The 72,089-nt window shown below is 38.9% G+C and overlaps 1 protein-coding gene across 1 annotated transcript; it reads right to left on the bottom strand.

Annotated features, from left to right (window-relative positions):
* Positions 1–10,432: 10,432 nt before the first annotated feature.
* Positions 10,433–58,833, bottom strand: LOC149298992 (receptor expression-enhancing protein 3-B-like). Its single transcript, XM_089486813.1, has 8 exons — positions 58,784–58,833; positions 52,256–52,328; positions 24,292–24,368; positions 23,073–23,193; positions 21,762–21,875; positions 15,650–15,791; positions 11,837–11,985; positions 10,433–10,489 (listed from the first exon to the last, which is right to left on the bottom strand). The coding sequence occupies exons 1-8, from the start codon at positions 58,831–58,833 to the stop codon at positions 10,433–10,435; spliced, it is 783 nt and encodes a 260-aa protein (XP_089342939.1).
* Positions 58,834–72,089: the final 13,256 nt, after the last annotated feature.

Consider the following 72,089-nt stretch of genomic DNA (forward strand, 5'->3'; position numbering starts at 1 on the left):
TTTGTCCATATAGTTTATATTTAGGCTGCTTTTTTTTTTCAATACCATAGTCCATCAGGTTTGTTCATGTTTTCTTTTTATGTTTTTATCTTGGATCTTAATTGTTGCTTTTTTTTGCAAACAAATGAATAACAAATATTTAATGATTTCTAATTTGTTTTAATTTCTTTTGTTGTCAGTCCCTCCTCATTTTCAAAGATTCATATAAATGCACAAATTAGACAACATTCGTAAAAAAGTAGCATAAGCCTCAGAAAGCATGTTAATGAGCAGAATGTTCCTCTGAATTACCAAAGAATCCAGTATAAGTGTAATTATCGATTCAACTCCTATTTATTGGCAAGTAGGTTGTAAAGCCACATTTTCCAACCCATGTTGAGTAGTACTTCGAGGGTTTGAGCCATCACAATGCACAATTGCCAGTAATATTACAACCGGTGAAAGTTTTTTTAGGATTATACAATTTTTATATTTAAACAAGCGAGAAGAGCAACCACTGACCAAATAAAGTATAACGCAATAATAGGTAAATAAAACCACCACCCCCGTCTTCTCTAAAAGACGGCCTACAGGTTGAACGAGAATGTAAGTGTAATGACTTTACTGCATTGGAATCAGTGAACAGCGATGGAGTTAAATAAAATAACATAAAACACAAGAGTATAAACTATTTGTATAGCTAATATCAGTTAGTGGAAATGTTTTATGACCAAGAAGAGAAAAGGCTATATCTTACAAGATTTATTTTGATTATCAAATATAGGATTACAGGACATATTGATAATGCAAATGGTCTTATTTTACAATTCTATATTGTTAACGGTAGTTTTATTTCAATGTGATATTTTTCTCACATTTTACTGTTACCTATTTTTCTAACCTGTTTGTTATCTAATACAAATATGAAACTATAATCCTGACACTATTATCAGATTATTTAAAATGTCAATCCCTAGATCTTTGTTGTTCCCACCTACATACTGTACTAAAAACCTGTTTGTTCTCTCTAACAGAAAAGCTCATCCCTTTGAGGTTTATTCACTATTGTCAGCAGAGTTTGCAGGAGAGTTGTGTTTTATCTCCATGACTTTGCTATAGATTATAAAGATCCAATCCCAGTTAATTTCTGCTGCATGAAGTGTTTGGTTATAAATTATACATTATACAGGAACAGCTCAAGCATTCATTCTTGTACTTGCCAGTGTTGGTCTTTTATATTGAATATTGAAGTGAGGGAGTTAAAATTACAAGTCTTAAAGCAAAATATTGCTTTAGTGAATAGACTACTTTTTATTTTGTATTAGAACAAGGCTGCTTTAGATCGTATTATAGGAAAACCATACAGAAGTGATTTGCAAATGAATGTAGAATTTAGGATCCATTCAAACGTATTTAGCAGCCAGCCAAGGAAATAAATGTCCATGTTCTATATCCTATAACTTCAATCTTACAATGAATTACATTAAAGATCTATCTCGGTACCGTACTAATTTACAGATAAATGATAAAGCGACGGTATATTTATAAATTATATAATAAAGGCATCATGGTACATGCAAACTGATTATTGTAAATCCAGAATAAGGGGTGCTGCTTTAGTTATAGTCTGGCGCCACCAAGTGGATACCAATTTATGGTTTTTTTTTGCAATAATGTTGTTGCTGTTATTACATGAGAAGTTTCCTCTTTTTGATCGTTTCATCTGGATTTACAAATCTTCAGTCCTTGGTATTTGTTAGTGGATCATCTGCAACCAACTAGCTATGCGTTTGCGTTTCCATTAATACATTCATGGAAAACATTAAACTATTGCTCTTATTACAATAAAATAATAATATAAATTATTAAAGTTTGCATGGTTTTGAGGGAGCTAGGTACTGTCTCACGATCACAGTAAACCATATACCTACCTGTTGCCTTGAAAATATACAATAGGCTTGGCTTCCGTCCAGGGAGCCATTTATTAGCAGTGGTTTGGGAGGCAAGATGAAGGGTATTAATGATAGCTGCATCACTATTTTTTAAAAGGTTTTGTATTTTTTGCCATTCCCAGTTCCTGTAGGAGCTTAGAAGGATACTACCAACAGTATCCAGGGAATCTCCACTACAGGCCCCTGATTCCGGTTACAAGAAGGACACAAAGGTAAGGCGCCTTGAATCTTGCTTGCATTCAACGATTTTGTGTAAAAAAAATTAGGCACATTTTTCTGATAAGCCTTAGGGGAAGGAAAAAATATGAAATTCAAAGATGATTTATGAAATTCAATAACGGCTGAGACAGTTTATGCATTTTTGATAACGTCATAACAAAAGTCAATTAAAACACCACATGTTAACCCACTAACTATAATAACAGCAATAATATTCTGAGAGCAGAAATCTTAAGAGTTGGGATGAGCAACACTTAGAAATATTAAAAATGCTCAGAAAAACAGTTTTTACTGTATTTTGTGTTTTACACATTGTATCATCTGTTTTTGGGTAGAAGAAACTTTTAACATGTTTCTCATTTTCAGATGACTGTGGGAAAGTGTTTAAGCTACATCGGCAGTCATCGGCCCAGCATGATGTGCGATGAAGGTGGCCACACACAAAGGCTTTATGATGAGCTCCAGATGGGAGAATCACCAAGCTTGGAGGTAAGGGGTGATTCTTTATGGCAAAGCATTGGGTAGCACTTGGGAGGAGAATGTTTGAGTCATCAACAGACTGAGAACAATAAGAATGGGAAAATAAGCTCCACAGAAAAATTAAATACATCTGCTGTGTTCATAAATCCATGGAGTTCATATTGTGTTCAGATTCTGTCAATACATTACACTAAATATTTGTTTCATCTTATGGCTATATCATTTATCTTTATTTGTATTTATTTAGTTGTATTTATATTTATATCTTACATTGTGACACAGTTGACCAACTGTTTTCACCCAATTGCACTACCACGGTGGAATCCACAATCCAGATATTCTACTTTCTACATAACATTTTATTTCTTTAGTCTTTACCTACTCTCCACGCTCTCTGTTTGAGTTGGAGCAGACATTTGGTGTCTCTATTGCGCTCTATACTTTTTTTCGGGTCACTTAAATCATTGTTTTGGATTTCAAGTCCATTAACATACAGCAACTTAGCACTTGACTAAAACACACATCTCTCTTGGCTTGTATCACCACTGTCCTCAATTAGATACATTATATGACCAAAAGTATTAGTATGTGGACTAATTATATAGTTTAGGTGTTTCAGCCACACTCACTGCTAACAGGTATATAAAATCAAGCACATATACATGCTATCTACAAAGACAAACACTGGCAGAATGGGTCATACTGAAGAGCTCAGGGACCTGAAACATGGCACCTGTCATAGCATGCACATATAGCTTGTAAAGACCTCCGGTCCTCTGTAACATAGCTTAATACAGATTTCCAAGCAGCTGCACACATGCCACAGATCACTATGCGGAATGCTAAGCGTCGGCTGGAGTGGTGTAAAGCAGATCGTCACCGGACTCTGGAGCAGCTGAAAGTCTGATGGGCGAATCGGGGTTTGGTGGATGCCAGGAGAACACTACTTACCAGAATGCATAGTGCCAACCGTAAACTTTGGTGGAGGAGGGATAGCGGTTTGGGGCTGCCTTTCAGGGTTTGGGCCTCTTAGTTTCAGTGAAGGGTAATTTTAATGCTACAACATTTGAGGTAATTGTATGCTTCTAGCTTTGTAACACTAGTTTAGGGAAGGCCCTGTTTCAGCATCAAGGTTTCACTGCACAAAGCAAGGTCCATAAAGACATGGTTGGATGAGTTTGGTGTGGAAGATCTTGACTGACCTGCACAGCACCCTGACCTCAACCCCATCAAACACCTTTAGTATGAACTACATCACTGTCTGACCTCACAAATCCTCTACTGGATGAATGGGCAAACATCCCCACAGAAACTCTCCAAAATCTTGTGGAAAGTCTTCCCAGAAAAGTAGAGGCTGTTATAGCTGCAAGTGGGGACAACTCCATAGTAATGCCCATGGTTAGGGAATGGGATGTCCAAAGAGCTCATATAGGTGTCATAGTCAGCTGTCCACATACATTTGATGATATAATATATTCCACCTTAAACTCAACCTAACACTTAACTTTCTTGCCCCCTTCCTCCCATCTCCACTCCTGAAATACCCCACTATATACACTCATCCAATGAGTTTTTCACCAATACATCTGCAAATAATGTTTGTTCATGACACAGATAATTAAAATATAACAACGATTTGTATCTATTAAATACATTAATCTAGAATAATAGATTATATAGTAATGTTACTAAGGCTATTATTTAGTTATAATATAATTAGAGCACTCTTGGTGCAGATTTAAATCAATGAAATATTTCTGATGGAAAAAAAAAAACATTAGTAAATGGCCAACAAGGTTGTAAAATAAACCAAACCCACAATGATATATTTTTTAAAGATTTTATTAGGCTCACTTGCAAAAAGATCCAGAACTTTTGCATTTTCTGTGCTTAGTAAGCAGCAGTCCATGTTCTGAATATTACAGAATTCAAGCATTATTAGAAAGTCCAGCATTGATAAAATTACTTTTTGTGTTAATGTATTACAGTATCTGTCATCATGCAAAAAAAAAATAGTAACAACAAAAGATTAATAATACAAACAGTATTCATCTAAGGCAGCATAGAAATAAAATATCAAAATGTTGTTGTTTATCTGTGATGATCTCTGGAGAAAGAATGATATGCATATTGTGTAATAATTCTTTGGGGGTGAAAAGTTTCCATTAGCTATCAGGAAGAAACACTCAAATATAATTTACTTTATGCACAGAATTACATTGTTTCTTGGAGATCACTTCCCAGAGTATAAAAAAAAACAAACAGTTGCTTTGTGAAACTCATTCCCACTGCCCATTTATCAAATCTGTTTTCAGTATATTTCCTTTTAACACCTTTAACTTAAGACACTCATTCTTGAAAAACATATACCATTTAAGCAACACAAAATTGTTAAATTACTCACTCACGCAAAACTATCTTACGTGTTATCTGCTAAATTTAACTTTACAATATAGTAAAATACCACAATATGCTTGATCCCTTGTACCCGTTGGGGAGACCTCATTTGTTGGTTATTATGTTAAGTATTAGTGCCTTTGTGTATAATTAAAGAGTCTAGTTTAGTGCAACACATTTCAAATTATTGCTAGAACACCACTTGTGGTAGCTGCTGCTACAAAAAAAAGTGAACATATATTGTATTAGACTCTGCACAGGGTTCACACGTAACAGACGTTACCTGACACGTTTCCATCTGTACCTATGTTTTGTAAAGCGGTCACACAGAGGAATCTGGACCACAATCACCAATTCTAAATGTTCCTCAAAAGAAAAAGGACAATACAACCGATAAGTCGCTGATTCCAGTAGTTCAGTATCCTTAGTAAACATTTCCCTCCCATTGTATTTTCTGATGCCTTCTTTATAATTTATGACAAATACATATAAAGTTAAGGAGAGGTACACATTGTAAATAGGATTTATCATATTCCATACTAGAACAGGGACACAAATAACAATTAGACAAACACAATATATCCAACAATAGGCACTTTGGTTTTTGTGCTAAAGACAACACTAATTAATACAAAACCACAGAATATTGGGTCAATACACACCAGTATTTAAATCAATGGAAGCCATTTGCAATCAGCAGACTGTTGGTTGTTGCCATGTTGCTACTTTTGATTTTCAATTATTGATTATTCTGAATTTATGGAAATGTCAGACACGTAGAACATTGATTTTGCAATTGGTTAACACATTTGTACCTGGAATTCTGACACGTTGAGGATATCAGTCAATACCATCAAATGTCAGTAGCTAGCGGTCTATAAATAATGATTGACCACTGGAACATCTACCAGTGTCTTTTATTGTCTTTAAACAGTGTGGGCTCTTTTTTTCCCACTAACAGCAAAAGATCTCAACAGTGAACACACAAAGACAGACAGATAATGATGTCATCACATAATATGATTGGCTGAGACCCCAGACAGAAGCAAGTGATTGTAAACGTAAAATGGCAATGGCCAAAACATATTTGTAATAATAATTAGAATTAAATAATAGTTTGTGCACTACTCCCACATTCTATACTAGTTATACTAGGGTAATCATGAACATGTGGAACATGTGTCCCCTGGCCTGCTGGTCCCAAGTCTACCTGGTTTCCTGCTGCCATTCAGTGGGTGCAACAAAAAGATCAGATAAACAGACTGTAGTCCAAGATGATCCGACAAATAGAATGAGAATATACAATGATGTAGTTTCACAGTGATGCCAAAACACAACTTGCAGCCAAATTCTAATGCAAAGATATTTCAGTATTCTGTGATCTGCTCCCCTGTGGCCTTCAGAGCAGTATTATACACACAGGTACATGTACCACAAGATCGTTTTTTTGTTCCTCTTTTGTTCAGTCAAAAGACACCAAATGCCTCTAGAAGTAGGAAAACTTGAAAAACAACAAGAACAGCTGGAGCAAATTCAGACAGATTCTGGAACAAGCTCACAGGCCAAGACAGAAGCTATTGCATAGAGCTGGAAAAGGGGCATAATAATTCTGCCAGAGCAAGAGAAGACGCTTATTGCTAGGCTCCAACTTGCACCCCTTACCGTATAGATCGGTCAAGCCAGTTAGCGGAAATAATGCTTGATTTGAGCTCACTCAATCCTAAATATTACTTTATAAAAAATCATAGTCATTCCAAATTCTAAATTCATTAAAAGGACGCTCACAAGAAATGCTCTTCTGTACTACAACTTGCTGGGTGACAGTGGTTATTACATCACAAATGTGTATGGATGGGGCAATATTTCTGGGACACACTCTACTAAAGCCACAAACCCTCAATCGCCCATCCATTCCCTGTGTCAGCCCTGAATACTGTATATGGTGCAAATATATATATATATATATACACATACATACATATATATATATGACACTTTATCAATGTCAGCCTGCAGCAGGCCCCTTGATGTCTAGTTTGCATGGCACCTGCTGTCGTAGTAGTTTCAACCTGGAGGTTTTGGAAAGCACTGAACTGGCGCTGATTTCCTACTCAGAATTTTCATAAAAACAATAACTGGAAGGAGTTATTCAAAACAACAAAACAGCCCTCAGTATGGCCTCTGCTGTATAAAAAGTTTATGAGATCTAAAATTTACCATGACCAAGATATGAGAAATTTTACAAGCAAAATTCTAAATACAAGCTTAAAAAGCATAAAACACCATCTACCAGTGAAATAAGTAAATTTTAGCAAAATGACAAAATAAAAACAAACGTAAATAAAATAAAATAAAAACAAAGATGCTACCCTTTTTTTTAACCCCTTAATGACAAAGCCCGTACATGTACGGGCTCAAAATGCATTGTTTTCAATGGGTTTAGGGACTGCCCATTGTCCTTAAGGGGTTAAAAAAAAAAAAGATGGGGATTGAAAACTCGTATAATGTTCTCGGAGGCCTTGTTGTCACACACAGGTAAACAATCTACAATATTAATATAATGGTGTTTGACATTATCCCCAGTCAGGGACACATTCTGACTCCAGGGTTGTAGCTTGTATTATAATGGACATATTGTCTTTCCCACCACATCCTTTTAAAGTGGAGGTTATGACATTATGCCCCAGAACAGAGACCTCCTTGGGGTAGGTTGGGAGGCACTGCCCTGGTTCTAGCTGGCAATGTCATTAATGATGCGTGACCTACGCCAATATTAGGTTTACCAATGGGCTACAATAACATTGGCATTCACAATACCTCAGGCAGTAAATTACAAAAGAGGAGGAGAAGGAAGAATCAGGAAAAAGAATAATAATAATAATAATAATAATAGACAACATATATCACTTAATATTCATTAAGTGGAAGTGCAGTTTTAAACAACAAAATTACCACCATGAGGTGAAGTTTATTAGCAGGGCTGTCAAGTAACGCCACCCGGGGCACATTCCGCTGCCAGCAGTGGTTTGAACTAGCGAGTATCAAAAGCCAATATTCTTTCAGAATTTCACCTCATAAGTTGGCAACTAAGTCTAAAACAAATCTCAAATGGAGAATAGAATACACACAAAGAAAAGCAGGAACATACAAGAAGAAATTCATTCGGCAAACCATCGAGCATGTATTCTTAGAAATAAAAGCAAACTGGAGATAAATTTTACTTCCAGAATTATTATAAAGAAAACATGCCTTTTCTCTTTATATAGTGGTATAACAAAAAACTGAAATAAAAGGGGGATTATATGTTCTCTCAGAAAGCAGAAATTCTACACATTTAATAAAATGGGTAAATGGCTCTCCCATGCTCCCATACAGCATCAGAATAAAAAAAATTACAACATGTCCATATTCATCCATATTATTGATATGCGCTATTACTGGTTAATGTATTAAGTGCTGGGCCTTTATAACCCTGTCTTGGACAAGCTTCACGCTAATACAAGCAAAATGCTGTTTTCTGTAACAGCGCCCCTAACCTCTAGTCCAATTGTTAAACCCCTGCCCCCTGTCAGAGATTAAAGTCCTATGTAAGGAAAGTGTTGTTCTCCCAGTAAGACAGTAAGGGAGTAACAAGGAGGATATCGGAGTTAAGTGTTTCTAGAGCCGACGGTGTAGAGCAGTGCATGAATCTCCAGGTTCACAAAGCATAGCGGAGGCTTCTAGTTAAAGGTCCAAATGTGGACCAAGTGTAGACATTACACATTGATTTGTGCGCATGAGTGGTCAGATTTAAATACTGAACCGGACATACATCTGACATGCTCCGTTAAAATAATCACTAGGTAGGCCTCACCGGACACGGATGTGCGTTATTAAAATGTTCCGTGCAGACCACGATCGCAGGCTGCGTGCGGCTGTCCATTTGTGACATGGCAGCCATGCTCTGAGATGCGAAGGGACAGTAGTGAGGTGAGCAGATGTATTCCAGGAGACAATGGATTACTGTAGTGACAACAACAAAACTGGGTGCAAAACTGGCACCCAAGACAAAAATAAAACAACATAGCTCTGTACAGAAGAAAAAGTACAGTGGAAGTGTCCCATTAAATATTTATCCATGGATTTTACACTCACCAAATATGTGAGAAGATTTAAAGTCAACAAGAAAACTGTTGAGGTATTAATGTTTAAACAGGGAAAAGAAAAAATGTCGGTGCGCTAAGCTAGTCTCAGGCTCAAATAATACAAATGTATAATATGAGGCCTACCAAACAGTGTGAGCATGCTGCAAATACAGTGTGTTGGCTGTACAATGTATACAAAAAACAAAATACTGTCTGCGCTTCTCACCCTAATAAAGTTGGCAACAAATATATAAACATAATATAAATGAGAGGTTTTGGTTATATGAATTGGCCAAAGCATAATTAAGCTCACCCGCCACGTCAAGGCACACTCTCAATAGGGTGAGAACCTACTCTCACCTCCTACATAGTGGGCACACAAAGCAGTTTATACTGCTACCAAAACCAGATTAATGTATTGGGGGAGGTGCAATTAAACCTCCTCCCATTTAACCCCTGGACAGCAAGCTGCAACCAGACTGATGAGGAGCCAACAACCTCAAATATGTGCAAACAGGGAAAAGAAAAAATGTCGGTGCGCTAAGCTAGTCTCAGGCTCAAATAATACAAATGTATAATATGAGGCCTACCAAACAGTGTGAGCATGCTGCAAATACAGTGTGTTGGCTGTACAATGTATACAAAAAACAAAATACTGTCTGCGCTTCTCACCCTAATAAATATAGGGTGAGAAGCTCTGTACAGAAGAAAAAGTACAGTGGAAGTGTCCCATTAAATATTTATCCATGGATTTTACACTCACCAAATATGTGAGAAGATTTAAAGTCAACAAGAAAACTGTTGAGGTATTAATGTTTTCCAACAGTCTGCCCCTTTGGTGTATTTCTATACAGGGTTGGCATATGCCATAATCATTGATTTACAAATACAACAAAGTTCTTCTTCCCCAAGGAGACCCTGGTTAGTAGCTGTAACTTGGACAGTCTAGTAATCTCTGGACAGTTACCTCCACCCTGTGGCAAGTCATACTCCCATGTAGGCCACCACACCTGTCTGTGGGCTTCATGATTTGATTGAAAAAAGGCAGAATAGATGGGCCCATTGGTTTTATTGCTCTATATGGGTAAGACTGTCTATTTAAGGCACAATGTATTTAAAGCTATATCAAGCATGAAAGGATAGAATTACCCTCTATAATCTCAACAAATGTGTAACATTAATGCTGGTTTTGAAATGTACAAATCTCAAGGCATCATCGTATGTCATACACAGAAATATTGTAACACAGCAGTTCTGAAGAAAAAGTGTAGTCTGGTCCCCTCAAAAATACAACTGCGGTCTCTTCTTCACCTTGTGTTTTAGTGATCCGTATCGTATCTGCAAAACATTAACATTAGAAATGTAAGTACATGATTGGAAATAGAAGTGTTCTGGTTTGATATCAAAAGTCATACATAACAAAATAAAACACAATAAAATGTATATATATGTAGGTAATAAAAATCAAACCACTAGAAAGCCAATCTTTACCCTAATACAAAATCTTATAATTTTGTTTGTTCTGTTACTTATATTAATTTCTAGTGTTTGATGTTTTTGTTTTAAGTTTCTTGAACCTAGAACACATTACACTGATTCTGAAATGATTTTTCGTGTATTAAACCTTTATAATGCCCAGACAGACAGTGATAAGTGCTGTAAAGAAGCTACGTGTGACCGAAGAGGTCTGTTTTTATCTGAAGGAGAATGGAGACTAGCCAGAAGACAAGAAATGTAATGCTTTCAGTGACTCGTCACATTCGCATAACCAGACAGAAATGAAACAATTAGAATCATAGTGAGATTTATACAGAGTCAAATGGAAAAACAAGCAATGTTAAAATATAACTAATAACTAATATCCAGACATACAATAAAAGACAGCATTTCCAGTTTTCATTATGGTCTACTGACAGATCCACCGCCAAGAGGTACTGAATCATTGTGTCTCCTAAAGGTGCAGTGAGTGTTCATGCATTCTGTACCGTCTTTTTTTTTTTTAACTAAGTGAGGACCTGGCTGTGTCCCGAATCTTATTGGTTTTATGCTGTCTTCTCCATAAGTTGGTGAAGACACTTGTATATTTTCGGTGACTGCTCCTAGGTTAATGGGGATAAGCCACCCCCGCTGCTGTACTGTGGAACATGATGGGAAAAGCTAATTAAATTGCTAAGGTCTTGAGACCCTAACAGAGGAACCATCGCTCACTGCATTACCTCTCGTGTGTCATGCGATATAATGACAAGTGCTGTAGCTGTAAATAACATTCGAAGGCAGACGTACATAATGTTTAAGTGCATGCATTCAGACTCTGGATATAGGCAAATTTACATCAACACGCAGTAACGGTCATAACACGGTCAGTATATTTAATGAATGGGTAGTGTTTGGGGAAAAAGGAAAGGAATACAATCAAGAAGCCTCAGTGTGTATGTTACATATTAAAGCTCAGCTTCGAGGTTTTTACCTATTTAACTAAAAATGAGGAATTTGCCCGTCGCAGATCGTGTTTCTCACTCTCATCATTGTACCTTTTAGATGAACGTTCCCATCAATAAATGAGGACATTGGATTGATATAAGCGAATGCTACTGGTATCACCTGTGTTTGCTTTGGTTTAACAAGGGAACTTCACCGGATTATGTCAAAACAAACAATGTGTATCAATACATACAAAAATATTACCTCTTTGCGTCCTTTGATCCCTTTTACTGAGCGCACACTTTGGGACCTCCAAAGGCCCTTCTGTGAATACATTTCATCATCCGAATGAGCCCCTTCTGTCTCTTCATCTGTTTTATCATCACCAGAGTCTTTTCGGAATGAGCCGTATGCTAGGTTAAAAGAAGGAATGAGCATTAGTATTTGGTCTAGCCGATCAAACACTTTTTGATTCAAAATAAGGAAATGATTTGGTTTACTAAAAGCAAATCTGTTAGAGCCAGCACCGATACAATGAAAAACACGCAAATACCCTACTATTGTACTCTACTGATATGATTTATGAACATAAGTGAAAAAAGCCAAATGGTGTCTGAACAAAGGTTTGCTAGTGCAATGTACAATAGGATAGACAACATCAAATCAGCAAGACAAGTAAAATCTACTATAGTACATATATATATATCTCTGTTAAGAACTTGTGAACCAGGTAAAAGCACCTCTCCGCCATAACGTGAACATATAGTTGCTGCTCAGCTGCCTTCAAGTCCTCATTGGTAACTGCCAACACGTAAAAAAGCAATTATTTACAATGTCAATATGTCAGCAGTGACTGGGCTTCTGCCCAAGTAACATGAATTAAATACAGTTTAATCGGATTTCTGACATCTTCCTGTTTGGAAATCTTTACATTGAGCGGAAACTTTGGAAGCAGTGGTTACTGACTTGAAATGAAGGGAAGGAGAGGGACTCATGAAACAGACCTTAAATTATAAGGGCAGGATTTAAAACAAATAATAAAAAAAAGGCATACAAGTTATAGCTCCAGTGCTCGGAACACAAATATGTTTGTTTGTGTCCATAATTTTACACCATCTTAGAGAAAAATGGCAAGGGGTTGGTCTGGGAAGCAGGGCAACCCCAGCCACCCCACTCCCGGCTTCCCAAATTCTTCAAACCAGGCCTTGAATTGGTATAAGTGTGTTAGGGCTGTGCTAGGCTTTTGGGTAAGTGTGTTAGTGTGTGTTGGATATGGCAGAAGGTAGGGCTTCCAACTGGCTTTATTTGCTTGTTGGAGGACAGAGCAGTGCGGGAGAACATGCATGCTTGGTTTAACAAATATTATCAGAAGGAAAGGAGTTGTTGAATTTGGAACAGTGAAACTTCCAGAAATGAAAGATAAAACAATGTTGACGGCCAACATTAACAGAAGCAGGACAAAAGTATTTTGGCTGTGAATTTTAAACGTTTGTATTTATATAGTATTAATTTTTATACATAAGCATTCAATTCTGTTTTGTTCTGCATCAGTATCAGTACAAAGAGTGATTTACATTGCTATACACCACAAACGGGCCTTTACAGATTACATATTTTCAATGAAACAAGCAGCTTTACTAAAACACTGACCATTCACTTACAGTAGCTGCTACCCGTCTCCTGGTACTTGTTGAGTTACAATCAGTGTGTTGGGGTGAATCACTTCTTGCCTGGGGCTATGGGTTTTAATAACTTTCATCTCTGGGCAGGGAACCAACTCTCTGCACCTCCAAAGCACAACCTGGACTAGTCTTATCCCCGATCACAGCCACACGCCCGGGTGAAGGAGACAGGGGCAGAAAGTGTTGAACCTACTTAGCATATGAGCAGAACACTGCATGAACAGCCATTGGGGTACCCATCTATGTCTCAGGATGCATTTCATTTTGCTAGGACTACTCTGTGCCAATGGCAAGATAATCAAAAACATTAACCAAATCTTTTCAATATGGTTCCATACAGCAGGGCTCGACAAACTCCGGGAGTCAAGTCACCATATAAACTTTGGAAGCTGCTTGGCTACAGGGGGTGCCAAGCGGGCACAGGATCCAGACCCCCACATTGTGACCCCGCGGGGGAAGAGCATGTGTGTAAGTGTATGTTAGATAGTGTGTGCATGTATATAAGAATGTGGTGTGTGATTCTTGAGTGTGTAAGTGTATGTGAGTTACAATTTACTTAGCAATTTTATATTAAGCACTTATTGCTAATAATTTAATGTATTATTAGCTTATTAAATGTATCAATTATTTATTAAATAGATCATTAACATATATTTGCCAAATTTGCATAAATGTTATGTATTGGAATTTTTTTTGGCTGGCTCCTAGATCCATTCCAAATTTGTCAACCCCTGCCTCACAATATACCAACAGTTGAGATCTGAAATATGATGTCAGAAACCCATGTTTCTTTAAATTACTTGGTAATCAACTTAAACACAAATATGTAGAGACACAAAAGATGAACGGTTGCAAAGGCATGTAGTCGGACCTCGAGAATCCTTAGAGCTTTTTACTTTTTAAAGTTTCTTGTCTATTGTATAAATTTTGCTGTTCTTATCAATTCCAAAATATTTTCTAAAACCTTCCACTGGGTGGTGCCCACATCCTTCAAATGAATGTTGACCTCCAATCTCGCTGTAACGTGGACATCTGGGTTGCATTAATTCCTACTTCCTGCCTCCACTTAAAACAAACCTTTTGTACATCACATGTTATGAATACGCAAATTATTCTGAAATGTCCTAAATTATGTGGATTACAGCGGCCATATGAATTGTTTTACATTGACCGTCTCAGTGGTCAATGCAGGGATTAGTTTAGATTTTTCCATTACTAGCATTATAATTTGGGCAATTTAGCTAAGGTTCTGACTTAAAAGCACACAGCAGAATCTACAAAATCTCTTTTGCTTTATTCCAGATGTGTTAAAGCGAATATTTTCTGTGCCTTTATTGTGGAGAAACATTTTTGCTGTAGGCTTGGAGCCGCAGCATTAAAATTCCTCCTCCCTGTGTATTGCAGTCATGTTCTAGAGCTGAATGATTTTCCAATCTACGCTGGCTGAAATCTATTTATCTCCCTTTTTTTTTTTTAACATGGTACCAAAGCTCATGAATTCGCATCTTTCTAAATTGTATTCTGCTACAGCAAAGAATTATTTAATATTCATCTGCAGATACAGGGTGAATTCCATTAAGAATCTAAACAGGTGTTGGCTAACCAAAAGATCCCAGTGGTAATAAAAACCCTTGACACTAAACAAAAGGAAACCTATAATAAAACTCAGCTTTTAATACAAATCTTTAAAAAAAACTATATATCCATTCCATTAAGGCTATAACGCAGAAGATTAGCTTAGATGAGCATGTTCTTCCCAAGGACTACACAAGTTGACATGTAAATGAAAGAAGAAACCTGTATTATATGAAAAAAGATATATAAACAATAGAAAAGTTAATTGGCAATGGATACAATTTTAGTATAAACACACACACACATATATATATATATATATATATATATATATATATATATATGTATACAGACATGTTTAAAAGACTGTGTGAATTAATTGGTTTATACATGTGTGAGTGTACATTTGTTTGTGATAGAGAACATGTATGTGCATTTACGTGCGGCCAATAACATACCGTTGTGCCATTTCAGTAGCCAGCATTGGGCCGTACATTCACAGCTCCATATATATATTTGCCACTTCAAAGGATGTATTCTTAAAATAAAACCAATGTTCCTCTGCAGAATGGTATTTATGTTAAGGAAATGATGGATGTTTTACAGAGCAAGTGCTTTATAGAAACCGTGGCCAGTACCGCCTTAACCCTTATTATAACAGCGTGAGGCGTATGTATAGAAAGTGAATCGGGTGCAAAGTCTGAACACTGGTAATGCACACTTTATATATTATGCTCATACGATACATTTTTACTATAACTATTACACGGTGCCCAAACAAGACCACATCTACAGCTGCCGCATTGACTGGGATACTTACCACGCTCTTCTGTATTAGGGGCTTTGGGCTTCTTTTGGGGAAGCGTGGGGAAGGGTCTGCATCCTTCTGGCTCATCCCCTTGTATGGCTGTCAAGTCGTGCATACTGAAACTGCGTAAACGCTCTGTTATGGCTCCCTGTCCCTGAGCAAAGAGGAGACATGATGTCAGCAGAATAACACTTCTGTGTTCTTGTACACCACACATGCAGAAATGTATTGATTCGCCATTGTCAATCATTACATGAAAACAAAACAGGGTAGGGTGTTAAAAAACAACATATAAGCATTATAGCAAAACATAAGCATTAGCCAGAAGGTTTACAATAATGTTCTTCCTCATTGCAGAGTACAGTTTATTCTTGGAAATAAACAAGCGTTAGGTGGTGCGGTTATATTACTGGGATGGTGTTCAGGGCAGATATTCCCTATTGTGCGCAGTGTACTGTAACGCGCTGCATTCAAGCCACTCATCCAGAACCCACCGTGGGCTGAAAATGAAACAAAAATGAAACGAAGAACACTACCACCTAATGAATCCAGGGATTTGCCAAAAGATAACGCAGACAAATAACATCTTGTCTCAGAAACCAAGCATCTACAAGTGCGACGAGCAGCAGAAATAAACATACTCTCTGTATTCAACAACAGACACTGCATCTGTCACTCCATAATTAAAAAGCATACGATGTTCAAGATGTAAGGATGTGAATAAAGCAAAAAGTGCTAAATATATTGTTAATTGGTAATTGAGCCTTCCATAGATTATAGTCTATGCAGAAAGTTAAATTTCCCCAATACATCCTTGATTGAAGTAATCTATATGAAGACAAACAAAAAGTTTCCTTGACTTCAATAGCACTAATAAACCACAAACCGACCATGGCTCTCCTTTTACCAAAAAATAATCTAGATTGCTCTTCACCAGACCAGAGCGTCACAAGTGCTGCACTCCAGAACTTTAATTCCACCGCGGTAAGAAGGCCTTTCTGCGATATATATATGGGGATCATTACCATAGACATAAGATAAAAAAGAAAGTTCAAAATCAATCAATCACTTCAATCACTACACATGTATAAATGAACTCCCTTACTTCATTCTCAGGCTCTCTCCTACTTACTCTAATTTGAAACACTAACTGAAAGCTATCCTGTACAGAAGTTTATAATCCGCCTTCCTAACAGCTACAAACTGCACTCTAATAGAAAGCTCAGTGTCCCCACCTGAGGGCTCTCCATGCCACGGACTTCTCCACATGACCCTCCCTACCATCAAACCATCCCCGCCAAAGAAGCCCCTCATATCCCCCCTGAACATCTTAATAGATTGCAAGTGCAGAGCCCTCTTCTCCGTCTCTAACAGAGTGTGGTCAGGTTATTGTGAATTCCCAGCTGATGGTCTGATAGACCACTATCAACAGAAACGCTGCCTGGAATCCCTGTCAATGCCCCCGAGTCATTTGCAAGTCAAAGCTCAAATCCCTTTGAAGCTCTCGGTTCACTCTGTCTGATGCTGGAACTTAGCTGGGCTCTTTATCTATAAGGCTGTTTTTATTTTAACAAGGAGACAAGTAAAGCAAAACAAATGTAATGATTTATTTTAACTGCTAATTTGTAGTTTGCACTTCATTAGAAACCTCTCCCCCCTTCCCTCACTCTCTATAAATATATTATTATCTTTTATTTACATAGCACCATATGCAGCACTTCATACAATACAGATAAAAAAAAGACGACAAACCGATATATTACCTAAGGAGGGCTCTGGTTATACTCTAGAGGCATATATATATATATATACATATACACATATATATATATACACACACACACACACACACACACTTACATACATATATATATACTATATATATATATATATATATACACACACACACACTTACATATATACACATACACACTTACATATTTATTAGATATATATACACATACACACATACTTACATATGTATTAGATTTATATACACTCACACATATACAATGCAATCATTTATAACAAGTTTAAAAAAACAACTTTGGATGCACCACTGAAGTGTGATTTCCATTTAATCTATCTCTTTGCCAGAATACAGTGCACTTCATATATTTTAATTGAATAATCCATCTCCTGGTCTGCTTTGGAAATATATATATATATATATATATGCAGCTCAGTTTCTCAAAGCTTTTTCTTATAACATCCCCACCCGGTACAAAGATGCGATGAATGACCAAAGCTGATGGCTCTCTATCTACACTACATATACCGAGGGGGCCGCACGGACACTTCCGGCAATGGCCCACCAAAAAACGTGCCATCACTTGGGAAGAGAGGAACGGAAAAGGACACAAGGAGAGGGCAGACGGAAAAGAAAGAGGAGAGAGGCTGGGATTCTTGCTTTACTAGTAATGTTCCCTGTGGCTGTTTACTGGAAGCTAGCAGCCATTATAGCTCGAAATGCGTGCTCTTCGGAATATAATCAATTAATTAGCCCACAGTGGGTGAGGAAAATGCTCCCGGAATTGCAGAAAATAGCAGCCTGCTGTCTGACATTTGGAACCTAATTTCTCTCAATTGCAAACAAATAAATGAGTCATTTTTCAATTACCATGTACCTGTCTTTAATAGCTGATTGCTTAAAGCAATTTTTTCACCCAAACATTTTTTTTTAAATATGAGGCTGGTAAGAAGGAGACACGGCTGCCACATTTTTCACTTCAGCAAGGCTAATGTGAGTAAAAAACCAGTATTCTCAATTATAAAGAATATATGCAAACTGTATATTAACATACCCCCCGTGAAATACCTACGTCAGACACATACTGCTGTGCGTCTTTATATATACATTCATAGATACATACCTTTTATCACTATAGGGCTATTATAGGGCTATTACAGTTACATGGGCAACACCAAATCAAATAAGGCATGTATCCCTAACCCCAGTACAAGATGATACTGGTTTTCTTCTAAACAGGTTCATGTAGCTCTAAAAACGGTACTCGCAAACACGTTGTTACCATGTCTCAATCCAGGCAAGTAATGTGACAAATTGGCAATTTGTCACAGAAAGTGTCATGAAAATCCACGCACCTACAGAGCTCCTTTTGCAATTTTTAACTTGCTTCATCTTGCATGGCAGGTGAACAATGTCAGATCATTATTCACACTAAACCACAAAATCTGTTTGAACTAATGCGATTCATTTGTCACCTCGATCCGAATGGCTGGGTTGTGGCAAACACGTCCCATCCCCATTTCACCCTCAGAGCACCGAGCTAGCTAAGATAGAAAGCACTCGCTTTAGAAGAGCCGTCATTTTATTAAGTGTTCCCTGCAAAAAATATTAACGAGGCAAGATTTTATATAAGATAACTCATTTTTTGAAAGGTTCTAGGCGTTCAACATTAGCAGGAATGATGTTTCTATTGCTGCATTTAAACACCTAAAGGGATTTAACGAAGTACAGGAGGGACGTTTATTTCAAAGGAGAGATGTTAAAAACCATAATCTAAAACTTGTGGGTCAGAGTTTTACCCTGTACTTTATAGAGAGTGGGGTAGATAAATGAAGACTTCAGATCACAAGCGGTAGATGTTAATACAGTGGGGAAATGGGCATATATTGAATCTAAGACAAGCCCAAGGTCTGAGACTCTACGTCGGGGAAAATAGGCAGACTAGGTGGACCAAAATGTAAAATGTATCTATGTGTGTTATGTGTTATATTCAGCAGAATTAGTAGAGCACTTTTAAGCTAGTCTTGGAAAACCAATGGAGGGAGACACACACCCCATAAAGTATTTACTACCCAGTACTACTGATCTCCAGGAATTATCTCTTCCTGCTGGCTGAATGTAATTTCACCTACAGCAACAATACTAGCAGAGAACACAGATCTATGGCGTAACTACAACAATGCTGACCAAGCTTATAAGTGAAGCTTTCGAACATTGTAACAATTTCACAACAGTGTTGGGAAACAGTGACTTATCATACACATTGAGTATTTTGTCTAGAATGTAGCTTTAAAACTGTTACTGGAAATGAAATTTACATCCTGAAATACGGGGATTTCACTTAATTAATGCACATAATTAATATACAAGATGAGCACCATGGATATTAACAAAGCCCAGTATGTTAAAATGTGTTATATGGTAGGCTTGCCTTTTCATGCTTTGGTTTGGATCAATTACCTTCACTTGAGAAGAATGGTAGAAAGTTTGCAGAAGGCTTAATTTTACTGGCCAGAGGGTGCAAAAAGGGGAGCAGAAAAAAAAAGAGAAAGAGTTAACTCATTAAAGCGTGATTCTAGACGTCATCACCTGCAGGTCTTAGAATGATTTTAATCCTTTCAACAAGAGGTACCAGTTCGGCAAGCACCGGCCTTCTAATATGTTTAAACCTACAGCAGTTTATCAGTACACCTTTAACATATACCTTACGACCTGAACCATCTGGAGAATTTAAATTATTGTATTTTTTGTTTTGTCAATTGTTCTGTCAATATTTACTTTCTTCTTCCATGTATATGTTTATGGGTTGGCAACCTGCAGATATTCTACCCTCACTATTCTCTCCATAAGAAAGGCTAGATATAGTATCAGCTTAACATAAAGTAGCCAACATACATCAACCCACATCAAATGCTTGCACTTACGTCTTGCGTAACATTCTCTAAATTTAGAAGAAAACATTTGTAGAATTACATTTCTGTATTTTTGCCACATTAGAGACAACATAAAATAAATACTTGTTATTTTCATAATCCTAGTTGTGCAAAGTCGGCGGCATTTTCAACATGCCGATGCATCTAGAAAGAAGTCGGTGATACATCTTAGTCCACCAGAAAGCACCACAAATTAATTTGGACTGTATTCTTTGGGACCGACGTAGCAATATCCATGTTTGCATTGAAATCAATCAGTATGTTGTACTTTAATAAGCTTCAAATAGGACAGATGCTTAAAAAAGCAAAAAAGCTAAATTCTTACAAAGGTTATTTGCATGCAAGCAGATGATTCCCTTACCCCATTAACATACAACACAAAGGACAGGAATGGCATTTTAATATACATAAAGCAAATGTGGCAAAAACGTTTTAAAAAGATCTACAGGGGAACAGTTATTTCTAGACATGTTCTTTGTGTTCATAACGTGTCCTGCCAAAATTTGAACCAATTGTGTCTGAACAAAACACAGAGCTTCCTTTCAGCCCGTGGAAGCGGAGGACTGGAGATATCGCTTGTATTTCAGTAGGGATCTCATAAATCAAAGTGGAAAAAATCAACTTTTGAAATATTACCAATATGTATTGGAGGAGCGTTCATTTAATTTAAGCATTACAATAAATACTCATGACTGATTGACGGATTATATATTCTTCTTATTCCACATTCCTTTGTCTAGTTTAATATATTTTTGCCATGACAGTGATGTATACATTAAAAAAAGCAAATTTACTTTGGTGTGATAGATCCCTGATAAAACAATTACAGCTCCATCGGATATTGATCAAACCGAGACACGGTTTCAAATTTCTAGAGAAGTAATTGAACGAAAATGAATAGCGTTGACATGAGCCCTGCTTGTGAGAACACACTGGAAGGAAACACGGTCTACCGAATGGCAAAAATACAATTACACCTTTAGATAATCCATGCCGGTAAATCAGTGCAAACATAGATTAAGCTGGCTGCTCATTTAAGGACATTTCTGATATTTTTGCATGCCAGATCCATTTTATAAAAATGTCAAATAAAGACGGGCAAATATTTTCTCCTCTCAGCAAAAGAGCAGGAATCCTCTTTTCATCAGACACAAATAAAGAAACACATTTTCATTTTTTTCATACTCTATATTAATGTCAGCCAATGTTGTACATTTCTTTCCAGTGTCCTGCAAAAGGGGGTTTCATGTATCAGTTGGGGTCCATATGCAGCTGTTGAAACTGCTTTTATTGTCAGTGCCATCTCAGACTGTAATTACAACAGTACACATGGTCTGACAGCAGGAAAATTAGCAATAAAACAGACATTTCTAATACGACACTGGTATATTTCATTTGGAATAATTAGAATCTTAGTAAGAGACTTCAGTGCTCATCGTACCTTCACAGCAGCAGTCACAGCAGCGGTAGCAGCTAAATTCAACCCCTGCTTGCCGAAGTTCACCATTGTTTCATATCCCTTTTCCTTGGCTTGCACAATATACTCATCAATCTCCTGTTAAAAACACAGAGCATTTGTTGTAACACCCAAGCTTATAAAATAAACATGAAAGCAGGTGGCATACAAAGAAAAACAGTGCAATGGACACACGTAAACACGTATGAACACGTGAAACACCCCGTCACAGCTTACAGACGTTTGAAAGTCGAGAATCAACCAGCAACAATCAGCAAATTAACAACTAGGGAGAGATAACACAATGGGGAGAAATAATCACACAGATCCCGAGACGGGGTGCATGGAGCCTCATATATACAGATAAGGTGAGTTTCTGAAATTATATATGCCTTATTTAAGGTAGTATATATGAGAAATAAACTTTCAAATTAGGGACTTGTGACTTATTCTTCTGCACTTTATACTATGTACACAGATATGGAGGAAAGAAGAAAGACAATGGGTTCACGGTCCATAACATTTTTCAAATAAAAATCTATATTTTGTTTACTTCTGAAGTTATTGTGGTAATAATAAGGATAAAGGGGGCTTTCCAAGAAACTTCTTTCTTTTTTGTACTGAGTGTTAAACTAGTAGCCACATTTGGTAAAATTATATTTCAACAATTTGGAAATACATTAGGAAACAGCGTTCAACTACACCAAGGTTTGTTTCTCTGCCCTTTGATATTTGTGCAGTTAAGGAAGTGTAATATAATCCCAGGGATCACAAATGGAGAAGTCCCAGGGCAGACTTCCTCCTTCCAAAATAAACATGTGACATTCTAGTGGTCGTGAGTTGACTCCACCTCTGCAGAAGCAGGTCAACATGCGTGTCCTGAAGGATTGTGGTCAGCACTCCTCTGCCTTTGAGCTGGGGGAAACCTGATATACAGCTGAAGCCACACTCATCGGGCTGCATGATTTTAATGTTGTATCCTAACACCTGATTTTATAGCAAATTGTGGACCTACAGAGGATCTCCTTTATCACGGTGTGATCATCAGATAATGTTACTGACACAGATGTACAAACAACAAGAAAAATGCAGGACAGGAAAATTGTGGAAGGCAGGGGAAGTGTTCCACAGAATGTCCATGCAGCCATATCTACTCTTCTTAATATTTAAAGTGAATAATTAAGTGAAAGTGTATATAAGGAGTAAATATGTGCCCTTTACAATATAATACACATGTCTGTAAGTGTTAAGTATAGTAAGTGGCATAAATGTGTACCAACCATTAGTTCTGCTTACCTTTTCTCGTGAGGACAGAAGAGGATGCAAGAATTTTCTGTACAGCAGGCTGGCCCCTCTAGTGTATGGGGACAATAACCATACAACAAAGGCAATCTTCACTTCATAATAAAGAGGAAACCTAAGGCAAAACATACATAGTCCTTACAACTTGACTTTAATTCTTATACCAACATACTAAATAAATACCAAAAGTGTCACAAGCAACAGTGTAAGCAATAATGAGCTGCAAGCAATCAATGTACAGCATCAAGGAAATAAAAGCTCAGATATGAAAGGATTAAATGATAGGGATATGGTGGAGTGAAAGATAGAAGAGCCAATTGTTGTCGTTATGTCATGGCATGACTGCAACTACTTCAGTATCTCAATCCATTAAAATGCTGCCGCTTCCAGCTGTATATACTTCTGTACAGGTCCTGTTCATAGTGTCTTTTAGGCGAAAGTGTCCCTCTTTGGATTCCAAATCCCTCTTCCCCCCTGTTGTCCCTCTTTTCTGGAAATACATTTGTTGGCTGTAAGTGTAATACAGCATTCTACTGCTCTAAGAGTCACAAAAGCGTGTGTGGAAACAGCAGTAAATTGGTTTATACATTACATTTAAAATATAAAATATGTTTTCCTCCTGTAAATGCCTTACTTAGTTACATTAATAGCTATAAAGAGGTCACTAAGTCCCATAAAGTCTTGGTAAAGCCCTGACTCCTAGCCTTTTTTGTAACAAAAGGTGTCCTTTTTTTGTCCATTTCAAGCATTGGGAGGTATGACAGTTCTATGCTTTCCAGATGTTCTTGGACGCTGCCTTTTGGGAATATAAACTAACATCTGGACAGCTTGCAGTTGGCCACCACTGCGCTGAGTGTATGATTTTATACAACAATACAACATGCAGTATTTGAGAATGTAAAACATATTACAATTCCCACTGATCGTGTCTTTCTCCATACCTAAAGTCAGATGTCTACATACTAATTCACTAACCCACTTCAAAGTTTCATTGGGGAATATTATACATCCTATGATATAAGTGACAATACCCAGTAATAACGTTAAACACTGTATGAAAGAGGCTGGTTATAGTTGGTTGGTTATAGGCAAGACCGCGCAATCTCTTGTATTACGTTCATAATAACCCAATAAAATGCCAAGTGTAAATAAAAAAAAGATGTTCCACATTTAGACATCAGTTCTTCTGTACAAATAAAAGATTCAAGCTTACCAGGATATGGTTAAATCCGCTATTGTTTCTGTCACAGTGTACAGGGCAAACACTATCCAATACATCATCCATCGAACCTGAAAAAAAATAACACAATATATGGGAATTAGATTTCAACGCGCTGCAGTTATATGACAAGATTAACACAAAATAAAAGGGTGCGTGTAACGAAACATGTAGAAAAAACATGGCTTGGCTTCTTAAGTTTTGAAATGGGGAGCCTGATATTCTCAAATAAATAAAACAAACAATATGCAATATTATTTATATTGTATAATATTATTGCTTTGAGATGAACTGTATTGTATTTGGGTATCCTGTTGAAGTTTTAAAAGTAAAGGCAAGCAGCTTGCTTCTTATAATCTCTTAGGGATTTGCCAGTCAACCAGCAACCCTGAGAGTGGCTGCACCTTATAAATCTATTGTATATTATATATTTTCTCAGGGAATCGGTAATAACGCCACAGATTTCTATCGCCGTATTGTCCAGATTATAGGGTGCCCTCCTAATTTAAATCTATAAACTCTATAATGGTATGACCTATAATTGGGGCAATTCAGTATTACTACTGGCGAGCACCAACATATTCTGATATAATTAGATCCAACTTGATGGAAAAGCTTATCAAAATGTCTTTTATAGAATATAAAAAACAAAAGCCGGTCTGGCTCCTTCAGATGAAAGTAGTTTCATACCCAACTCATTCTTAGTCTAATCAAGATTACGATGTGCCAAGCTACTTCACTCCAATCTGATTGGCTAACAGCCATGCATTTGTTAGTGTTACATACGCCTGCGAACGAATGGGTCCTGAAATTTAATTGGTTAAAGCTTAGCGAATCAAGAGTGCTAGGATTTCACCGACCTGCAGACACGAGCATATATATATAGTACAATATAAAGTGTGTCTTTACTTTAACAACCTCTTTACATAAAGGATTTAACCCAGTTATACAAATAAAAGTCTATGACAATGTATAATTTACTAATCCAAGCTTCCTTAGGAAATTTATTGTGCGACAACATTTGTTACATTAAAGCAGAAGCCGTCCTTAGTGACAGTAAAAGTATTATAAAAAGGCAGAGAAATCTAGCAAAATACATGTGAAAATTATGCCAGTGCCGCAAAACAATCCATAAAAGAGAATTGTTCCACCTTCCACTAAGAGCTAACACACAATCTTGACTTCTGAGTCTTCAGAACCAAAGATTGCTTTACACACGCATACATAATATATATTAGTTTCTTACATGTTTATATTGAAAAGAAAAAATGTCGGTGCGCTAAGCTAGTCTCAGGCTCAAATAATACAAATGTATAATACAAGGCCTACCAAACAGGTGTAAGCATGCTGCAAAAACAGTGTATTGGCTGTATAATGTATACAAAAAACAAAAACTGTCTGCGCTTCTTACCCTAATAAAGTTGGCAACAAATATATAAACATAATATAAATGAGAGGTTTTGGTTATATGAATTGGCCAAAGCATAATTAAGCTCACCCGCTGACGTGGCGGGTGAGCTTAATTATGCTTTGGCCAATTCATATAACTAAAACCTCTCATTTATATTATGTTTATATATTTGTTGCCAACTTTATTAGGGTAAGAAGCGCAGACAGTTTTTGTTTTTTGTATGTTTATATTGATAAACACATTTTTGGAGGGATTCTGTGAGCCCTTTAACTCTCAAGCAGGCTCACTTTAGAACTTGTGCTTTCATATATAATGGTGTGAAAGTGCCTTTAATTAATTACGTACATCATATTTCCATGCATTCATGACGGCATGACTGTCAACATCAATAACTGTAATGACCCATTACTGTCTTAATACCATGACATTAATGGAACGTTGTTTCTCTCTCTATTCTTTTCTCAATACATCTTCCGGAAAGATAAGGCTGAATTGTCATTCACAGCATATGAAAGTCTAATTTTTAAATCGCTTTATTTATAGAGTCGAGCGCCGTCGGCACATCAGGAATCTTGGGAAAAGAATAGTAAATTCAGTTAGACCGCGGCTAAAGTTAACCGCTTTGTAATTAAATGTGGCTTTAAAAAAACTATTTCCAGTGTTCAAATTAGGACACCAATGTTGTAGGGTGTGGCTAGAGACAGGAAGGGGTGGGGCTAGAGGGGGCAATGCTGCAGAGCATTGTATGGTGGCCTCTTGATGGCTGCAATAGAGGTCTGTGCTGCTGCAGCACACATCTCCATTGGTTTTGCAGCAATTTGGGCCATTTTGGAGGAGAGCAGAGGATCTGCTTAACTTAACTACGATCCTCGCTGCCCACAAAAACAGTGGGGCAATTACCCGGGACAGCAGGGCAGTGTGTGAAAACTGGGACTTTGCGGACGCATCATGTTTTCCAAATTCTTCCAGGAAACAATTCTTTATTTATTTTTTTAGAGACTGCTTGTAATGTGACAGAAAAGCAGGCTGTTCTTATAAAACACAAAAGACATTTCTGTGTTTTTATGTCACTAAACCTTCAGAGCAAAATAATGAAATGACAACTCCTCTACATTTTATCTGAAATTAACTACCTGCAATTAGAATTTATATTTGGTTTTAATTTAAGCAATTAATGTTTTGTCTAAGAGGTACCGCATCTTTAAATAAAAAAAAAATAATCATGCAAAATGATATTTGTTCTATTCTTTGGCTATTTCCAATACATGCTATTTGTGAAGACGTCAGGTATAGTTAAAGTTGTGCTGATGGGAGATTATAACATATAAATATTTATGAGATATGAATAATGATAACAAAGTGAGAAGAAAGTTCTGACTTGATATTTCTTCAATCTGCGACACCTCCTCAATTATTTATAAATCGATTACCTAGCTCTATTTAAAATCAGAACATATACTTCGCTTTATGCAATTAAATATTCATGAAACAAACCACATACTAGAATTTGTTTTCTTTCACAGAGATCACAGAACCATTTTCATGAGGAAAAAATGCTTAAAAAGAATAGATGGCACAATGTATGGTAAATCATGCAAATGTAAAAGTTATGTAGACACAAAATTATAATCATTCAAGGATTTCCCTGCAGCAAAAATCAAAGCTTTCCCTGTAACTGTTTCATGCTTGAATAGTAGCATCAAAAACAAATCACACTATAATAACACAATACCAAATGAGAAAAGGCAATTTGTCAGCAATAGGGGTGTCTAACACAGTGAAGAACGAGAGAGATAACACTGTCTAGAACGTTGAAAAGCTCTTACTTTTTACCTCAAAAACAATCAGTGTGACTGTAAACCCGAGTCACAAACCTCAGGTACTTTTTACAAATGTAGCTTTCCTAAAAGCCATGGAGGTAACAGTTTTCTGATCTCCTATGACTGGCCAAGGATGCTTGTCGTGCAGACCCTCTATTGCAGCACCCACAAGGTGGTATGGTGGGCAGGTGGGTCCTGCCTGATCCCAGCCCTTCTGAAACTGGCCAAGCTCTATTCCCACCACTAGCCAGAGTCCAACACCGATGAATAAATGACACTCTGCTACAATGTAAAGTAGTGAGTGTACAGCCTGTATAACAGTGTAAATTTGCTGTCCCCTCAAAATAACTCAACACACAGCCATTAATGTCTAACACCTTGGCAATAAAAGTGAGTACACCCCTAAGTGAAAATGTCCAAATTGAGCCCAAAGTGTCAATATTTTGTGTGGCCAAAATTATTTTCCAGCACCGCCTTAACCCTCTTGGGCATGGAGTTCACCAGAGCTTCACAGGTTGCCACTGGAGTCCTCTTCCACTCCTCCATGATGAAATCATAGAGCTGGTGGATTATTGAGACCTTGCGCTCCCCCAACTTTCGTTTGAGAATGCCTCACAGATGCTCAATAGGGTTTAGGTCTGGAGACATGCTTGGCCAGTCCATCACCTTTTCCCTCAGCTTCTTTAGCAAGGCAGTGGTCATCTTGGAGGTGTGTTTGGGGTCGTTATGTTGGAATACTGTCCTGCGGCCCAGTCTCCAAAGGGAGGGGTTCATGCTCTGCTTCAGTATGCCACAGTACATGTTGGCGTTCATGGTTCCCTCAATGAACTGTAGCTCCCCAGTGCCGGCAGCACACATGCAGGCCTAGACCATGACACTCCCACCACCATGCTTGAATGTAGGCAAGACACAGTTGTCTTGACACTATCTGAACCAAATAAGTTTATCTTGGTCTCATCGGACCCCAGAACATGGTTCCAGTAATCCATGTCCTTAGTCTGCTTGTCTTCAGCAAATTGTTTGTGGGCTTTCTTGTGCATCATCTTTAGAAGAGGCTTCCTTCTGGGATGACAGCCATGCAGACCAATTTGATGCATTGTGCAGCGTATGGTCTGAGCACTAACAGGCTGACCCCCCCACCCCTTCAACCTCTGCAGCAATGCCGGCAGCACTCATACGTCTATTTACCAAAGACAACCTCTGGATATGACGCTGAGCACGAGCACTCAACTTCTTTGGTGGACTGTGGTCAGGCCTGTTCTGAGTGGAATCAGCTCAGTTTCAGGGTCTTGGCAATCTTCTTATAGCCTAGGCCATCTTTATGTAGAGCAACAATTCTTTTTTCAGATCCTCACAGAGTTCTTTGCCATGAGGTGCCATGATAAACTTCCAGTGACCAACATGAGAGAGTGTGAGAGCAATAACACCAAATTTAACACACCTGCTCCCCATTCACACCTGAGACCTTGTAACACTAACGAGTCACATGACTCCAGGGATGTAAAATGGCTCATTAGGCCCAATTTGGACATTTCCACTTAGGGGTGTACTCACTTTTGTTGCCAAGGTTAAGACATTATTTTATAACCCCCCCCATGTACTTTTTATCCCTTATTATTATCCACTTCTTTGCTGTTTGTATTATTATGACTTCCTTAAATCATTTAAAATAGTTTGACAATTTGGATAATATATATATGTAAAATACGGTAATAAAAACAACACTAAGGGCTGCACGAAAGATAAACTGGTAAATAAAAGAGTAGAACATTTTACACAAGAACAGTAATGAAGAAAAAGTCCATAGACGTAGCAAGGAAGTTGGACTACCTACGACATTCTTTACAGCTGTAACGCAAGCAGGAATTAAACCTCAAACAGAATAGGTTACAGTAAGTCTTCTGGATGTAATTTCTGCACGTTCAAAAATCAGAACATGTGGGTATAAATGGAAAATGATGAGATGAGTCTACTGGTAAATAACACAAAGGCTTGTGTTTGGAGGTAGAGGTTAACTCAGCAACCACACAGTATGCAGCAGCTCTAATCCTGCAATTAAACTATTTGTGAACTCGCTCAGTGCTTGGGGTGATAATTTAAGCCTGTCCGTGTGCTACTTTCTCTCTATAGTCCTGCTAGCTGATTTATTCGGTTTAAGAAATCATAAATAGTGGTAGCCTTAGTAGCCAAACTCAAACCACCTCTTACATGTTAACAGTATTAAACCATTTTCTTCCTGGCTTCCCGGTATGCAGTTGTCAAATAGTTAAGAAATACAGATTATTGTCCAGAATATTGTGATAACCAAGAACTGACAGCTCAAATACGGCCAACACCTCGAAAACACATTAAGGCTTGAATACCATCGCTAGGGAAAACGATGTGCCAACAGTCCACGGTACCCAGTAATATACAGGCGGAACAATCAGAATTACTATTAAGGGTCCACCTATACATATGCTAACTATTTAGCTGGCATACATACAGACAAAAGAGACAACGATTTTTAATGAAGTGCACCTCCATGCTTCAGACCATTTACCTAAGATTTCTACCAAACAGAAAAATTACACCTTTAATAATCTATATAGTTATTTCTAGGTAGTTTAGCACTGATACTCACATAAATAGTGTGTAAGGTTTATCAGTGCTTAACGTTTCATCCCAGTACATGTCGCAATTAAATCACACTTATTTAGCGTACATTTGCTTTGTTTATAATACAGCTTCTTCTACCGCTGACAATCTCGGTTATGTGGCAAGGAGCGAGACATAATTGCACAGTAATAATCATGCAGGCAGAAGCCCAACTTGTTGGTCGATAACATTAACCTGAGCTGAGGAAACCCATTTAAATTTAAATGCTATGTCAATCATTTCATGGGTTTCTGTCTGAAGCAGTCACCCCTTAATCTTTACATTTGTGTCTCAAACATCTTCAGGCTAATTCCTGATAGGTCACATATAAAATGTATTAGATATAATGTCAGAACAAATCTCACAATGTATTTTGTGACTTAACTCCTTCACAGAAGAACAGGTTGAAAAGGTGTTATTCAGAACAAAAACAAATATGAATGTCATGATTTCAATATAAATGACAGAAATACAAAATATAAGTTAAAATGCTCTCAATTACAAGGCTGCTGAAATTGTAGCCTAATTCATTAAAATGTGTGATAAATTACATAAAATGAATGCATACCACTAAAGATATCTGGCCTTTAGGTGGAGCAGGTCCTCTTTTGAACCCAAATTCCTCTGTCTCCTTTTCCTTCCCTGTTCTATGCAGAGTTTTAAAGCAAGACTGGCCATACATTTAATGTACACGTCTTATAATCCTCAACCAGTCAAATGGTTGGAAATAAACATAAACAAGAGATCTAGTGGTCTTCTGCTTAGCCATTAGGTTGAAGGCACCACAAATGATAATAATAAAGAGCTTTGGCACAGAAAATTGAAATAGCTGTATTGGTCTATGCGAAGACGGGATTCTTCCGTCAAAGGTGATAGCTTTTGTTGCGCCAACATAGAAAAATATGTAGCATGGCATACCATTTCAGGATTTCAGCCTTTCTGTCGGAAGGAGAGAAATCCGAGGTCCAGAAAGCATACGTAACACTACACCTTTACATTATAAAGGCACAACAGAAAATATTACCTTCAACTAAGAGCCTTAGCACAAAACTCATTTAATCATATGTATGAACATGGATTTAGAATACTTATGAGGTTCCATTGCAGGTAGGCGAGTGATAATTTATTATAAAAGGAGTCGCAAATTTTTGCTAAGATGTGGATGAAACCCTAACGCAGATAGCTATGTCTGGATGGATCCCAGGACAGATACAGATTAAAAAGGTTTATGCAAGAAATTAGAGAGAGAGCAGATAGGTGCTATCAGAAGAAGAAGAGGAAGTTAGGTTATTAAGATAAGAAGGAACCTTCCAAATAGAACCAAAAAATAAAAATAAAAACCTAGAAATTAAATTAAAAAACAAGAGGAAATGTAAAATTCTTTTTTTATTCAGTAAAAAAATAAAAAAAAAGAATAGTAGGGAAGTCATGAAGGAATTGGAAATGGGTGGAGAATTGGGGTCCCAGAGGTATTCAAAAACCTATACATTTTTTTAGTCTAATTTAGAAAGCAATTATTCTTCTAACAGGCAACAAGGAAACCTAATTCAGGATACAATCCTATAATAATGGTTATATCCATCAAGACTGCAAGGAAAAGTTTGCAACGTCAATATCGTGATGGATGTTTTAGGGGGGAGGATTCACAAGAACAGCAACATTAAAGTGCCTGTTTTGTGTTATTTTTTTAGGGATCAGTAAATTGCTCAATTATGTTTTTGGCACCTGATTCCAAACCACAGGGGCAAATGTACTTGGACATCCATGAGTTGGAGGTGTATACATGATCCCGGTGTGTACTCCCTGAGTAAATATCCTACTACACAGGCTAACATGTCACCAATCTGAGAGAGGTGGGACTATATGGCAGACGTAATATATTTCAGACAAAAGGAACAGACGTCAAGAATGGAATGCCTCTTCTATTAATCTTTTTACGCACATATCACCCAATGCAGATGAATATTTTGGCCTAATTGGTGTAATAATCAATAATAATAATCAAACATGGGTTAATCTTACGCATGTCTCCCAACATTTCCAATGCTTAAAAAGGTATTTTTTTTAATCTAGCTTTAACCTATGGCTACGTTAAACTCACTTTGTGTATTGTCACAATGTAAATCCCTTTCATAAATGTAACTAAAACCAACAAGACGGAACAACCTGCGCTCATCTGCCCTTAAGTTTCCATGCCATTTTGCAAAGCATTTATATAATTATGGCCATTAGAAGGAGGACACAGTGTAAATGCACACCAATAATGAACGAGGCAGAGATTCACTAATGGTCCTCTCTTCAGATGGGCTTTGGTTATTTATAAAACGCAGCGATGCTTTTTTTGTATACTAGCAGTAACAATCAGCTTTAGGTCTGCTGGGATTTGCACATGTCAGATACAGCAGATGCCTAAATCTCATAAGCAGAAAACCCTACAGCCTGTGTGTCACTAAACTACATTATTATGCTTTAAAGGGGGGCCATTTCCTAATGTCAGATACAGATAAGCATTAAAAAATATATTTAAACACACTTCTAGTGTCTGCATAATCTATTGTTCTCATAATGTCCTTTGCATGTGATCCAGCTCTGTTATACTAGCTTAATCCAGTAGAAAAAAATCCATACTATACTGCCTTTGGTAAATATTGGAATGGCTGGGTCTTAATAGTCGATAATGACACTCTGACTTAGTGAAAGTCTATGGGGGCAGAGGACTTTGCCATAAAACAAAATCAGCTCAGTGCGGTGTCTGCATAAGGAATGATCACCCAAATAAGCAAAATGAATCAAATAAAGTTTTTGTCAAAGCTAATCTATATTACTGATTTTTTTTTTCTGATCAAGAAGAAAATTGTTGTTTCCCATGGGACATCCCCTTTCAGCTCGCCAATATTTTTTTGGTATTAGCAATCCGGAAAAAACGCAACCATTAAAAGAATAAAAAAACGAGTTTTAAATGTTATTCTGGCAAGGGGGATGCCGTCCTGTGCCTTTAGTTGCTAAATGAATACCTGCTGTATAAGTGGTCCATTTCTGCAAATGGCATGTCCAAAGGGCCATTTCTCCTGAAATGTCAAGCTATCTCCTGAAACCTGTCTTAGCGTCTGGCATCTTTAAGCCAGTTTCAATTCATGAAGACTGCTTGGCACAGACCTGCTACCCATTTAGACAGAGAAGGCGGCATTCCAACCATGTACAGAATAACATAGAAGACTCCCCAAAGAGAGACACTATTGTTTTAAGGGGTGCAGACAGTGACAAGGCTTTGGTGAACTACTGATTTTGTATCCGAGTGCAATATATAGAAGAATAATGTATCTTATTTACACAATCATAATATCCAAATTGATAAACATGTTCCGGGTGTTTTTATACATATTATTGTTAGATTTAAGGCTGTGATACCCTCATATCCAATAAATATTCTGAGCTCCGAGAAAAGATGGAGCTAGAGGAGAAAGGGGACAGAGATATTTTGAACAAGAGAAATAACCAGGCGGTTCTACTATGAAATACGTGAGCCAAATGTGAATGTATAAAATGTATACAAAAAAAAGAAAATATGGCAAAGAAAAAAATATAATGGCCTGAGAAACAGGAACATGTAACACATCTTACAAACCCTTGAGAAAATAAGCTAGAGTTCTGCGCGCCACATGTGTACACTACGCTGTGCGTGCCACTACTTGTTCTATTACTTGCAATCATCCACGTTTACAAAGACTTCTTAGCTTTCAATGTGAACAGAAAGCCAGACAGTCATGTGATGACTTTTTTTTTTTGTCTCTTTAGCCTCTCAAAGGAATTAAAGGATATTTTAAGCCTCAGAGAGCAAAATAAAATGAATAAACATCTGAAATTACCACCAGGCACAGTGATGATTAATCGTTGACCTTATTGTAAACCAGTTCATCTTGGACACGTCTGTAAAAAAATTCCCTGTATGAGCTGCTTAAAGAAACTGAAAACAATCACAGGCCGCCGGAGGTTCTTTTGTGTGTTCTATAAACCACCGGCAGTTGAGGAAATCATAAAAGTCGTATTGTGCCCCTCACTGGGTTAAATACATAAATGTTAGGTTAGGAGTTCTAGGTTAATAGAATTAATCTAGAACATACTAATTGTAGAAATAATCCAAGTGGAGATGAGGTCACACTGGCATTTATCGTAAAGTCAAAGTGACGACCTATATCTCACAGTTCAATCAAAATATTTGTAGAATTATTACACCTTAATAGGTTTTTTGGATCTACAATGTGCGAGAAACAATGTGAAGATTAAAAAAACAAACAAAAAAAAAAGAGCATCGGGGAAACCATGTTATTATTTTAATCTGACTGAAATCTGTCTTATCTTAAGGTCTAGCAATGCGGAGCTACAAGAGAATTGTAATAGCCAACTGCTGGCAAAAGTCACAGAAAAAAAAGGAAACATCACCAAAGACTGATTAAAGGCTACTTTACAACATCCATTACCGGTAAAAAATAAGAAAAAGGATCCACTGTCCGTATTTTGTCACGGAGTTGAAGTTGAAGGGAGCACGCTCTCCGTATTCATATGGGGTGTCTCATTAGATCAATCTTTGGTAAAAGATTACTTAAAAAGGTGATTCTCTGCTATCATATGTGTTAGGGTGCATATAATGACTGCAGTAAAAAATACAGAAAAATACTAACAGTCCCATAGCATTACATTTACTGGCTGCTTTGGACAATCTAATAAACAACTTTGGAATCCAAATTGAGGGTTAAGGTAAAATGATGCATTCGACATATTATCTATAATGCTTTTAATGCTTTTATTTTTTTAGTGGTTGACAGTGCTGGAGTTGTTTTAATGTGTAAATTATACTGTAATTATTTTGTAAAGATGTAAAATTGCATTGTCGTGTGCCGAGTCAGCTCATTGTTTCAGATTAGATTATACAATCTTTGCTATCAGATATAATGTGGTGTACAGGCAGAATTAAACAAATAAATGGGTTTATTCACTAAAGGGAGAGTTGGAAAGAGATTTCAGTTTCAACTCCTTGACTTCACTATTCATTATGAAGGGCAATCACCGTCCGCATACCAGGGAACTTTTGGGCTCCGGTTACCCGGAGCCTTCCCTTGCGGGACGCGGCCAGGACTGCCTACTGATGTCGGCGGGAGGTCCTGCTGATGTCGGGGGCGTTTCCGCAGGCGGCAGCGGGAAACACCCCCATTTAATTAAAGGGAAAATGGGCGGGGAGCGGGGCTTGTCAAGACCCCGCTCCCGTGACCCGGAGTATTCGGGTCTTGACCCGGAGAAGCGGTGCTTCACCCAGAAATCTCCAAGTTGCCCTCCCGGGAAATGATAACTCAATGGATGAACAAAATCTCACTAATTTAACAATGCATTACACAGGGCCAACCAGGCTCTCCATGTACCAGAAGCTCACTGCGGTTGGACCTTCATAGTACATAGTGAAGTCAAAGAGCTGAAACTCAACTCTCCTACAAGCTCTCCTGGTAACTCTCCCTTTAGTGAATGGATCCCATTGGCAAGTACAGCCTACCTAAATCCAAAGGGATGTATTCTTTGTTGGCCCTAACCTTCTCTCATCTTCAGAGAACAGCTTTTATATAATTTAACACACTGTGTCCCTTTTAAGGCCATGAATTTGACAGCCTTCTTTATGGAAAGTAGCACGGTGACAACTTGTCACATAAAACAAACCCTATAAAAAACAAATTTGATTACAAAGCCAAACAGAGACTCGACCTCCTCTGCTCATCCAAAAGCCACGGTCAGTAAAGGTTTACATGAAAAAGCCTCAGAGACTGAAACTACACAGCTGCTCATATAAAACCATCCTCATCCTACACAGCTACTATCAAATCAACTACACGGCCATTCATGTTGGGGACATGTTTCAAATTAAATGGACACTATGTCAAATTGTGGTCATTCAGAACAAAATGTCAGTAACATTTTTACTGGAATTGTGTATTCAAGATCACTTGTTAAAGGGACACGCCAGCCGTCACATTCACTTTAATGTTTAAATTATTTTCCCCACTTTGCATATCCATGGAAGGTTTTGAACGTCAACACTCCTTGTCCTATAGATCCGGGTTTTAAATACTCAGAACAAATTGTGGTTCTATGTTGTAATGATGAAAGTATCAATTTAGTTCACCCTGATCACCCTTTTATTGAAATAGTTAAGTATGAGTAGTGTTTCACTTATTTTTCATCCAGTTACCAACTCCAGGTACTTTTGCATGTGCATTCACTAGCATGGTCTTCAATAGGGCTTCCAATGCTCCCCTATCCAAACTATACATTAGAAGGAGTCATTCTCTTTTTCTATGTAACAACAAAATGAATGTTTGAATCACTGGTTCTTCTCATCTATGCTGAAAAGCAGTAACTCTATTGTTATACAGGATTACAGCTGTGAGATCGCTCGTCTGGTCACGCTTTAGCCTCAGGAAGCGGCCCTAATCTTTTACATAATTTACTAGTGGATGCAGCAAGTGCCAGGTCTGACCCTTCCCATCCCTAGCTCTGGGACGTGGACATACAGCTAATGCTTAACTACAGTCCCTGTGTTGCAGACTCATTATTTAAACATACTCAAGCCTTTGTTCCAGAAGCAGATGCAAGGACTGGTATTTGCTAATGAAACGCAGCCTTGTGCTGCTGATTAAGCTCCAATGCGATGCCGCTCCACAGACATGGACCACACAATTTACATTCATACAGAGTAATCCTGTTCAGCCACAAAGGGAAGGCAGTGCTGCATTGCATTAGTTGGCTCCAATCCAGACTGCGCACCGATTACCAGCACCATGGATGAATAAACCATTTCACGATTCTCCAAGGAGGGGCTGCATATGCAGCAATCTGGGTCTTTTAGGAGCAGATTTAATTGCATGTGATTATTTCCCTTTAACGAGAGTTTGATTACAAATATTCCATCACCTTATTAATGAGCAACTCAACACCTCCCATCTGCTCCCATGTCTCCATCAAACACACCATATTAAAATATGCTTTAAATAAATTTTTAGTAAGGCCGTCGCCTACCTCTGCTCAGTTTACTGGTAAAGGACTTTTTATGGGGCTGCGTAATCTTCTAACACTAGTCCACGGTAACGTTTCTTTACTATATCTCCCAATAGTGGAAGTTACTTACTTCAACATAAACAGAAAAGTACATTTTTTGGATGACAAGGTCAGGCATCAAAGAGGCAAAGGACACATTGCAAAGTTCCGACAAGGAAGGCATGAGTATAAAATTCCACAATCACCAATCACAAGTGGTGTTTTTACTTGGTGGTGGTTTTTGTTTTATGTTTGTTTGGAGGGGGATTTGGCTTTCTGTGGATTTGGAGAATATGGGTCGAAGGATTGCTCTAGTATTTTTTTATATTTTGATCTCCTACACTATAAAACCAAGCAGCCACAGCGATTAGGGAAAGCTGCTTTTCTTTGAGCCAGCTAAACGTGGTCATCATTTTTTTGTTTTGTTTTTTGTCTGATCTACTTTCCTTTGGCCCAGATAAGCACTGCACTCTGATGAACATACACATGCATGCGTTGCTACGCTTGTATTTACCCTGCCACCACCAAAACAGCAAGCAGACAAAACAAAAAGAAAACATGACATTCATCATTTGATATACAAGAACTATTACTATTTTCTATTTCTAAAGAGTCGACAGATTCAAGAGGTCCATAGACGGATTGTGTTTCCTTGTATGAAGTTACTTTCACCAGCTCTCGATATTTATCATTCTCTCTAGTTATCACAGATGCCTGTACCATCATGCTGACTTTTATAAAATGACAAATGCACTTAAAAAAACATCAGAAAAAGCCTCATAAATATTATATTAAAGAGAAGTGTTATTGCACATATGTGCTCATACTTACAACATGCGTTACACTCAGGATACCCACACAGTATAATTGCAAACATACACACATACATGGATATAAATGAAAACCGACAGATACATTTAAATATTAATCTCTCTTATTTACTTGCAATGCTAAGTAGAAAGACCATTACATGCATAGTATCATTTTCTGATTTGCAAATAGTATTTGAAAAAGAAAGATCGCTCAGCTAGAAAGCAAATGTTATCATCGCATGGCACCTCTGTATTACTTTCATAGGGTAACGGGATTCCTGCAAGGTTCTGTTCAACATAAACATAGTCTAAATACTACAAATGGATGTATTGAAACTACAACGTGCTGTTACTGAATTATTCCAGATTCAAGGAGCGTGAATGAATGGCTGTGTGTGAATGCATGGATCTGGGTGAGCTCACATACTTCCCATTAGAAATGGTCAAAAAAGGCCAATTTTGTTTAAGGGGGTGTGTTTGCATGATGTGACTAAGACTAATTAAGCTTTTAATATAACTGTGTAAGATAGTTAAAGAGGAAGACTATATCTAGTTTATAGAATGGATTTAATAAACCAATTTTCTGCTACCTGCACACACAGCATTATGACTTGTAGGCCTCTGATACACTCATACCCAACCAACATTATGAGCTCCAAGGAAAAGGGACAACTGCGATGGATATGATGCCTTCAAGTGACAAAGGATGTAGGGTGCCATTATTTCCCCTTTAACCATATTGAAAATTACTCCATTAAGATTATCTCTGTCCTTCATGATGCATTTTGGATACGCATCATCATCTAAAGAGGCTGTAAACGTTTAAAATACCATTGGCTTCTCTGATGGATACTTATTTTTATTGGCCCATAGAAATTTCGGAAAACTGAAACTCTACTGAGAAACAACTTGTTTACTCTAGGGCTGTCAACTGAGACCGGCCGCCAACCACGAATTCTCTCACCGCTCTTCATAGACCTTTTTAGATTGCTCTGTCCAGTTCTGCACCCAACTCTAATGGGAACCATATCTAGATCTTCTGTACTGATCACATTTCTCACTGAAGGAACTGCTTACCCTCGGAAACCAGCCTGCTACTTCTAACGTTGCAGCGTTATAAAAATAATCTTGGGCTTTCTTTCTTCTTTAAAAAGCTGTTATTTTTAGAGTTCACTGGCACCTTAAGTCGCTATTCAGTTAAAGGCTGCAGGTGGTGTTGGTCTTGCAGCAGAATTAGGAATGTTAAAAGGTGTTTTACAAAAAGAATAAAGGGGCTTCAAACGGCTTCGAAATAGAATATCTGGTCAAATTCAGGGCTTCAAGATTAATTAACAGCAGTGAAAGGACAGAAATGAATTGCTACTAAGAAGTGTTGAATTCCATAATATGTCACTTTAATCTTGCAAACTGCACATCAATCAAATGTGTTTGTTCAGGGATATTAAAGAAAAAATGTAGATCTCACAAAGAGGACCTAAAGCTAGAAGCAACATTGTTCTCACACCTCCGCTCCATGACATCAAACAGCAAGGATAGAATAATCACCCACTGTGCAAATTCCTATGAACAGTAAGGTAGGGTAACCATATTCACGCTGTAGATGTGCAAAAGTTCAAATTTATTGTTAATGCCTCAATACGCAGCAGAAAGTAACAATTAGCTTAGCAGCTGTTAACTGGTGGGGGGAGTGTGTAGTACAGGGCTTCCCAAACCCTAGGAGTCAGGTGGCCACGGCCCATATAAATTTAGATTGGGCTCCAATTTTTTTGGCCCATTGTATATTGCTCTCTATGAGTATTACTATTTCTGGTACTTACAAAAGATGACAAGCCAGACCCACTGGAGGTCCAGTCACTTAATATTAATTACACTTTGGGTCATGCTAAGCACAAAAACACCTTGGCATTTTATTTCTTTTATAAGGTTTAATCACATAAAATCAAATAAAAATGAAATGCTTTTTCAGTCTCTACAGTGCTTTCTTTTTGCCACTAGGCAATTAAGTGTTCCCAGAAAGATGTATGAATGAGGCAAATCTTTACGTAAATAAATATTTTTTTCTGGGAAGGGTTTGAGCATTCAGCAGAACTTGGAATGATGTTTCTAAAGTTTCCAGTTGCAAAAGTGGTAACAGCTCCTTTAATGAAGCAATTTAAAGAAAATATTTTCCTTTATATGTGTTTACAAAGAGCTGTCAGTTTTCTTTTGTAGTTTCTGTCCCTAAAAACCCAAGGTCTCACTTGTGTTCTGCATGTGTGCAAATATAACTGAACTCAACTGGTGAATATCACCATTTAACATAAACACAGTTCTAAACCATAGATCTCATCACTTCACCTTTCCTACTGGGACACTGGAGAAACTTTTTTGATTATACTATAGAATCATACCATTTGCTAGCCAAGTGCATTTACACAATGGAACTCCATTATTGTTTGAAAGAAATATTTAATTCAAAAGGCCCAGAGATCTGGTTCTTTAAACCACTGCTATACAGATTGACAATTTCTCCACGGGAGTCAACAGACTTACTTATGGGGGGTCCTGAGAGGGACACAGGTGGGGAAGGTGCATGTCCCATGGTAGAATTTACTGGATTTGTAACGTATACATTGCATTCATATTGTACACCCACCATACACACCAATTAGAACGCTAGGAAATTGAGTGTACATTCAAAGAGGCGGTATTTAACTATTTCATTGCAAGTTCCCCATCTGGCATTTACAGCGTCAAAAGAGCTTCTGATAGAATTGGCTTTGGAAGCAAGTTACACACACAGCTTGAGTTGGGAAATGGGATGGTAAAACCAGTGAAACACTATACAGACATGTGGCCTGTCTTTCGGAATTCATTGCATATTGGCTCATGCAGCTGGAAGCAAATTGAAAACCAGACACAATGATGGTGTACTGAATAGGAGGAAAATGTGAATACTAAACGGCATGATCAAAAAACATTACATATTCATTACTCTGTTGTTTGGCAGCTCACCCATCACACTGTGCAAGTATTTCAAAGCTCCAGGAAGTCACTCAAAAACTCTACACTCAAAATTAATGAGGATGTGAGCAGGGTCAGTAGGCTGCTCAGATTTTACATTTGTTCCAGACGTCTTTTGTTCAGATACGTGATATACAGATATTATATTTTTATATATCACATGCGAGTCATGCAGCGAGGGGTGTCATGATTAACTCATATAACGTAGTGGATGCATGGAAGGGTAACCCAGCAGAGGTGGTTAGTTTCTTTGTTTAGGCATTCAATTAGTTAATCTGAGGTTGATGTAAATGTGTTTTTGTGCATGCCCTCTGTATCTGTTCTGGATAGAGGTGTCATCTTCCCAAAGGACCCCTGTGGTGATTCATGGCCTAACTGATAAGGATCCTTAGTTATAGGAATTCCATTCCTATCTTAAGTGGAGGGGTTTCCATCACCTTTACCCCACCATAACTTATTGGCACATCAAAGATGGGACCCGATTCTTGGGGATGGGGTCATATAATCAGTCATGTGGTCAGAGGGGCGTTTGCTCACGAATCCGGTATCAAAATCGTGAGTGGTGGCAGACTACCTGGGGGCATACAGGCAGGATTTGGGGGTTAATTTGGTGTAATTTATGCCTTGTTAAGGGGTCAAGTTAGTAAATCCAGAGGCCTGGTGCTATTAACCCCTTTATGCCCATGCCCTCCACACAGTCACGGCTTGGCAAGTAGTCCTGACCGTGACAAGGGGGTTTATGTAGTGTGAATTATGGACCACACTATATGATGACACATGACAAGTATATGACACACGTGTAACATTCATTCCAGGTATATACATGTCCACCGGTCATGGCATCCCTGTAGGTGTGACCTGGAGTCTTCGGGTGAAGCGTTGCTTCCTAGGGTCTCCGGGTCACATTCCTCCTTCTCCAGAAATTGGTTTTATGGACAATAGCACAATTATTTGCCTTTCATTTTAAAGGTAAATCAGAATGTCTGTAATTAATAAGTAGGAAACTACTAATTTAACTAAGGACACACATACATTTAGCATTAAATTAATTCTTGTTCTGAAGGCCTCAGATAAAGGGAATACAAAAATTGTAAACGTAACAGTGCTGTAACCAGACTTCCTTTTGGCACAATATGTGTTTTGACATTACTAGAACCAGAAAAGTCTGGAGCAAACTGTTCATATCCGCTCGAAAATTTCCAAACATACTTATACACTCATAACATGTTTTATCATGTACTAAACACAGTATTTCACACTTAAAATAAATAAAACATTTCAAGACGGGGTAGTTTTGCCAGGCGTAAACATTTAACCTTGTTATTTAATATGTGCGTTATTTTTCTGTACATTATTCTTGATGCTACAGTTTTCCAGGTAAAACCTATTTTGGGCTGCTACTTCCGGAATCATGGTTAGATGAAGGCCCTGCTTATGGAATCGGTTTATGTTCACAACAAGGTATTGCAGCCTCGTGTTATTTTTAATTAATCTGAGATGATTTCTATCAGGGATGGCCAGATAATGAATCTATGTGATGCAGAAAAATGCTCGCTCATGTTTTAAAATGCAAATCTAAAGCCGGCAGAGCTGCCATATCAAATAGGGTCATTTTCTTTTCTGCTTCCTAGTTTTACGAAAGAAGCAGAGTTAGGGCAGTAACTAGAAAACACTGGCCCTTGGTGTCCAGGGGCCCCCTGACTTTAACAGCTGGTTTGTGCCATCATTGCCACCCCAAAAGTTGTCTGTGCCTTCTTTGCCCCTTGCCCCCCCTTCCAACATACACGCTGGCACACATATGTAAACACACTTTGTAAATTACACATACTTACTCATACTCGCTAACACACGTACACACTCATTCTAGCACACACTCCATCTTACCCCACTTAAACATCTATGCTCACACAGAAACACTTACACACAACTATTACACACCCATGCTCACACACCTATACACACGCAATTACACATCCGTGCTCACACACATACACACACAATTATACATCCATGTTCACACACACTCACATACACCACACAAATACACATCCATGCTCACACACATACATAATAAATTATACCTAACTTCTGCCCCCGCTTACCTCTCCCCTCTATAGCAGCGTCCCGTCTGGCTGCTTGCACACTGCGCAGCCTCGGTTTCTCAGCGGGGTCACGTGTTCCTGTCTCCCCATGCCGGGTTCAAAATAGTTTAGAAAGAGACCTTCCGACCTGGACTGCTCTGGTCCCTTACTAAACTATTTTGAACCGGTACGAGGAGACAGGAACAGGGGGTTGCACCGCCACCGAACAGCGTGAATGTCATACCTTCAATGTGTGGATGGAAAAGAGAAAGGGGAGATTTTATTTAAATAAGTAACAATAAGAAGACACTTTTAAGCCGTGGCTTGTATTGTGTGTGGTTTCTGTCCCTTGCGCTCCTGTTGCTTTGCTCTTTCGGATGAAGTATTGGAAATTTCACACGGGGCTGCAGCTTTTACATTGGCTTTCCCTTCAGGCTCCAGAAGCCTTAGCAACAATAACCAGAGTAGGCCGAACATAGCAACAGCCAGAGGTCAACCTTCACCTTCCCTCAGCCAAGCGCACTCCAACAGCTAAATCACTTGTAGCATAGGAGACTTGAACCCAACAAGCGAAAAACAACCGGTTTAAAAAATATTATGTAATTCATAAGAACCCCCATTAAAAATAACACACCCATACGCATTAATGCTGCCAGACTTCACATTACTATAAAGCAGGGTCTTGAAAACAGAACGTGACAGATTTCTAATGCCTTCTAAAAGCATTGAGCCAATATCTATATAAACTAAACCGGACTAAGAAAGTAACACATTTTCTTCAACTCTTAAACCAACAGAACCATTATTCCTTCTTTTACCTTGGAACGGTAATTTGGACTAATGTTTTAATGAATTTGTAACTCCCCACCAGAAACGCTTTCTAAGCACAACCCTTAATAACGTTACACTAAATGCAAAAGTCAAGCCAAACAAAAACACCAATTGTGAATACACCAGCAGTGATCATTTTACCTTATTTCATTTAAAACATTAATAATCTCTTGACTCAATCAACTCAATACTTAAAAGGCTACAAGGTTTAAAAAAGATTATGTGCTACAACCATCCAAAGTGCTACAAAGTGCTACAACAATCCAAATGTCCCGATTCCCTCCCTAATGTGTTTCTTTTTAAGGGGCTCGGAATGTTTGCCGGGTAAGAGCGTTCAGCCTTAAAAGTCAAAATAACGTGTATACACATAGCGGGAGATGTGTTTTTACACTACTGTTCAAAAGTTTGCAGTCCCTTGGACATTTCCTTGGTTTTTAAAGACAAACTAATTTTATCAATTAAAATATCAAAAGGATCAGAAATACAGTGTAGGTATTTCTTTATGTTGTAAATGACTATAGTTACTGGAAACGGATGATTTTAATATATTCATATGTACTTTATCACCCCCATTGCTCCTGTCTTCTAATGGTACATTGTGTTTGCTAATCCAAGTTTAAGTTTAAAACGGATCATTAGAAGAGCCTTTGGCATATAAGTTAGCACAGCTAGAAATTTATTTGTGACCCCAAACCTTTAAATAGTAATTTATATTCAGTTGTGTAAACAAATATATACTGTTCTCTATCAAGAGGAGGAAGATGTTCCTTAATAACATCATGTCATCTAAAACAAAAGCTTTCTGCTGTGGTCACGTCAAACGCTCGGTGTGTAACGTTTAGCCGCCAGCACATGGAAAAAAGATGTCCGGGGACTGTTGCCCACCATCCTTAAGAAGCGGTATATGTTTATAAGCCATTTGATTATGAGCAGACAGGCCAGAGTGAAATTAGGGGCCGAACAACAAGCAATCATTTTAAGCATACTACATATCAATTACATGTTATACTTTCCAATCACATTCATGTTATTTTATCTAAACCTGTTTTGCATTAAGTCAATTTACATTCATTTCGTTCACGAACACACACAGTTTTTTCCAAATTCTCACATAATCCAAACTCATTTTTCAAAACTAAAGATCCCTTTTTTGTCTCTCTTCTTGACAGTTTCATGAAAAATGAATGAGAATCATAACATTCTTCTCATAAGACAGTGATGAATGTCGCCATGCCAAGATTTAGTTATTGGACCAAAAAGTGGAATAGAAAAATGTTGCCAAGAACATCCAAAAAAGCATATTAAAAAATAAAATACAACATAATTATGAGTCACCTAAAAGTAAAATATATAAAAACCCAACAATATTTACAATTTGTCCACGAGATGCATTTGAATTATCCAAAGCTTGGATTCAACACTTACCGAGAGGTTAATTTTCACCTGTACATAATGCTACATTTACACTAGTTTCTATGGCAACACAATAATGGATGTTTCTGCCGAGGTATTTGTATCCTAGCGAATGAGATTTTATTGCACGAATCAGAGAAAAGATATCCTGTCTCCATGGAGAAATGTCCTGATACTATTTTCAGGCACTTATTCTTCTGTACTATCCTACAAAAGGTAATTTACAAAGCAGTGAATAGATAACACCTTTTCCTATTTTGAGACCCCCATACACCTGTTAATACAGAAAAAGGTAAAAAAAATCTGGAAACAAAGGTTAAATATTTAATTAAAGTGGCTACTGAATCGTTTGGGGGCATAAATGGGTAAATTGCAAGGACATCTTTTTTTATGAAGTTATCCACAGCTAAAATTAACTAAATCACAATTCGGTACCAAAAATTCTCACCCTTCTCTAAATCCTTTGCTGCATTCTACCGTATGACACATATATTAATCGTGCTGAAATGGTATACAACTTACTCTCTGTATTGGCTGACCTCATAGTACAACCTCAAACAAATTTACTACATACTATATATAAAAACATATGCGTATGTGATGGTGGTAGCGGAAAAACAAATAATTCTAAAAATGTGTAAATAATTAATGATTTTACGCAAACAAACCAGGGTTATATCCACAGCCACTTTTATACTACACAGTAAATGGTGGAATACGACACCTAAACCATGTTTAATTTGAAACATACTGCTCTATACTGTTTGTACATGCAACAGAGCAATGGAAAGAAATCGGCTCATCCATAGAACAGTAGACTCATATCAATACAACATACCTATGTGTTATACATTTACTATTTTGCCTATTTTTGCACCACACTGAACCATACCCCATTACACAACAGCTGCATCATTAAATAGGAATAATGTATAATGTTTACATACTTAAAGGGACACTCCAGCCATCACATGAACTCTACGGCATACGACAGCTGGGAGGTTCCTTTAAATTTCCATGGTGTCCCCATGGAAAATGTACGGGGGATTCAGCCAAACGTATATCCTGATATATTTACCTCCAGTCAGCTACGACACAAGGGGGTGTCTAACCCCATTGATTTGAAAGAATCATTGGACCCTGGGGGGTGCATGTCATTGTAAAGAATGCATTTCACATGCATTTTTCTTTGGTGCGGCGGTCAATGGACATAAAACTGTCCCTTTAACCAGAAAACTGCCTCTCCTAAATCTAGAATTGCAGAGATACGGGGTTAGCCTGTACTAACTGCTTCTGGGAGCTTATTATATAGTAACCAAGGAATCCCTCTTTGATGTGCGGTGAACCCATGCCAATAGGTAGAAAAGAATGCAGCTGCAGGGCATATCTATTCTGCGGATGGTAGGATGCTACTGAGCTAACATATAGAGCTCATAAACGTGTCTCCCTTTAAGGCGACCTCTCCTTTTGTTTTCTCCTATTTAAGCAAATATTTCATTTATGTAATTCCATATGAAGGAAACCAAGACACACAAGCAGCAGGGAAGGTGTGTGAGTTGAGGTCTTGTCTGACTTGGCGATTTACGTTGTTAGTAAAGACCAAGTTATTGCTGCTCACACTTAAAGAGGAAATCCCACGATAAAGCACTTTTCAACTTGAGCATAAAATACACTGCTATATACACTGTTCACATCGCCAAGGGTCTTATCTCCATTTGTTCCGACAAACTTCTTTTATCTGCAGACCCGGCCATTGTAGTCAGTCCTGTGATATTTTGGGTGACTTTCTCTGCAGTTACCACACTGAGCTGATTCTTATCGCCAGTGCTAATTAAGTCCATTCCTGATATGGAAATCTCATACCAGAAGTTCCCCTTTTAACACCTAAGGAAGTGAAGTGTACAGAAAAAATGGCCCTTGCGTTATAATTGGCGTGATGTAATGTTACCCCATTCTTGTAAAAATATATTTGTTGTGCTTTAAAACACACTAATATGCAGTTTAACCGTTTTTCTTTAAGGCTGAATTGGGTACCATCAGTCTTTTTCAAATCAGCACAAATATCTTAAATACAGAGACTTTGATTCCTTAAAATATAGGTATTTATCTAAACCAGACTTAATTAGTCTTTACTTAGCCAACTTATAATTTGCATTTACTTTCCCTTTACAGACAACACACTGCGTTGTATAAAGCTAAGGCACCAAGTGGCATAATTGGATCCTACAGCTTTAAAACTGCTGCCAAACATTCAAACCATTATTTTACAATCCAGAAACACCATTTGTATCCAACAGGAACCACTTGAATTGTCACAGCTACATGTGACCGCTGGCCACCCGATGGTCATTTCCAGCTGATGCTAAAAAGAGAGCCTGGGGCTGTCTATAGGGGAGTCTGGTTATTACATCAATGACATATCAACTGTGGTACCTCAACGTCCAAGAAAGAAAGGGGTCCTTTCTAAAATTACTGAAAGAATATAAGCAGGGATTTATTTTTTTCCCCATTAATACCGGTATAAAAAATAAGAGAATTGATAACGAATTTAATGAAAAGCTTTTTATGTTGGCCAAACTGTTGAAAAACATTATATAGTAAAATGAGACGAAATCAAGTATTTTGAGAAATTCAGTTGGTTATACAAGCCAATAAAATTCCTCTATATCATAATAAAATGACTACAGCATAAACATGTAAAAAAAACGCAAGGGCTACACTAAGTGGTGACCCATGGATGATCTTGCCATATACTAGGTGCTGTACACTCACCCACCTTACCCGAAAAGCTACTGTACAGCACTTAGCTGCGTAACGACACAAGAGGGCCACGTGGGACCTGTGACAGAGGTCTGGGCTGCAACAGTTCCTTGGGCCGGTCAGAGGAGATCTCCCCAACCTGCCAATAATCATCATATGATGCAAGTGGGTCAGCTACCAAGGGTTGTGGCATAGTGCCCAAAAATCAGGACTGTCACATGAAAACTACCAATCATCCATTAGCTACCAAACATTGACCAAGACAGTGAGAACATTGTCAAGGATTTATTTTTGTATTCTCCTATTGAGACATGCCATGGTAAAATTGATACCATGTCTTAATAAAATGAAGGCCAAAAAAAAGGAAACTGAGCAAGTTTATTCCATAAAGTCTTTAGCGAGAATCACAAAAAACCTGAGATTAGTACAGAGATTGAATTGTAGTAATCGCCCCAGCTGCGCACATATACTTTTTATATGGACAGCTGGAGACCTCATCAATCACACCAACTATTGTGGATTCTTGACCTGGATTCTGGAGCTATTTATATGCAAATGATTTTTTTCCTCTTGGCTTTCCGTACGCGAGTCTAAGCACGTGAACCCCTGCATCTTTTCTCATTTTCTCTGGGTCAATTTTGAAGTTACAAGTTTTCCATTTATTTAGGCAAGTAAGCGTCGTATGTGGATAGGACGATAAACACGACAATGATAGACTTTACTGTGCGATACGTATCACTTTCATAAACGTGAAATCCATACGTGTACCAATACAAGCCTTTTTACAATTATTTAAATAGTGTCTGTCTATTATGGTTACTCATATTTGTGGATGCAGAGTCTGGGAAATAGACTACAGTTCTTCAATTCATGTTGCAGTAAGTAAACACCATGTGAATTTGATGTGTTATCGAGAGAAGTTTGCACTCTTTACATATACGCATACGTAGCAGCTATTCCAGATATTTCTAAATGAAAAAATCAATTAACGTACTGAATCACTACAAGTCTGGCAGGTCGATGTCCTTAAAATCTGGCCTGTTGTAAGTAGTTAGTATAAAGGGCCAGACACAATGCTCTAGGGCAGGCATGTCCAAACTTTTTTCGAAGAGTGCCAGATTTGATGAAGTGAACATGTGCGAGGGCCGACCATTTTGCCTGACATTTTTTGAACAATTAAAATTAAATGCGCAATGCGTGACACCCTCCCCTACAATCAGGGGCGTAACTAGAAACCTCAGGGCCCCGGTGAAAGAATCTGTTAAGGCCCCCCCCACCCCATCTATCCCTTTCTCACTATCTCCCCTCTCCCTCCCTACCCACCCTCACGATCTACCCTCTCCCTCCCTAACCCCCCTTCTCACGATCTACCCTCTCCCTCCCTACCACCCCCCTTCTCACGATCTACCCACTCCCTCCCTACCCCCCTTTGTAGGTCACTTACCGTCAACTCCTGTGTTGGGAGCAAGGCGTTTGTCTCGGGTGCCGGCCTATGATGTCATATGCCGGTGCTCAGCATGAAGCGCCGGCACCTGAGACAAACGCCTCACGCTCCCAACACTGCACTCTGGGCAGCGCTGAGGCAGGCGGCGAATAGAGGAGTCCTAGATCTCTGTCAGTCCGGGGGACCCAAGAGGTGCCGAGCTGACTGGCAGAACTCCAGGGCCCGGTCGCAGTCGCGACCCCGGTAGTTCCGCCACTACCTGTGTGTGTGTGGCTGTGTGTGCTGGCGCAGGGAGAAGGAAAGCCCGAATCTAGCGACGTCCAAGATCGGGTTAGGGTTGAAATCTAACCCTCCCCTACACAATTTCTTCATCAGATGCCCTTGTAGCTGTGTGTGCCGGCGCAGGGAGAAGGAAAGCTTTCCTTCTCCCTGCGCCGGCTGATGACGCCAAGTCCCGGGACTCACTTGGGGGGCCGTATCAGTCCGGAACGTGGGCCGCAATTGGCCCGCGGGCCGGACTTTGGACATGCCTGCTCTAGGGGCTACATCTGATCCCTTGTGGGTTTAAGGTGACAACAGTCAACTAGAAACAAAGAGTCTTTCCAGATTCCGCATTAGAATGTGTCAGGAACCCTCACGCTTGAAGGTAGTGTAATCTTAGGTATTTGTAAGAGGAAGAGCTCTAAAAACCACAGAGTAGGAAAAATTGCACATTGATCCGGAGCAAAGAGTTCCCTTCGTAAAAATTAAAACATTACGGAAAATCTATGCACTGATGATGTAAATTACTCTGAATGGTTCAGACTTTTGTTCATTGGTTTTCAAAGAAAGGATTGTGATAACCAGCACAACATAAACCCCCACAACCTCATGCTAATCACGTTTATGAAATCGTGTTAATCCTACAGCAGTTCTTCTTCAGACCCAACAAATGTACTGCCAAAAAAAAGTGAGACAAGTAAGGATACGGGAAGCAATTTTGATCTAAAATTATGACTCAGAGGCCCGAAAGGGAGTTTCACGCAATTATTATTGGCAAGAACGTTTCTTCTTGTATGAATGTTACGACTGCCACAAGATTCACATATGAGAGGAAGACCATCTGGCTTCCTTATCCTTGGGAATTCTGCGTGTTCATTTTGTTACAGGAACCTCAACATGTCGGGAGGTCTGCATATTCAAAGAATTATTAACCCTTTCGTTTTCCTAAACTGGCTTGGGATCTGTAATTCAGTCAGAAAAAAAATACTTTATGGAATCAATCATAACTACACAAAGAAGTATTGGCTGTGTGTTTCACACATGCTTTAAATCAGTGCAAATAACAAAAAATGTATGCAAAAAAGATAAATGGGCCAAAAGATACAGGATCAAAGAAAACATTCTGGATCTTTTGTAGCACAAATCTTTATATTCTTCCAATGCACTTTTACCATTACTAGTTTCCAAATAGAAGTCCTGTAAGAATAAGTATATTATACGCTATTCTGGCACTTTCAGATTGCCCTGATAAGAACGCCCATAGAATAAAACAAAAGAAAGCTGGCCAGTAACTCTTAAATTCCAACAGCTTACTGGTTTTACCAAACTGAATCTGGTTACAATGTCACAAAATATTCCATGTTACTCGAAGGACGTACTGTAAACGATAGATAACCTGCGCTCCAAAGATCTTTCAACTGAACCATGCAGCTCAGCGCTTGGCTGGGTCAAAGCTCGACAAGGATATGGACATGTTCATGGAGCAGTCCATGACAGCACGGCAAACATGCTTTCTTTATCTTTCAATAATCAACTCTGAGTAGAACTTGGAATGACCTGGAAAATATTGAGGTCCATGCTAGGGATTGAGTTGAGGAAAGCTGTGGTTTTAATTAAGGAGGATATTTTGAGAAGCTGGGCACTGTTCAGGAACAAATTTAATCATATCACTGTTCTCTTATTGTTTGGCAAATTTGAATATAAAAATACATGTGTTTAGAATACACACACCCATAAATAACATATACACACACAAACATCTATAAATGGGTACTCGGAGAAGCATATAGTTATAGGGACAGACCCACTAAAGAAGAGTGCTCTGTACTTTAGCTCTCCTCCTCCTCTGAGGTCCGATGATTGTTGCCGCTGATTGGTTGTATATGGTGTTCGTGTCCCTTTAAAAGGAGAGCTTCTCGTATGTAGGGTCTACACATACCTCCACATCCAATCACTCTAATTCCCTTAAAATAGCCAATCAATAACTAATCAATACTAAAGCTCTCTACCACCATTACACCAAGTAGCATTTAATAGATGAGGTAAACTTTGGGAAGCATTTTTTTTCTTGGAGACAGCAAGAGCGGTCATTTAGATGCCCAAACTGCTTTGCAAGCACATTACAACCAGTTCATTTCCATACGGTGTCACGTTAATGTCATGAATGCGGCAGCCCTGAATGTTAAGCAGCACTCATCACCCTTTTATCCGTTTCCTTGCGGTTCAGCTATCACTATACCCACGCTTTATGATTTCAAAATAAGTGCATGTTCACTTTAAATAATAAATAGCTTTGCAGTTTTACAGGATATGTCAGTAGGGAACCAGGAGACCAGAAATAAAACCAGGAACAGCTGTCCAATGTTTTCTTTATATTTCTAGTGATAAATATTAAGGTTCTTACTTACATATTCTTTCACATTTTTCGTCCTCACAGCTTTGTAGGAGTAGTAAGCCGGATACAGCATACCAAACACCAACCTACACACAGAGAGAAATCAAAAGTAAGAAGCTGGTTTTTCTACGAGAGTACAATTAATATTAAGTATTCCAGCAACCCAGACATTCTAAAAAATGCAATATAGAAGTCCCAAAGGCTTCAAATGCAGACTGCACAATAAAAATCAAAATAAATCGCAATGAAACATGGAGTCTGCCGGCCGATAACAACCAGTAGGCCCATCTAGTCTGTTCATTTTTCCTGATGTAAAGACATTTTTAAATTCTCTTCTGATGGGAGGCTGATCCATTTATCTACCACCCTATCAGTAAAAATGAGCCGGCATCAGGTGTCTTAGAATGCCAAAATAAGATAAATAGGTATAAAAAATAAACAAATTGTTGATTCTCATGTCTCTACACAAGTTGGTGCTAGATGATCATTCTCATTGTACTTATTTATCTTATATTGGTTCCGTAATGAATGAAACTCTGTAGAATTGTTCACCTTGCAGAAGTTCTGTGGAGAGGAAGAAATGCTAAGTCTGAGGTTAGATAGACAAAAACAGCAACTTTTTTTTAATCATTTCAAACAAATAAAAAATGTAAACAACGATGGAGACTTAATAGATGGACAACTACAAGACAAAGTGACAGCAGTCCAGTCTATTCATAGGGTGCCATCACACTTCTTTGGTATTCCTGCCTCAACAAAATACGATCAAGTAAGGTCAATTTAAATTCAAGGCCACATCTGCTCAGTCATTTACGTGGACTGTTTATTGTGCTAGCGTGTGGGAGATATGCAGCATACCGCAGCCTGCCAGCAATGCAGCTGTGAACATTACACTCAAAGCACCCGGTCACATTTTCATTTTAATTTAGAGTTAGAAGGGCAGCTAGTACATGGTCCTGGTACCCTAAGGGTTATACATGGAATGGGAAAAATCCCATGATGCTCAGCTTCCCAACAGGCCTTCATGGGAAGTGCACGTCAATACCACATAAAAGGCTAAACATGTTGCAAGGCATGGGTCATGCCACGGAATCATCACATTCTTCCAGATGGTTTCAGCGATGAACGCCATCCTTGGCATCAACATATTTAGTTGTAAACTCTGGAAAAGCTGGGTTACTTATAGTTTGATAAACACTCTACATTCTCAACATATGTAGTCCTTTGAGTGGAATAACATGGTATATGGTTTCTTCTTTTACCAAATACTGCTCTAAGAAACACTCAAATCAGGACAAATCTTTGATTATTAATAGATTATACGATTCCAAGAGTAGGACTCGCTCCTCCTCCTGTACCAGTGTATAATAACTTAATGTTATTGCCAACCCCGCATATTGCACCCTGCCACAAAGCAAAAACAGTTCCTTGGCTTCCATATTCCTTAGATTTCAATCCAATCGGACATCTGTGGGATGTGCTGGACAAACAAGTCCGATCCGTGGAGGCCCAGCTTGCAACTTACAGGACTTAAGGATCTGCTGCTAACGTCTTGGTGGCAGATACCACAGCACTCCTTCAGAGGTCTAATGGAGTCCATGCTTCGACAGGTCGGGGATGTTTTGGCAGCAAAAGTAGGACCTACACAGGTGGTCATAATGTTATGGCTGATCCATGCATTCACGCATACACAATGTCTATAAAATTATGCATAATGTACAAATTCAACCATCTCTAAAATGCCACCTTATTTTTTATGACCGATGCAATTTAAAGACGGCTTCCCAAAGAAAAAAATAATTTATCGTACTTTAATGCACTTCTAAATGTTTCCAAAAGTTGCCTGCTGCTCACTATTACACTGAAAAAAAATATGTGAAAAATCTAAATGTGTATGAAAAGGAACAGAAAGGGAAGCAGAGAGCAGTAACAGTTTTCTATATGGAACACTAACTAGCGGTGCTATTGTAGGAGAGAATGGTGGTGCAGATTTGTGTGTGTGTTTTTTTTTTTGTTTAATACCAAGTGGGAACAAAGCCAGTCTTCTATCTGGAAGCTGGTTTCAGCTGAATGTAATTTATTATGTTCTGCACTGTGAGATTTATGGGTAGCCTTGCTTAGCCATGTATAGAGCTGGCAGTAAAATGCCCCGCTTTCAGTTTCCTGGCTGCACACAGCAATTAACTGTAGCATTCTTCAACTGCTGCCTAACCTTAGAAAACCTTCACAGTGCGTTCCTACAGCAATGCATAGGGAATTTGCTACAACAACAACAATTTAGTGCAAGTCTTTTATAGAGGACTTCGGAGGGGGGGGGTTATATTTACATTGTATGTAATCACTGCTGTCTTGCCTAGGGATATGTCACATTACAATAAGCAGCCATGCTCAACAATTTCAATGTTCACATAGAATCTTCACGTTGCAGATGTCGTCCTAACTTGAGTAACCTTTGATTTTTGGGAGGAATTAACGCAGGAGCTTAACTCGAGGTGCGGCTTGCAGCTGTCAAGTTGTCATAAGTTTCCTAGAATGTTACTCACCGGGGAAAGGTGATAGCAGATTGTAAGCTCGTTGGAGCAGGGGACTTTTTGTTTCTATAAGTCAAATTGTGTTGCACTACTTGATGTGTCCTATTTACCCATTCCACAGCGCTGTGGAGTACGATGGTGCTTTATAAATCATTAAATTATAATATAAGGCATCCCAGTGACTGCTTCCTCTACCACTGAGAAGTTTGTGGAGGTTTGACTGCTTTATTGTAACACTGAATTCCTTGAGCTGAGAATTGTAATCTATGCTTGGGCATGTCCACACAATGTATCTATAGTAATAAAGCCACTTTCTGTACAAAATAACTACCCACCTGAGACCAGCTCATTGTAAAGCTCAGTCAATGTCTAGTGTTTTGCTTGACAACATACATAATTCTCTGCCTAAATTGATCTACTTTTGCTCACTCCTCCTCCTAAAATGGTATGAACCAAAGAGAAAACAGCCAGATGGTGAGGAATAACTACACAAAATCCAGGCAGGTGACATTAGCAACCAGTCTACATCTACTCCCCCTGGACCAACAGCACTTATACTAACACACACTCCTTCTAACACATGTATCCACATAAACACATGGTAACACACACAGTTACACACTCATGCTAACACACATTTAAATGGTTCATTTCATTCATTTTATTATAAAGCAAAAAATATAAGAACATAAAAAAACACTTTCCACACTTTTCTTATGTAAAAACTAGACAGATAAAACTGTAGTTAAAAGTACAAAGCCTATTAACCTAGATTCATATAAGCTTGAAAAATGGTTAACGTAACTATATACAAATGATAAGAAAATAACAGGAATGTCGTTCTGTAAGTACAGTATGAAAAGAAAACATAGAAAGGGATTCCAGATGTTGTACAAGTACAAACCAATTTTTATATAAACAGTTGAAAATTCCCATTTTCTTCTTCTTTTGAAGTGAAAATGAGTCGGTGTACATCAGGGGTATAACACGGACCCCTGCAGCTGCAATGCAAGGGGGGCCCATTGAGGCTTCTTAGTGTAGGAGTAAGGCATTTCAAAAAGGAATAATGTATGTACACGATACATGGCTGCTGTGTATATAAACATTTTTATTTGTCAGGGCGCAGAACACTCTCATACACCCATCAAACATTCTGAGCTCACGGAAAACAGGATTGGAAGGAGGCACAGCAGGGTCTTCAAAACTGGGACATTCGGGAGGTACTGGATGACAACCAGCAGCATATCCATAAAAATGATCAACAAAACTTACAATGTATTTGGGTGTGTTTATGCAAGATTTGTTGAGATCAATACAACTCATTGTTAACATATTCTGCTTATCTAACCAGTACAACAAATTGACAAAAAAAATCTTTAAAGCCCAAAATTCATAAAATGTGTTCAAATGTCCAGTTAAGGCTCCAAAACAGTCCCAAAATAGTATATTATCAAAATGGACATATAAGTCAACAATTACACGAGATGTTCTGTTATTTCTGCCTGTCCCGTTTTCTCTCCCTGCTGCTGCATCAAGTGACGCATGAACTGCCGAGGGATTGGGATTTAGTACCTTTGTCGCCATGGTAACAGCAGAAGCCTTTTCATGCAGACTACTTATAAGAAACAAAAGGCAGGTATATAGCACAGCATCCTAAGAAGCAGTGGGCAACCAAAGGACAGATTGAAGCTAACAATTCTTATTTTAAATTACCATTTACTTGCAGTTCAGCAAAAGACCATGCTACATTTTGGAAGAGCAATTACACATAAGAGATTTTAAAACAAACTCGTGGCATCACTGTCATTAAATATATCAGCTTTGAGTATTATTTAAATAGGCTGTTTAATATCCCAGACACCATTCCTAAAGACGAATCTTCAGTATGCACTATTATTATTATGGATTATTAAAAAGGTTTAAAAAAGAAAAGCACTTACTTAAGAGAGAAGCTGCAGCTCCGGGGCTACAGCCTCCCATCTCCTCAATGGTTTGATGAATGTCACCACTGATGACCCCCTCCCAACCTGCATTGTTCACAAACCATCACAAACACATATCCTGCACAAAAAAATAGCCGGAGGATGGGGAAATGGGGAAATGGGCAAATGCACATGGAGGAGAATCATATGGATGAGATTCCGCAGACCCCCCCCCCAATCGGCATTTGCGAGAAACACCCTCTCTCTCGCAGAGAAAGTTAGGGACATTCCTTAGCAGAGATGACTGGCTCCATTCGCAAAGACCTATTATCTAGGAGTTGTCACACACTGGCCAAGAAAAATGCTTCAAAACCCGCTCCATGATTTCATGCCAGACAAAAAGCATTGTTGCATATTGGGAACGTATCCAAGCAAATTCAATTAAGACAATTTTACAAACACAATTCAAACAACGTAATTACCCCATCCAAATGTATATACAATTTGTAAATAAATCCAACTTCGTAATTTAGCTTTGAAGCGCCAACACCACATTTGTTTTATGCCCTTGTAAGTTTCCTTTCTTTTTTTTTCCCCTCCCTTGAGGTTTAGCAGAAGAGGTCCACCCCGCATTTAATTCTCTTTTTCTGCTGTTGCTATGGCAACTTGCAGAACAGAACTGCAACAACAGATTGTAATTCTGGCCTTAGGAAGAAACACAGCATTGGGAATTGGCCAGACTCCAAGCTATATATTTGCCAAGCTTTCATCTATGCGGGGGATGGGTAAAGGGAAATGGGGGGGGGTAGTTATGGTACTCAACTAAAAAGCTTTTATTTTTTTTATTGAGCTTCATAAGCCAAGTAAACAAATTTTAATTATGAAACCTTTATTCACGGCACTAGACAGTGTTATTCCTTTCTTAAGTTGAATACAAAAAGTCTGTAAGACATGGAGGAAAGGAAACAAAATTCCATAAAATACACAACGACATTTGTGCTGTAGCTTCAAATATCCTCATAAAAGATTTCGAATACCTAAAGCTATCACATAACAGCCACTTCCAGGTTTACAGATAATCAAAGTTCACGGGAACAATGAAACAAAATCTAATTTTCTTCAAGCTACATTTCATTACAATTTTTTTACAGGGGTCTTCCTCCTTTTTTCAGGTGCAATCCTACTGTCAGACACCACTAGGTGTCTGTGTTCAGTTCAGAGAAGGAGCCCAATATGCAGGACGACCAAAGGAATAGGGACGCAAAAACAGGTGTAGTTCAGACTCACTTTACTAGGTAAAGTCCAGGGGTCTGGATCAAGCACAGGTACAGGTGACAGTACAGGTGACGGTACAGGCGCAGGCACAGGTGCAGGTGACGGTACAGGCACAGGTATAGGCGCAGGCACAGGTGCAGGTATAGGCGCAGGCACAGGTAAAGGCACAGGCACAGGTGCAGGTATAGGCACAGGTATAGGCGCAGGCACAGGTGCAGGTATAGGCACAGGTATAGGCGCAGGCACAGGTAAGGCACAGGTGCAAGTATAGGCACAGGTAGCAATACAGGTGCAGGCACAGGTGCAGGCACAGGTTCAAAATAGGGCAAGGAGCACAGCACTTGGGACGCTATGTAACATACAGAGCGTCTCAGAATATCTGAGCACTGCTGAGAGGGTGCTTGGGGCTTTTATAGGGATCACAGGTGTGCTGTATGACGTCACGCCTGTAGATCCCGTCCTATTACCGCCCTCTATGTGAACTCTAGAGGGAGACGGCGCTAGAAGCGCCGCCCCTCTAGCAACAGCCTCCTCGGCTTCACCTCCCACCCTCTCCTGCACACAGACGGCAGAAGGGGGAGGTACCGGGGCGGCATGAAGAAGCGCCGCCCCTCTCTTGGCACCCGACGCCGCTCCGTCGCCATCTTCCCCAGCTCCCCACGTGGATGTGGGGAGTGAAGAAGCCGCCGGCCGAGACGACGCCGGCACCAGGGATCCGGGAGAAAGCCGGCGCCGACCCTGCATGCCGGTACGTACGTGACACCTACTCATATTGGTTTCTGTAAGCAGCCAAAATTGTGTTAGAACTTTTACCTATGTGGTGCTCGACCGCAGCGCTCCGTTTCTTCCTCCGTCTCCCGCATCCCTCAGTGACATGAATAGGCTTAATTCTAGGCCTTCCTCGCATTACGGTCATCATATGACATGCGTGTGCATGAATTACATCTCATTTTTAAAGGGGAGTCTATGACCTCAGACAGACTCGGCCTGTTCCTGTGACAGGACTCCTGTCTGCTGACTCGGCTTGGTTCCTGTCCCATGCATTTCGAATGCTGGCCCGGTTAGATCCCAGGACTTTGCTATTGCTCTGATGATTTGGCTCGGTTCCTGTCCAGGCTACAACCCGCGGCTTCGCTGTTGCCTACGCTTGCTGTCCTGGCCTGCTTGTCCTTGGTTCCTGACTCGGCCTTAGAGGTCTGCCTATTCTGTCATCAGTTTGTCCTGGGCTGTTCTGCTTCAGAATTCTTCTGTCCAACCTCCGCACCTGGGTTCCCCCACCTCCAAGGGGCGATGTGCTATACCTCTCAACAGAATTGTTGATTTTATTTCCTATTTACAGATAAAGAATGCAAGTGCTTACAACGTGGCTGTACGAGATGCTAACCTGTCCACTTTTCAATCCATAGCTGCTTTCCTGCCATAGTAATTTCACTCACTGTCAATCAAATCTTAAATTGCCCTAGGCTGAGCTTCCGTTAAAATTACCTGGCATGTGTTACCTCTTCCGTCGGGTTGCCGGCAGGGACGCCGAGACGCAGCCCGCGCGGTCGGCTCCCTGCTCGCGCCGTCGCGGTGAGCTGCCGCCGGGTCTGTCCTCCTTTGAGGCGCGCGTCCCCGGCGAGTTTGGGTGATCGTGACGGGGCGTGCGCCTCTGCTTCGTGTGAGCATGTGCGAACGGCTTAATTCATGAATATTCATGTCACTCTTAAAGTGACAGATATAACTTTTCCTCCTCCCCCTAACTAGGAGGGTAGGAGGATCTGCATTGTTGGAGGGATATTTAAACCCTCATTTGGCACTACACCCTTGCCTGTGTTAGTGCCTTTTTGCCTACACTAGCGTTCTGAGTCCTGTATTGTCTGATATTGACTCCTGCTTGAACCTGACCTCCGTTGTTTTGCTGCCTGCCCTGACCTTTGCGTGTGACCCCGACTACTCTATTGCCTGGCCCCACGGATACCGTTATTTTTTATTTTCTGTTCCTGTGTTTCACCTACTCTATACTCTCGGTGGTGAACGGCTAGTATCTCCTGTGCCCTGGTGGCAGTGCGTCCTCTCTCCACCAGGAGGCGCCGATTCTGCAGCGCGGTTCCAGAACCCGTACCTCGGTCGTGACAGCATGTCTGGAGAGGGCACTCCACGAAGTACTATGAAATGCACCTACCGCTAAACCGAGCACAGTGCCAAATGCCACATCCTTAGAATAAATCGGAATTTGGTGAAAATCAAAGCACATCTATCAATTTCTGGGTGAGCTAATTACCTAATCAATAACCAGTTCGTTGGAATTTCGTTTTTTAAAATCAATTGCTACACATTTTTAACATAATTTATGAGCAGATCATCCAATAAATAATGAAATAAAAACATATTTCAAGAGTTAGTTATTTTCTTTCCAACAAATCAATCTTTTTTTCACATATCAGCATGCAGAAAAGCATAGTGGGTTCCTCATTCTGAATTCTACATGCACTGCAGCCTTCTGACATGTTCCAGCAAGCACTTGCGTAATCATTCAGCATTTGCTACCTGACAGTTACTACCGAATAGCTGATCATTCACCGCCTGTTTCTTAACAGCCATTATAAGATTTTACATGCTCCCATAATCAAACAATTCTGAACCGATTGTGTGTGCGTGTACCCACTAGACTTGAGCATCCGTTTTCGGGCGAATGCGTTTTTCTGCCAAATGTTGCTGTTGCGTCCATTCGTTAGAATAAAGAACAAATGCAACATCGGAAGAAAGAAACAAAAAACAAATATGCAGAATACGGAAATCTTCGTTCATTTGTTCCATTGCCGTTGGCCGGCATTTTAACTACAATAAGTTATTTTGCCCGCTCTAGAGACATTGAATGAGCCGATCTCCGTTTGTCCAATCAGCTCACTCCTGTCACATCATGCTTCGGGCTTGTCCGATGGCTGTGTTGCATCTTTCACAAGAACAAAAGCATACTAGTAATGAAGAGAGCCTATATAAAAGCAGAGCAGGCAGGAGATCCGTTCATTTCACTGCGACTGCTTTATCTGACACCGTTGAGATTCTTCTGTGTGAGCCTCAGCCTTCCATTTCTCACAGAAACTCCATTAAGTTTTAATTTAATTAAGATCACTTAACCAGCCAACTACTATCCTTAAACTTAACCCTATAATCAGCTATTTATTATGAAGAAAATTCTTCACCCGAAAAACACAAACTTTACACCGGCGCCCAAGTCAAATAGGCACAAAAATGTAGAGTCAAATTAAGACAGCTTTTAAAATGCTGCTAATATTATATATATATATATATATATATACACACACACATACACACACATATTAACCTATATTATACACGCATAAGGCATAATAAGCATATATTCCATTACTTGACAACATTCCAACATTAGCTTGCTATTGGTATGGATTATTTTGTGTGTCTTGGATATTATGTTCATTTGTGGAGGGATGATTCAGAATTCAGTATTATAGTTATCAGGAGGACAGATTCATTATTGATCATCCAAATTCTAGTGGTTATATTGAGTGGAAGAAATTGTCTCATTGTTCACTCTTAACTCAAGGCATACTTCATCACATTATAAAAATTCTACTCAATTTTAACCAATTAGGATGAAAGACAACAAGATGGTGAGTGTTATGACCTGGTTTTAGTTGGAAAGTAATCTTGGAAAAGATATGGTTGTAGAATTGAAATCTGTTCATCACTACACTAGCCTTTTAAAAATTCTTGAAAGGCCACTGCAGCAGACAATGCCTCAAAATGTGTAATGGATTTATAATGATACAATGTTACTGTCAAAAGCAATTTAGTCTGATCAGGAGGAAAGTAAAAATCTGAAACACTTTTGGGACACCAACCCACAGAGCCTACTTTAAAGCGGCGCTCTAGAAAAAAGACGTTGTCCAAAATGATATATGACATAGTAGGGGACTTTTCCAGGCACACTGCAGAAGCACAACCGTCCAAGACTTACTCAGGCTGACCTGGCAAAATAGTCAACGGTGGGCAAACATGCTGATTTTAAGCAGACTATTTTAGCAAACAGGGCTTGTTGTTTATGTAATAGCTAGAAATCATTTTCTTCACGGAGACCAATGGGTGCCATCAGTCAAACGTGAGGTGTTATGAATTCAGTAACAGGTTTCCAGAGCTGTAATAGCACAACTAATGAGACTTGTGAAAAGCTTTAGTAGACACTTTTTTCAGGGATCTGTAAGGCAAACTACGTTTTTGCTTGCCTGTTCACATCTTCTGCAATCTGTCTGCAAGAACGTTTGCTCTTTTGCTTGTATGGCTGCTGCTTGGGATCTGCAACAAACCTAGCAGAACCTGTCCATGCCGTGCATGTGCGAGCAAATGGAAGGAACCTAGCCACCACGGGAAAACACCATGAAGGGCATAGGGAGACTGGCGGAGGCAGTTATATAAAATTATATTATGCAAATTGAATGTTCCTTAAATACCGTTTCCCCATGGTAAAATTCAGTATAAAGAAAAAAATCTGTGGGCACCATCTAAGAAACAATAAAATTAGTCATTGCCATTTATAACAGATTTATTCATACATTAATATTTGCTGTTCATTTGGTCTTTTATTGAGTTACTGTATACCATACATCTTCACTTTTAAAACATAAATTTAGAACATTATTTATTAAAAAAAAAAAATCCTGTTCTCTTCCATTGTTTGGTTAGTAGCAAAGTTGAAAATCCCACAGAGATACAAGACGAACAGCTGGAAATCATCATTATTCGTCTTGCCAAAACGCTATTTGGAATTAGATGTCAGCAGAAAGCTAATGGTAAATACTGCCCTGACAGATGTCCAACCCGGCGTTATTTATTTGCTCTCTTCACCTTACAGAAAGTCTTATTCCTCTTCGGTTTAGAACTATATAAAGAAAATGATATACTAAAGTAAAAGGGGGTGTAGTGGGGTACTGGCAAACCGACTAACCCCAGACCTGGAACATCGCTGTTCGAACGACAGCACAAGGCGTACCGAGCAGACTAGGGGGAAAAAATCTACTGTATATTCCAGGAAAATCTAACAATTGAGAATCAGACAACAAGCCAGACAGAGCTGAGGCTATGGATTGGATTTCATTCCCTCCCACGCACAGAAAACAAATTACGGATGTGCGTGTGCAGAATGGTGATTATGTCAACACAAATGGGTTTTGTATCCATACCAATGATTTAAGTAAAATCCAAAACAGTGGCACACAATGGTAATACCTCTATAGGGTTCTATATACAAAACCAGAAAGATGCACTCGCGAGTGAAAGATCTGTATTGTGAAAACCTACATATTACTGGAACATGGTATGGGGATCATATAAATGTGATGTCTCACTTGGACAATATCATTAAAGAGAGTGGACCTTTAAATTTCTATCCGGTTAATTCTACAAATGCATTAGAGGGATCTGCGGCGTATTACATATACATTTGTCCCTTTCCTGTCCCCAAGCTGAATACATTTAATGCTTAACGGTATGCTTAACGCCAGTCAACGCCAACTCTCAGCAAGGGTTGAGAGGGATCTAACACAAAGAGTTGTGTACATATGCAGAAACCTCTACTGGATAAAAGGGCAAAATTCTCACAGAAACACTCCAAGATCTTGTGGAAAACCTTCACAATAGAGTGGAAGCTGTTATAGATTCAAAGGGGGGACCAACTACATATTACTGTCTACGTATTTAGAATGTGATGTCATCAAAGTCCCTGTTGGTGTAATGGTCAGGTGTCCCGATACTTTCTGTTTCTATAGTGTAGTGTACAGCTGCATGTGGATTACCCACATGAAAAAAAGGCATTCATTATTGGCTCTAAATAGGATATTAATATTAAAAATAATAAATAATAACATAAGAGGGGAAAAGCAAACTTTGTCAACAGCAAAGAAAAGAAAACCCACAAAAACAGGGAAACAGATCTAAAGAAGAGACTCAAATAAAATATCAGGAACCGAAAGGGAGGAGGAAGAACAGATTGTGGTGTGACCAAGAAACAGGCCAAATGTCTCCCTTTGTCCTGCTCTAAATGGAAGTCTTGTCACCAATCACCCATCAAACTCCTGATCCAAGCTGTCCGTCCACCCAGCACAACATACTGTAGCACTAATAAAATGACGGATCCGCTTAGTTTGCTTAACACACTAAATGATGAAGCTATTGTTCTGTGTCGATGGGACAGCACTTTTTAACAAACTGTACTAATCTAGCTGGGGCAAATGTCTGTCTGCCGTCCCCATGTCATACCTTCTAATATTTATAATGGCCAAGGAGGGGTACTTTTGTTTTGTGGTTGTGATTCGAGGCATAGTTGGTGGGACAGACTTTATACGATTAGTGGTCATGTCAGGTACTATTCTAGTAACACTTGCCAACCTGGAGCTGACTGGCAGTAAGTTTATCATGTGACAGTAGCCAAACACATCTATTGCAAGCCAAAAAATGGTACTTTTTCGGTGTTAGGCAGCTCCATGCTCTTAAAAGAAGGATCAACAGACGACCTGCGTTAACCTTGATTGCTTGCAGACAAAAGAATTTCTGCAAGCTCTCCATGCATCGATATTCCAGTAAACAAAATGTTTTAGAAGTTGAACCAAGGCCAGAAAACTCTCCTGATACTCTGGCATTGAGACAAATCGAGACAGAGAAATCATATTTCACTAGAGAAAAAAAAAAGTCGTATGTAGGCTTTGTATTAACAAAAGGAAACTGGAATAACAATTACCTCTGTGTCGAGATTAGGTTTTTCCCCCACTGCAACAGTGAGAACGTTATTGGTTTTGGCCACCATTCGAGAGAAAAACAAGAAATGCCATGAATAAATCCAAGTCTCTGGAACTGGCGAAGCAGACTACCTTTTTATGACTAGTTTGTTAGCTTGAAGCCTGTAGAGTAGAAAAATAATGTTGAAGAGCCACGCTTTGGTCGTACCCTGCCAGCATAAAGGCAAACGTTCCCACTGCTACTCTGATGAGATTTCAGAGGCACACCATGGCAACAAGTTTATTAAAACTGGAAACGCCACCCTAAATTCCTAGTCTTGAAATCCCGAAAACAGATCTTGGTGGAATCACCACCAAAACACACACACTATACAATGCATTAAATACATTCCTATATAGGGTTGGAGATATATACGAAGTCTGTTAGTACATGGATAGACATATGTACATGATTGTCCGGCTGAAAGGGACTTTAATGCATATGACAGCTGAGCAGTCCCTGGTATGCTGGTTTCCTATGTACCCCATCTATTTGCCATGTTATATACTTACTGCCAGTCAGCTCCATTTTTTATTTTATTTAGCACCAATAATTTATGCAGTGCTCCTTACAATTCATATATTTAGGGTAGAATTGAGACACTAACACAAACTCATACATTAGGCAGAAAGGGGCCTGCATGCAAGCTTACAATCTAGAGAGATGTTTCAATATTATATTTACTTTATAAAATTAACATATTTGTCTCAGTAAACCCTCTGATCAGAAGGTTTTCTGATCATGCAGCTATACAGGTGGCAGCTGGTGTTTGAGGAGTGAAAGTGTGGCGTTTCTCACTTTCCACACAACACAGAAACAATGAGTGGGCTGAGTGGGTAGGCTCTGAATCATACCTTGCAAACGTATGCGCTCAATCCACCGACACGAGACACGGTAGACACTGGAGTAGGGAACAATGTTAACACTGGCCTCAAATATTCATTATATAGGGGCTATTGCTGGATCTGAATATTATATATATATATATATATATATATATATATATATATTGTACAGTTCACAGAAACACAGTATATCATTGGCATAGATGAAATTATGTGTAGCGGCATGCCATGGGGCCTTGGAGCCCAAAAGAGTGATCTGCCCTACAGTTTTGCAGTAGGGGGACTAGCCATCTCTCTCTTGGACCTGCAGTCCTAAGCCTAGGCCAGAGTATGTGGCTACAAATAAAATTATTTACAAGCTGTGCTGTTTCTTTGTTTCAAACTACGGTACTGACATAGATTAAATACATTGAGTTTTACCCCTGTGTATGAGTTCTTCCTTCCTGACCGGTATCATGGCTGAACATGGTTGCTTTTATATTAAATAAGGAGTAACTCAAAAAGTTTTACAGGTTTAGTTCAGCGAGTGAGAGTGTGCGTTTTAACAATTATGACATTTACTGCATGGTCGGCCTCATCTCACAAGACATTCAATTCCATTTTGGGAAGCTTGTCCTGAACCGACTGTCCTCGTGTCCCACCCACAGTCATGAACTCGGGATGTTTGAGTTGGAACAGTCTCTGCTCCTGGGAGACTTCTCAACTGCAGTACATACACTATGGGCTCTGTCTCCTTGCCCTTTGTATATAAAATGACATTGGGTCTATACATTGGAACTATTCACAATGTATACACGTTCCATGCTTTACCCACTCCAGCTAAATTAAGGCTGTCCATCTCTGGCCCTCAAGAACTTGTCCCTCAGAAGCAAAAACCAAAAGGACCAGATCAGGTGCTACCCTTCTGTTTTCCCATGGCTGTCAACCTGGATGACGTCTTAATTAATAACAAAGCTTACACAACCACAAACTGTTAAAGCGCTGCGCTATCCGGCCGACCTGCACTCCGTAGAGACAGAACACTGAGATCTGTGGCAATCTGAAAGCTCCCGAAAGAAACGGCGTGGAAATCTCTGTTCACTAGACCTTATCATGCAAATATTACATCACACCATCCATCATTTAACACCGTGCATAATACTACTCCCAGGGCACGTAAACCATAAATATTTGTGCCGAAGGAATACAATTTTAACAGCTCATTCAGAAATATAGCCGGATACACCTTGTTCTTAGAGGACCAGTGCTACACATATAACTAGACGTGAACAGCAGGGTCATCACCAGACTGCTCTACCTCAATGTGTTCCAGATTAGTACGTTGCGTTCCAGGTAAAAAAAAGAAATGGTAGGCAAGTACTCATGTCATGCACAAAAATAAAAGTATAAAAAGGTACTATTTTTGTGACAAATATTACATATTTTTTCTTACAATCACATCACAATAAAGACAATAACAAAAGGATATAAAAGTATGAGGGGCACACAATATATAAAAGGGCTCGGAACTGTTAGACCCGCAGGAAGACTGAACTAAACAATGAGAATGAAGGTTAAACCCCCAGGGTTCCTTGCCATGACCTTCACTTGAACAAATGCCAAGAAGAAAACCATATTCTGTCTCCTCTGACATAGAAAACAATGAGTTAAAGACTGTGACGTGCTATGCACACGCTCATTACTTTGTCACGTATAGGAAAGCATTATGCCTTAGCATAAAAAAAGAAAGAGAACTCAAGGAGTTACAGATTGTTCGTTCTGGAATCTAACATCTCATTTACCCTGCTACGTGGCACCGCCGTTAGAAGGTCTAAGGAAACCACAAACGCTTCCAGATATTTCAGTGATTGCAATCGCAGAGTCTGGAAAAAAATCTGGAGCCACAATCTCCTCATCAGAAAAGCTACTTAATTTAAATTCAAGCCCAACAAAGACATTGTGCATTCAATTTCGCTAGTTTCACATTTATTTCTTACACACTTCATTATAGATTGTTTGTAGCTATATTGGTCTCAGAAACACGTATTATTTCATAGTTTGCTGAAAGTATTAAGGAACTTTTGGGAACATTAAAAAAAAGAGCGTTGAAAACTTCGGACGGAAAGCTACGCACATTCCACTTGCCATTTTTACTTTTCTGTAGTTGCATATACATTCGTCCGTGCAGAGTTTTTGTAGAATAATGAGATGCGTGCGTGTTTGCGTTTACTGTAATGCCGGAGTCTACACACACAACACAATCCATTTAAAATGTATTTATAGCCAACTACAGAAAAGGGATCTATCCACTAAACAGAGATTTGAAGTATCAGCTCTCAATGGGCTAACCTTGGCAGGTTAATCCAGCGAGAAGGACTGTGCTGACTGCGCATATTGTATAATTTAAAAGGTGAGGAGACTGGAGAACCCTCACTGATTCATATATACATTATCCAGGGCTAACCAAGCTCTTTGTGTAGCAGAACCTTGTTGGGGATGGATCTTCATGATGTAGAGTGAGGTCAAGGAGTTGAAACCACAACTCTCCTGAAAACTCTGCCTTTAGTGAATTAATCCCCAAATGGATTATCTTTAATTGCATCCATTTCACATTTGGCTGGTGGTACATTAGCATTTCTTATATTCTTTCATGTTTTTCCACCAAAACCTAAGCATAAAACCCAGAGTAAGACCCAGCTCCAATTTTCACAAGTGTCTCCATGTTGTGTCCAAGGTATTGCATATATGCACCAACAGTGACATGTCAGGAGGGTGCCGGTCGCCCCACAATCTCTTTTTCTTGTTCCTTCGCCCATCACTAGGAGGACCTGTGCTCCCTAGTAAATAGAAGTAGTTATTGCTCACAAGGAACCAGAACGAAGGAGAAAATGACGGCGGTTTTAGAGCAGCACTGAGTATTGCTTATCTTTTCCAATGGAGCCGGAAGGCATTGGAACTAAACCCTAGGAAGGAAGGAGAAAAGTGTTGGAGGAGTCAAGAAATATCCTTATAACGAGACCTCACACAGTCCCGTTCTAATCTAAAACCAGAGGGTGTAATGGAAGGCATTTACTTTATAGAGAGCGTGGTAAACAAGTGCAACAGCTTCCCAGCAGAAGCGGTAGAAGTCAAAACAGTGAGGGAATTTAAACATTCATGGAATAAGCATACGGCTACCCTGAACATAAGATAAGAGCAATAACTGATTAAGGTCTCAGTCTTTACAACAGGCAGACTAGATAGATTCTATGTTTCTATGAATGGGTAAAGTAAATTTTGCCATTTTTTCTGATCTTGCAGCTTCATTACTTTGCGGTTTCACAGCCCTGGGTGCTCACATGTTTTTTATAGTACGGAAATAACAAAGAACACTGCTGAGGGGTTATCTGATCAGCAAATGTGAGCTTATATTCAGAATTAATTACTGAATCTGATTCCACAGGAAGACCAGCAACCATGTTATTATTCCAAGAGACGGCGTAAACAATACGTGTTTGATTAGATTGGGGAGATTCTAAATTGGATAGAAAATCGACTGCCCAATTTGTTTGTAAACATCAGTCATGTCTGCGCATGGAAACTAGAAAAACAAACAAATATAAAAATGGCTAAAGAAATGTGAATGAGAATAATGCATTTTAAATATATATATATATATTAATTATATAGCTATGAAAACAAAATGTAGTTATTTTGTAAATATAAAAATAGAAACGCTTACGGCACTTCCACAAATAAATGTCATCTGGATTAATCTCAATAAATTATAAAATGTGTGTATTTGCCTTTAAAACCCATCCCCCCAATCCCCCCACGCCCATCAGCCAAATTCAATTTCGGCAAAACTCCAAACCTGTTATGAACATCTAGAAGGAAAAGAACAATCTATATTACATCTCCAGCCAGACGTAGCGAGATCTGGGTGACACTAGAAGGTCAGAGGACATCAAAGTCTAATCCGCTGATCAATGCATTTGATACGGGAGGTTTATGCCAGATTAGTGTGCTGTGGACATGCAGCGCAGGTAGGGCTGGAGTTAAAATAAAGTGCATTTGTAGCAGGGCAAATTGTCCTAAACACAATACTACAGATGGAGAAACAAATACAACTAACAAATACAACAAAATCACCTAAGAAGAGAGAATGGAGAGAGTAGATACAACTAAAAATTTAAATATTGTATTTGGTCAATTATAAGACGACCCCCCACAATTTGAAGCTTATTTATGTGCGGACCTGGAGGCCACCATTGTGATATTTGGGGTGACTTTTGATGTTCAGACATCACACTGCTTATTAAGTCCTTTATTCCATAGACTGGTATGAGTCACAGGGTCCCTGTGGGTGATTAAGACCAAGTCATTTTATTGTTTATCATAAGTCAGTATGATAAGGCATCAGGGTATTATTATTATTTTTATTATCCTTTATTTATATAGCGCCAACAGTTTACGCAGCGCTTAATACAATACATAAATTCAAGGGATATGACAAGACAAGAATTGACAGACTAAGACAAACCGATACATTTGGTGGAGAGAGCCCTGCTCGCAAGCTTACAATCTAGAGGGAAATGGGGTGACAAACATAAGGCATAGAGAAAGGGTGAGAGGTATTGTGGGGGAAGTTCTAGCAGCTAAGATGGTGCGGCTTCTCTGAAGAAGTGGGTTTTTAGATGTTTCTTGAAAGTTGGGAGGGAGGGAGAATGCTGAAGGTTCCTTGGGAGTAGATTCTAGAGATATGGGGCAGCTCGAGTGAAATCTTGTAGACGGGAAGGAGCCTTAGCCCATGGGAGGAACGTAGGGATCGAGTAGGAGAGTATTTGCTAATGAGGTCAGAAATGTACGGAGGAGCAGTATTATGGATGGCCTTATATGTCAGTACCAGGATCTTAAATTTAATTCTAAAGGTAATTGGGAGCCAGTGGAGGGTTTCACAGAGGGGGGAAGCAGAAGAGGAGCGACGTGCAAGGAAGATGAGCCTAGCAGCGGCGTTTAGGATAGACTGTAGAGGAGAGAGTCGAGACAGTGGAGTGCCAACCAGAAGAGTGTTGCAGTAGTCAAGACGGGAAATGATAAGGGAATGAACCAGGGTTTTTGTGGATTCTTGGGTGAGGAATGGGCGGATACGAGAGATGTTTTTTAGGTGCAAGCGGCAGAATCTGGCGAGGGACTGAATGTGAGGGATGAAGGAGAGGTTTGAGTCAAGGATGACCCCAAGGCATCGGGCCTGGTTAGTAGGAGAGATAGTCGTGTTGTTAATGGTGATAGAGAATTCAGGTAGTGGAGTGGAGATGGAGGGAGGGAAGATAATGAGTTCAGTTTTAGAAAGATTAAGTTTCAGGTAGTGTTGTGACATCCATGAAGAAATAGCAGACAAGCAATTGGTAATACGGGACATGAGAGATGGAGAGAGATCAGGAGAAGACAGGTAGATTTGGGTATCATCTGCATATGGGTGATACTGGAGGCCAAATGAGTTGATTAGTTTGCCAAAAGAGAAAGTATAAAGAGAGAACAGCAGAGGGCCAAGGACTGAACCTTGGGGGACACCAACCGAAAGTGGAAGGGGTGATGATGTCTTGCCAGAGAAGTTGACAGAGTATTTGTCATTGGCTAATATAACAGAACTATAACATAACATGTGACAAATACGCAGCTGTTAAAAACATTAGGTGAAAGCTCAGCTAGAATTGTGTTTAAACATGAAACACATTAAAAATAAATTTCTATTGTTAGAATAGTAATAAAAAATGCTGAGTTTTCCTTTTTAAAATGAAAACAATCTGTAGGCTGTACTAACAAAATATAAGATGTGGAGGTTCAAGGTCATGAGGCAAAAATGCAATGTGCTTTAGATTGATTTTTTTGAGGAGGATTGTAAGGATATAGTAGATCACGGCTGTCAAGTGGCAATCATCAGGATTTTCCTTAGCCCCCAAACAGTCTAAATAATACATTAACCTCTTTATTACATCATGATTTAATGGAATGAGGTCCTCAATCTATACTAAACAGCACCAGTGAGATCACAAGGTAATGTAACCCTATATCATATCTGAACAGGTAATGGAAAAGTGCTTAATGTTACATTCTTTCACAACAAGAGAATCCAAATCCTTAAAAAGTATTGACAGGCCCTTTTTAAGAAAGGGACGGCCTGGTTCTTACAAACTGTAAACAGTAAAAGACCAGAGAAAGCCTAAAAGCAAGATTCCATTAGAATTCCTCGTGACTTTTCAAAAAAGGGGCTTTTGATGGATCTCATTTGGGGAGAGTGATTTTAAAGAAAAATAAAAACAAAATTATATATATATAAAAAAAATTATTATTACTAATAAATCTGAGATAGTACCAACAGTCACACTTATGTCTAAGCAGATGCTAATTTGCAGGCAGCTGCGCATGCACAATGCAGAAAATCCGGCACTGCACACCCTTGTCTTATGCATTATTTTATTTAAGACTAATAAGTGCATTGTGCTTTTATTCACAGCTCAAAC

This window comes from Sceloporus occidentalis, unplaced genomic scaffold (assembly GCF_023333645.1).
Source record: "Sceloporus occidentalis isolate IW3139 unplaced genomic scaffold, rSceOcc1.0.p SCAF_30, whole genome shotgun sequence".
NCBI lineage: Eukaryota > Metazoa > Chordata > Lepidosauria > Squamata > Phrynosomatidae > Sceloporus > Sceloporus occidentalis.

What these genes read in the sequence shown, in the direction of transcription:
- LOC149298992 (XM_089486813.1), bottom strand. Translation starts at nt 58,833, where the DNA reads ATGCGGGAGACGGAGGAAGAAACGGAGCGCTGCGGTCGAGCACCACAT. An exon ending in TGCGGTCGAGCACCACATAG is followed by an intron (nt 52,329 to 58,783) that starts GTAAAAGTTCTA and finishes CTCTGTGTGTAG; the next exon opens with GTTGGTGTTTGGTATGCTGT. An exon ending in GGATCAAAGGACGCAAAGAG is followed by an intron (nt 10,490 to 11,836) that starts GTAATATTTTTG and finishes AATGTTTTGCAG; the next exon opens with ATACGATACGGATCACTAAA.